The sequence below is a fragment of the Podarcis raffonei genome, chromosome 3 (genome assembly GCF_027172205.1).
Source record: "Podarcis raffonei isolate rPodRaf1 chromosome 3, rPodRaf1.pri, whole genome shotgun sequence".
Lineage (NCBI taxonomy): Eukaryota > Metazoa > Chordata > Lepidosauria > Squamata > Lacertidae > Podarcis > Podarcis raffonei.
In genome coordinates, this window is record NC_070604.1 from 22,124,422 (window position 1) to 22,196,510 (window position 72,089).

At 44.2% G+C, this 72,089-nt stretch overlaps 2 long non-coding RNA genes across 2 annotated transcripts; one reads left to right on the plus strand and one right to left on the minus strand.

The window, feature by feature from the left end:
* The first annotated feature begins 39,482 nt into the window (after positions 1-39,482).
* Positions 39,483-60,329, plus strand: LOC128410077 (uncharacterized). Its single transcript, XR_008329379.1, has 3 exons — positions 39,483-39,564; positions 59,006-59,124; positions 60,117-60,329. It is a non-coding gene; the product is annotated as an uncharacterized LOC128410077 (long non-coding RNA).
* Positions 47,310-49,506, minus strand: LOC128410078 (uncharacterized). The gene is made up of 2 exons (XR_008329380.1): positions 48,047-49,506; positions 47,310-47,466 (listed from the first exon to the last, which is right to left on the minus strand). It is a non-coding gene; the product is annotated as an uncharacterized LOC128410078 (long non-coding RNA).
* Positions 60,330-72,089: the final 11,760 nt, after the last annotated feature.

Here is a 72,089-nt window from a genome sequence, read left to right on the forward strand (position 1 = left end):
TCTTTCAGGAGGGGGGAAAAAGGACTATGGCAGCATATAATGGAGGAAGTGGGAAATCTAATTACCGTATTTTTCGCACTATAGGACGCACCTTTCCCCCTCCAAAAATGAAGGGGAAGTGTGTGTGCGTCCTATGGTGCGAATGCAGGCTTTCGCTGAAGCCTGGAGAGCGAGAGGGGTCGGTGTGCACCGACCCCTCTCGCTCTCCAGGCTTCAGGAGAGCCCCACCGCCAGCCCCACAAGCTCGGGGGACAGCGGGAGAGGCGCAGCGTGCCCTTCCCGCTGTCCCCCGATTTGGCTAGAAGGCTGGCGGGGGGGAGAAGCCTGCTCCTCCCCGTCGCCAGCCCCGCAAACTCGGGAGATAGCGGGAGAGGCGCAGCGCGCCCTTCCCACTGTCCCCTGACTTGGCTAGAAGGCTGGCGGGGGGGAGAAGCCTGCTCCTCCCCGTCGCCAGCCCCGCAAACTCGGGAGACAGCGGGAGAGGCACAGCGCGCCCTTCCCGCTGTCCCCCGACTTGGCTAGAAGGCTGGCGGGGGGGAGAAGCCTGCTCCTCCCCGTCGCCAGCCCCGCAAACTCGGGAGACAGCGGGAGAGGCGCAGCGCGCCCTTCCCGCTGTCCCCCGACTTGGCTAGAAGGCTGGCGACGGGGAGAAGCCGGCTCCTCCCCGTCGCCAGCCCCGCAAACTCAGGAGACAGCGGGAGAGGCGCAACGCACCATCCCGCTGTCCCCCGACTTGGCTAGAAGGCTGACGGGGGGGAGAAGCCTTCTCCTCCCCGTCGCCAGCCCCGCAAACTCGGGGGACAGCGGGAGAGGCGCAGCGCGCCATCCCGCTGTCTCCCGACATGGTTTGGAGGCTGGCGGAGGGCTTCCTCCTCCCCCAGCCCCGCAAGCTCCCAGAGCGATGCCAAAGCTGCGCGCAGCTTCGGCATGGCTCTGGGTCCCGTTCTGGGGGAGGGGGAAGCTCGGGCTTCCCCCGCCACAGCCCCGCGCCTGGTGGGGGGGGATAATTTTTTTCCCCTTTATTTCCCCCCCCAAATCTAGGTGTGTCCTATGGACCGGTGCGTCCTATAGTGCGAAAAATACGGTACATCAATACATTTTTTTTTAAAAAATACACACCAAAAGAATGAGAACAAGATTAATCTGCAATATAAAAAAAATAATTAATGTCTAATTATTTATAGCATTTTTGTCCTACTCTTCAGCAAAAATATAAATAAAAAGGCCTCCTGGAGCAGGTTACAAAGATCTGTAGCAAGACATCCCCTTTGCTTAGTTTTAGGAATATGCAATGACATACCCTCCAACCTTTCTCCGATGAAAACAGGGACATCCTAAAGAAAAGCGGGACATTCTGGGACTTCCCACTAAAGCACAGCCTGGTAGAAATAAACTGAGCTATGGAATATTAATCACCCTCTGAAGAATGTAGTTTCCTGGAAGAATATCTCTTTCTTCTCTTATGAGCAGTGACTTTTTGAGGCCAAGCATTGTAAGCAGTATATTCAGTTTTTGAATACCGCTTACTTGAGGCATGCTGGCGGCTCCATCCTTACAAGGAAACATCAGATAAGACACGTTCTGCATAAAGTTTTAAAAAGCTGTAGATGAGCTGACTTAATGAAACAAATGCTTTGATGATTTAATGACTCAAAAACCTCCTTCGTTTGAGGTTTTTAAGCAGGGGTGGGATGGCCACCAGTCAAGGATGTTTTAGTTAAGATTCCTGTATGCAGGGGGTTGGACTAGATGACCCCCGGGGTTTTCTTCCAACTCTGCAAATCTATGATTGTATGAAAGCATCAAAAGAAAGAGGGAGGCTTTCCCCCAACAAACTCAGCGGGGGGAGCGGGGATTCAAAGAGTTTCTTCACGGCTGCGAGTTAACTCATCATGACTTCCTTGCAACCCCTGATGAAGGCCTTTGGCAAAGACAGCATCCTGGTGTCACTAGCAGAAATGTGCTTCAGGCTCTGGTCAAGAGATTCAATAAGCCATTTAGCAAGAACTCTTTCCAGCATTTTGCAGGAGCAAATCCGGTTTTGCTAAAAGAGAGCTGTAGCTCTTTATATTTCTGTGATACAGGCGTATTCTCATAAACATGTTTTTCACAAATGTGCTTCAGAATGTTTGCTGTAGATGCCCAGGCACCACAATATTGATAAGCTGGGATGTGTGCAGAGGAGGGAAGCCAAGATGACCAAGGGTCTGGAAACCAAGTGTGGCGTTTGCCCTCCTAGGTGTGTGACATCATACTGGGTCATAAGGAAAGGGTTAACTAAGTGTAAAATGATTAACCAATAGGAACCCAAGGGGAGTAGTTAGAGTTAGGGTGGTTGAGAAGTCAGTCTGGAGTTAGAGAAGAGACAGAGAGGATAAGTCTGTGGGTTGGGCTAGTCTGATGTGAGAGAGGGAGAGAATCTGTTAAGAGGAGTCAGTCAAAGAGTTGAGATAATCAGTCAGAAGGTATTAGGAAGGTATAGGCCGGTAAAGAAACTAAAGTTAAGAAACTGACAGGAATATTATCTGAGAAACCATAAACTTGTTAATGCTTATAAAATAAACTTGTTTATTTGGTTCAGTTTTAACAACTGTCTGGACTCAGTGTTTTACCCGAGAGTAACGGGTTGATGGCAGCGGAGAAGCGAGCACAGTGGTGGCACAGGGATCAATAGACTGTTAAATGTCCAGGGACCCTGTGTGATCGCCACACCAAGCCTTATGAGGAATGGTTGAGGGAACTGGCTATGTTTAGCCTGATAAAGAGAAGAGTGGGAGGAGATATGATAGCCATCTTCAAATATCTCAAGGGCTGTCACATGGAGGATGGAGCAAGGTTATTTTCTCCTGCTCCAGAGAGTAGGACCCATACCAATGGCCTCAAGTTACAAGAAAGGAAATTCCGATTAAACATCAGAAAGCACTTTCTGACAGTAAGAACTGTTTGACAGTGGAACAGTCTCCCTCAGGAGATTGTGGACTCTCCTTCCTTGGAGGTTTTTAAGCAGAAGTTGGATGGTCATCTATCATGTATGATCTAGTTGAGGTTCCTGCCCTGCAGCAGATTGGACGAGATAATCTTCCCATGCTGCAATGCTGTCACTCTGTGATTCTATGTAAAATACTTTATGCTAATAATAATAATAATAATAATAATAATAATAATAATAATAATAATAAATTATTTATACCCCACCCTCCCTGGCCAAGACCAGGCTCAGGCAGCTAACACTGAATAGAAATACAGTAAAAACATTTAAAAAACCAAAACCAAACAAACAATTGATTAAAATATGTTAGAATGCAGCTTAAAATGCAGCCTCGTTTTAGTGGTAGCCCATAGATCAAAGTCATAAGGGGAGAAAACGGCAAATATTCACTGGGGCCAACTATCCATGCTGGGCCAGCAAAAAGAGCCAAGGAAAATTTTATATACAAAATCCCATATAAGAGGATGCAATGTGTGAAGTGACCATAAAACAGTCCTGTTAGTTCATCAGATGAGGCAAACCCTATGCTAGGATGAGCACTGTCTTCTGCTTGGAAGTGCAAAGGCCTGTCTGATCCAAGTCGAGTTTAAAAATAAAGAACCATCAGAAGGGAGATCAAGAGTCTTGAAGTTGCCTGCCAACAGTTAGCTGCACCTCAATAACAGACCAAACAGGCACAATCCGCTCTTCTCTGGACAAATACACTGTCTTTCTGTTTAAAGTATAGCAGTTATTTCTAGATTTGAATCAACGCATATAAATCAGTGCATGCAAATCTTATGCCAATATGCCCTCTCTTTTTGGATGGTGCACAAATCGTAACCTTACAATTGAGGCAGTTATGTTAGAGATATGGACAATCCAGTCTCCAGCAAGACACACACACAAGATCTAGCCAAAAAAGACTCAAATTTGTGTGAATTGCAAATAGAGGAATCAGCAATCATCCACCAAGACTCCTGGGAGAGAATTTTCTTGGCCATCTAATGCAAAAGTCTCCTGCCACCTCAAACGTCTTTAATTGTTTCAAACACTGAGGCCCAGAGGGAAGTGAACAGATTGAGAAAGTGACCTATAAATAGTTTAAAATGATGACTGGGTTATCGCAAGACCAAAGCACAACTGCTTATTTAATTTCTGGAGCCAAGGTGATGACATGTAAAATATAAGCAAGAAATATAAATTAGCCCAAGGCTATAATTTTAATGAAACCAGTGCTCTTTTGCTGACATTTCCAAAACCCACATGCACATTACAATTGGGGAAAGGATGAAAATTTTGCCCCTGAAGTGCTAGGCTGTATTTTTTACATAAGATAGCTATCTGCTGTGACTATCAAATAGTCCAATTCCTGATGCATGAAACAAACACAGTCATGTGACATAGGTTGGCACTAAAGTAAGTATACCAGTGATCTTGCCAAGTTCTATGATTCTACTATCAGTTAAATCTGTAGTGTCAGTGCCTTCACTTAAATTTCAGATTATTCATTTCAGATTATTCAGTGCATGTGTTGTTTCAGCCCTTTTTCCAATAGTGATTGATTCTTTGTGATAAAATAAAAATGTACAAAATACGCCACAAGTTAAAATAAGATGCATGTGAATTGATAATCACGACTCCTCTTATTCATCTTGACTCACCAAAAGTCTAGAAATGCTGATAATCTCTGCTAGACAGTTCCGTCCCACAACAGTGCAAAGCATTATTTAGGAAGATCATCTATGTCTAATCTACCTGCTTGTGTATGCATAAAATAAAGAACAGCAAGTGGTATAACTTCCCAGGCATTAAAAAAATAATAATCACATATTCTACCAGTGGTTTAGCTTGTACAGACTAGACTCTTCCAGTCAATAGGAGGCATTTTGTATTAAGCAACTCAAAATAATTGGCAGAACATTTCAAAAGAATTACTGTGTGCCTCGGGTCGCGTTGCTGTGGGTTGCTTATTCTTTCTTTCTCAACCCACCTGAAAAGTGCAATCACATTTCAGAAACGTCTTCCTAGATTGCCAGCAGCTGTGGAGACATTAAAATGGTAGCCTTGCTTATGCCTTGAGCAACTGATAAAAAGATATAAACTCACAAAGCCAAGTTCCCTGCTTCAAAATCATAACAAGACGCCTTCTTTGAGATATCTAAGTTTCCTTAGGTGCACCTGCCTGGGACATTGGCAGGTCTGGAAGCCTCCCTTGCACTATATCAAATGCCCATGAGTCATATGTTGTCTTCTGTTGTTTCTGGGAAGCCCTGCCCAAGCCCTGAACCTGGGAGGTGGTGTGGTAGCTCCAGTCTACACACAGAGTTCACCTGTGTTGATGAGAAAGCTTGATGTTCCTATTTGGGGAAGGGCCGTAGCTCAGGGGTGAAGAATCTGCTGTGCCTGCAGATTGTCCCAAATCCAATCTCAAGTATCTCTAGATCATTCTGGGAAAGATCTCTTTCTGAAACCTAACTGCAAGTTAGTGTGGACAATTTAGGGGGGGACTGCAGCAGATTGTTTACCTTTAAACAGAAATACTCTCTCCGTAGATTTGCACGGAAGGAGGGATATTCTGCAACTCCTAGACTGGCTGATGGGGGAAGCAAATGCCCAAAGGGTACCTGTTGAGGGTTGGCATTCTCTTCCCCACAACTGCCTCCTTCAACTTGAATAGAGGGTAAACGAAAATGTCTGAGCACAACAGGGAAGACTTTAAGTCAGTAGTTTTCAACCAGTGTCCCATGGCAACCTGGGGTGTCTTGAAGAAGAAGAGTTTGGATTTGATATCCCGCTTTATCACTACCTGAAGGAGTCTCAAAGTGGTTAACATTCTCCTTTCCCTTCCTCCCCCACAGCAAACACTCTGTGAGGTGAGCGGGGCCGAGAGACTTCAGAGAAGTGTGACTAGCCCAAGGTCACCCAGCAGCTACATGTGGAGGAGCAGAGACGCGAACCCGGTTCACCAGATTACAAGTCTACCGCTCTTAACCACTACACCACACTGGCTCTGAATGATGGTCAGGGATGCCACAGGCAACACTGGTCTCTGCCCCTCTTTCCTTCCCTCCCTCTTCTGATGCCCTCTCGTGTCTCTGGCTCCCAAAGACTTGTACAGCTGTTTGTTGCAGCAGCCCTGGCTACAAGCTCCCCAGGCAAATTGTACGTTTGGGGCTGGTCAGGGGATACTGGTTGCCAGGAGCTGAGGCAGCCTTGGAGTAAGCAAGCAAGTGGGTGAGGGAGCCAGGCCAACTAGTCTACCAGGACGCCCAAGGAGAGGGGAGAGGAGAGGAAGCTGAGAGTGTACTCCACAAGAGAGGGTGTTCAAAAAAGGGTGAGAGACTGTCAGCTCTGCAATCAAGGGGTGACATAACTGGGCTTCTGAGCCCCACAGGGGTGCTGCAGAAAGAATGTAGTTGGTCAAGGGAGCTGTGGACCGAAAAGGGTTGAAAACCTCTACTTTAAATGGTTTTTCAAATGCCCCATTAGCATCCAAAAGTAGTACTGATCGTGTGACCCAGGGAAGGCATTGAATGAGTGGCTGGAGATATCTGTGAAGTGAAAGACTGCAGGCCTGATGTCAGGGACAAAACAATCAAAACAGGGAGAAAGGTTGTTTTCTGCTGCTCCAGAGAAGCGGAAACGGAGCAATGGATCCAAACTGCAGGAAAGAAGATTCCACCTAAACATTAGGAAGAACTTCCTGACAGTAAGAGCTGTTTGACAGTGGAATTTGCTGCCAAGGAGTGTGGTGGAGTCTCCTTCTTTGGAGGTCTTTAAGCAGAGGCTTGACAACCATATGTCAGGAGTGCTCTGATGGTGTTTCCTGCTTGGCAGGGGGTTGGACTCGATGGCCCTTGTGGTCTCTTCCAACTCTATGATTCTATGATTCTATGATTCTATGAATCTGGGGCAGGGAAGAAAGCCTCGCCACCCAAGACCAGGAGCCAGTGTGGTGTAGTGGTTAAGAGCAGTAGACTTGTAATCTGGTGAACCGGGTTCGTGTCTCTGTTCCTCCACATGCAGCTGCTGGGTGACCTTGGGCCAGTCTCTCAGCTCCACTCACCTCACATAGTGTTTGTTGTGGGGGAGGAAGGGAAAGGAGAATGTTAGCCGCTTTGAGACTCCTTCGAGTACTGATAAAGCGGGTTATCAAATCCAAAGACCCTACATTGCAAGGGGTTGGGCTGGATGACCCTCAGGGTAAGGTTACCAGACGTCCCCGTTTCCCGGGGACAGTCCCCGGATTTACAAATCAGTCCCCTGACAAAATCCGTTGAAGTTGAAAAGTGTCCCCAGATTCGTTGAAAAAAAATTGGTAACCTTACCTCAGGGTCCCTTCCAAGACTACAACTACCTTATATGAGTCAATGAAACAGGAAGCCCACAGTGCCACCATCGCCAAAGACCCTTGATGGGGTGACCAAAGACCCTTCACCCACCCAGTTTCAAGGCTGCAGACTTTTTTCTTTCCTATGCACGTCAGCGGACACAGGCTCTTATTTCACTTGCAGAGAGGTCAACGGCTGCTACTCTCGAAATAAATGCTATTCATAAGGCATTATTCAAAATCCTCACTATACTGTAACTGGTGAGGTTTTGGATGCCATTTAAAGCGTAATAAAAAGGTAAAGGGACCCCTGACCATTAGGTCCAGTCGTGGCCGACTCTGGGGTTGCGACGCTCATCTCGCTTTATTGGCCGAGGGAGCCGGCGTACAACTCCCGGGTCATGTGGCCAGCATGACTAAGCCGCTTCTGGCGAACCAGAGCAGCGCACGGAAACGCCGTTTACCTTCCCGCCGGAGTGGTACCTATTTATCTACTTGCACTTTGATGTGCTTTCAAACTGCTAGGTTGGCAGGAGCAGGAACCGAGCAACAGGAACTCACCCCATCACGGGGATTCGAACCGCCGACCTTCTGATCAGCAAGTCCTAGGCTCTGTGGTTTAACCCACAGCACCACCCGCGTCCCTTTAAAGCGTAATACGTGTTGGCTATCTCCTGACCTCTGCTCTCTTCTCCCAATATGCTTCAGTTATAACCCTTAGTGTGTTTAGTGTTTTCAGCGTGCTTGCTGATAAGCAGAGTATTTGCGGGGGGTGGGGCAGGCCTTTCCCCTGCCGTTTCAATTAAATAAAAAAGGACTGTAGGACCTTTACTCATTCACTCCCCCCCCCTTTTAATACATTGTGAAGGTCAAAACATTAAAGTGTTGTTCTGTCAGTGGTTTGAAAGTGCTAAGTTTCTCCTTTAAATCCTCATCACTGCCAAAGTTTGATCAAACATTGCTGGAATTAGCATGTTCCTTGCGCTTCTTTTAGAAGTCAAAAACTTGGGGAGATAAAAAGGAAAGCACCCTCATCCATTTTAATGCTGCAATTTAAATAGGTCATTGCTACACCTGAGGCGGCCCGGTGGGTCTCTTGGTGGAGCGAGGAGATTGGTGCACAAAATGTATTGTCACACACACACACACACACACACACACACTATCGGAAGCCAGTCTGTTCTGTCAAGAAAAAAGATTTGATACAGTTTTTGTTTTCCATCCTGCCAGAACCAATCAGGATCATATAGTAGGATTCACACCAATACTGTAATGCTTTCTTGCTGGATTTCTTTCTACTTAGATGACTCTTGGCCATGGGTAGGCAAACTAAGGCCCGGCGCCCGGATCCGGCCCAATCGCCTTCTCAATCTGGCCCTTGGACGGTCTGGGAAACAGCGTGTTTTTACATGAGTAGAATGTGTCCTTTTATTTAACATGCATCTCTGGGTTATTTGCGGGGCAAAGGAATTGGTTCATATATATTTTTCAAAATATAGTCCGGCCCCCCACAAGGTCTGAGGGACAGTGGACCGGCCCCCTGCTGAAAAGGTTTGCTCACCCCTGCTCTATGTCCTCTTCTGATTATCTTCAACTTTCATACAGATTGCTCTCATTCCCTTCATTTTGACTCAGTCCATCAAGTGAATATCCAGGCAAATAATTAGGGGTGTCATAAAAGTGCAGCAAATTCTTAATTATTGTGGTGGTGGTATCACTGCCAGGCAGGTATAGCATTTCCTTCACTGACTTTGGGTACTACACACCTTGACTTGGAACCGCCTACCAGACAAATATGTGTCACGTCCCCCACTGTGTGTATGAGTGTATATAATCTCCCATAAAATGCCCCAAATCTGTCCATTTAACCCTTCCGCCCCATCTGTCCTTTTTTAAAAAAAGACACAATAGTTTGTAATATATAAAACAGAATATATGCCTAGGACCCTCATACCTACGGGACCGCCTCTCCTGGTATGCCCCACAGAGGACCTTACGGTCCACTAATAATAACAATTTGGAGGTCCTGAGCCTCAAGGAGATTAAACTGGCCTCGACCAGGGCCAAGGCCTCTTCGGCCATGGCCCCAGCCTGGTGGAGCACTGTCTCACAAGAGACCAGGGCCCTGTGGAATCTGACATCTTTCCGCAGGGCCTGCAAGACAGAGCTGTTCCACCAGGCCTTTGGTTGGGGTTCAGTCTGACTCCCTCTCCCCTTTCATAAGAACTTGCATGAAAGTGGCCTCCCAATTTTTCTTGCAGGCTCATTTAAGTTCAGCACAAACAGTTGGGCCTGGTGAGCATTTAAGGTCCCCAGCCCTAATCTGCGGGTTGCCATCTGACTGGATTTTATTCTGATCCTGATCTGATTTTAGGATGTATTTTAATTGATTGCCAGATGTTATGTTAATGTGTTATACATTTGATGTTAGCTGCTCTGAGCCTGGTTTTGGCCGGGGAGGGCGGGGTATAAATTATTATTATTATTATTATTATTATTATTATTGTACAAACACACTGGCAGATGCATTGGGCTGTCTCCACTGGTGCATTTGTATAGTGCTGAATTCCTGCTGCCTTTTGCACTGGGGAAAGGACTGCAGAGTGATTTCATTTCACAATAAATGATATAGCCTTATAAGGGTATTATATGGTGGAGAAAGGTTATTCCCTTCTCTCTCTCTCTCTCTCGCTCTCTCTCTCTGCTTAAATGAAGGTCATGTGTGTAGGTTTCCAAACTCCCTTCCCAGACTGGGAACTGGGAACATAGCCTGGCTTAACCACTTTTGTTCCAGACGTATTTTAATCCACACTGTCAGCCTGGAGATAAGTGCCACGTGCTTGTAGGCTGGTCCTGTGCAATGGGGCTGCAGGAAACGGACTGTGAGGTTGCAGTAGTAAGGAGTTCTCATCTAGGCAGAAGGAGGGCTAGCTCCCTCAATAATAGGCAATGCCCCTGAGTAGAAATATTCAACGGTACAAAAGTCCACAGCATCTCCTGTTTGGTTAATGGGTGGCAATCCTCAATGCAAAGTTTCCTAAAAGGAAATGGCAATGTGCCATGCATGCTTATTACACAACTACTTAGTTCAGCTCCCCACAGTTCACTGATAAACAGCGCATCTTGGGTAGTTGCAGGCATTAGTGCCATTTAGGGAGGGCGAAAAAGCATTTACCAGCCTCACACAATGTTTCAAACTACCTGCTTATTCCTGAGGAGTATTTGCATTACTGGCCAACAATGTGAGTCACTATTGTTCTAAACAATTAAATGGATCTATTGTTTTAGACTAGTTAAATAGAACACTGGCTGCCGGGCAGTCATGCTTAAGGTTTTAGTGAAGGTCTATAAATCTCTTAGAAACTCAGGGCAAGAGTACCTGAGAATTGTCTTATTCCTCCCACTCCATATAGGTAAAATGTAAGGTAAAGGACCCCTGGACGGTTAAGTCCAGTCAAAGGTTACTATAGGGTGCGGCGCTCACCTCGCTTTCAGGCCGAGGGAGCCAGCGTTTGTCCACAGACAGCTTTCTGGGTCATGTGGCCAGCATGACTAAGCCACTTCTGGCACAACAGGACACAGTGACAAGTGTCAGGGTGCACGGAAATGCTGTTTACCTTGCTGCCACAGCGGTATCTATTTGTCATATCCCAGTGCAGCAGTCACAACGGTATCTGAGGAAGTGCATCTTGTAGTCGTCATCTTACATGGGGCCCTTGGGGACCCTGGTGAAGCCTTTAATCTAAGAGAATCTCTCTCTCTCTCTCTCTCTCTCTCTCTCTCTCTCACACACACACACACACACACACAAAAACACACACACACACAGAGAGAGGATGACATTCAATGTCTTGCTATGGCAAAGGTTCCATCTGCACAAGCATTGCAGCTTGCCACATGGAACTACCGGTACCTACCATTTCCTCCCCCTGTGTGCTGTTTGTGGGTTCTCTCTTAACTGCTCCACAACAGCCGGTTGTGGGGAGGGGATAAAGCCCCATTGCCCAAGTGGAAGTCCTCGCTCAGGGCTTCTGCTGATGGGTCTCATCCGCTGAACCCCTCCCACAGCCCTAAGCTGAGATTAAGAACATGTGTCTGAAAGTAGATCACGCCATCATGTTTATGAATCCCTTTTGTGCATCAGTTAGATGGAGAGACTACATTTCAGTGGTGCGAGTGGAATTAAAGCAAATGACAGGCTGAGAAAACAAAAGTGCAAGCCAGCGAGAAGCAAGTTATCACTCCCCACAAAGAGAGGGAGGGAGGGAGAGGATTGGGATATAAAGGATCACAGAGGTCCTTTTCTTGCCATGTCCCACCATACTGTGGGATCTCAAAGAGGTTACACTTTTAACTCCAGCTTCTGTAATCCTAAAACAAGCAAGGAAAACAAACGCAAAATAGCCACCATGTTGCAGCAAAATGAAACATGATAGTTGCAGAGTGTTCCAAGGTGAGTGAGGTTATCAAGCCTCAAAACTCCCCCCCCAAAAAAAAACACACAACTCTCAAATAAGATGTCTTGAAGAGGAAGAATTTGGCCGAAAACAACTTGTGTGGCATTGCATCTTGAGTATGAGAGGCTGCAATGACTTTGCTTTTAATTGCTGCACCCAAACTATACAATGACAGATATTTTATTAATAATTGCATTTTATCCACCGGCAGCCTAGACTCAGGTCACGCTTAAAGTACCTTTCTTGACAAGTTAAGCATTGAACCCCTGTTACAACTATGAAACGAAAGGTTTAAAGACATGCTGGGGTAGACTCCTATGGACCGTACCTTTAAAAGAAGAATGCACAAACTGACATGCTGGATTTAGGCTGCAAATTCCTCAGATCAGGGAGGACCTGCCTTTATTTGCTTGGAGTAATCTGCAAACATATAAATATCTAATACTTATAATCCTAATCAGGAGCAGGAGCTCTCTAAACAAATGTCCCTTCGCTTGAATGTGGAGAGTTAAGGCAAAGCTCCATTACTGTAACTGCAAACCTTGAGGTTTGCCGCACAAAACTTTGGCACAGCTTTGGCGAGGATCTAACAAAGAACTCTAATTGAGTTCTAAGCATTAGCAGTCAGCAAGGTGGAGGGGCAGCTGGCACCTGACCATGTTGCTGCTTCTTACTAGGAGGTAAAAAGGGGAGGCGGTGGTGAGGTGTGGTGAAAACGCGCTGGCAGAGCCAACCTGGTGCCCATCCCTCTCCCTAGCAATATGTAGAAAATAATAATGATGATAAGAAGGAGGAGGAGGAGGAGGAGGAGGAGGAGGAGGAGGAGGAGGAGGAGGAGGAGAACTTTGCACCCTACTATTCAGAACCTACTTTTAGGTGTAGATAGGTATTGAAGGTTTAGCTTTTTCAAATGCCGCTTTTATAAATCTAGCATGGGCACACAGTTCCCCTGAAGTCATAATTGGGTTTCCAGGCTTCAAAGCCTAAAGAGGCCCCACACTCCACATATAAAAGTATATAAGTGGTTGCAGCCCCAGGCTGGCGATGTGATAAGCGCCTTATTTATTTCATTCACATGGGAACTCACACCTTGCATCCTCCTGCTACCAAAATTAAAATGAAAGGTGATCCAGGGTAAACAGTGACTAATTAAAGAATCTGACGGGTATTCTGGGATCTCCCACAGTTACAGGTTACACTCCCTCTCCTGCCTGCAAATGGGCATGCGAAGGCAGTGACACAAAATAGATTCTGGCTCTGTGCAATACTATACTTATCCCTTGCTAAGTGTGAAACAGAATTGCAGTTGCCGCAATTGTTCGGCTCAGTGAAGGCAGACAATATGTTAGAAGTAGTTGCGGAGGATCCTTCCCTCAGAGGGATTCTGGCTTCATAACTTGCCATGCAGAAATGGGGACGGCATCACAAAACCAGTGTTTCTGGCACAAAACTAGCATACTCTTTTTGTGTGTAAATTTGGAAGTGATATGATAATGTTGGATTCTGGGAGTTTTCTAGGGCCAGCCACTGTATATTTCTCTTGCACACCCTTGAGTTTGTGGCGCAGGACTCACACAAAACTTTGGCACAGGTTTGGAGGGGTAAAATAAAGTTGGGAGAGTTGGACGGAGGGAGCGGGGAGCTAACCTTGATTTGATGCATCAGTAGATGTTTGTGGGTGGTGGCATAAAATGCAGTGTTTGTGATGCAAAACAACACAATACTTGAAGGGATGACAGATTTGGCTGAACGTAGCCAGTCAGATCGCAGGTGGCTGGCAAGAAGGAGCCATGCATGGAGGGCCCCAATGTTCTGTTGCTTTGGGGAAATTAGTGTTATGTTAAACAATCACACTGTTCGATCTGAGCATGTGTCTGTTTCCCTCCTGCTCAACTGTATACCTGCAAACAAATAGATATTGGAAAATTATTGTTAGCCTGTGAGAGGCTTCACTGAAACCACACACACTGCTGTTTAGGTTGTTTGGGGGATTTCAGATTATGTGCAGTGCACAGTGCTGTATACAATGGCTCAATGTCTTTATGAATTCAAGGAGCTCAGGGTTGTTTTGTTGTTGTTGTTTAGTCGTGTCCGACTCTTCGTGACCCCATGGACCAGAGCACGCCAGGCACTCCTGTCTTCCACTGCCTCCCGCAGTTTGGTCAAACTCATGCTTGTAGCTTCAAGAACACTGTCCAGCCAACTCGTCCTCTGTCGTCTCCTTCTCCTTGTGCCCTCCATCTTTCCCAACATCAGGGTCTTTTCCAGGGAGTCTTCTCTTCTCATGAAGTGGCCAAAGTACTGGCGCCTCAGCTTCAGGATCTGTCCTTCCAGAGCTCAGGGTATTAAGCCCCAAATGCTAAAACTTTGGAATTACCAGTTCTAGGCGTGTAAGAATGCAGGAGCCTGGTGAATCAGGCCAATGTCCCATCTAGTCCAGCATCCTATTTTCCCAACAGTCAACCAGATACCTGTGGAAAGCACACAAGCAGGACCTTCAAACATGGATTTTTGTGCTGTGTGGCACTGGCATTAGTGGAGACAGACTAGGTAGCCAGTTTCTTTCACCCGCGTTGCCAGTTCTGTACAGTGTCTCTAATCACAGAACACACACTGCACGGCCCATATCAAGGGCAATTGCTCACTGCTCTATGGACATCCATTAGTTCTCCAAGGAGCAATGCATCCCATTTTTATAGTTTGGTAATGGTTTTCTGATTCTGTCAGGCACTGTCGTATGCAACTCAGACCAAGAAACTGCAACAAATCACAAGTGGAAACGGTTACAGAAACCTCCGACCTTCCCTTTCTCACTTGATCCATTTGTAACTGCCAGCCTTGACTGAAAATCAATGCCAGGATGTGTCCATAAGGACCAGAGTTGTGGACATCATTGACTTTGGGATAAGACTTTCCTTCAGTCAGGTTGCAAGCAGCCAGTTGTTTAAGTCTATGCATGAAAGCTCACCGGTTCTTAAAACATGAATGGGTTTTTCAAAAGCCTCTGTGTCAACAAAAGAATACGCAGTACAGTGGTACCTCGGGTTACATACGCTTCAGGTTACATACGCTTCAGGTTACAGACTCTGCTAACCCAGAAATAGTACCTCGGGTTAAGAACTTTGCTTCAGGATGAGAACAGAAATCGCGTGGCAGGAGGCCCCATTAGCTAAAGTGGTACCTCAGGTTAAGAACAGTTTCAGGTTAAGAACGAACCTCTGGAACAAATTAAGTTCTTAACCCAAGGTACCGCTGTAGACTGCTTTTACTGCTTCACAGATCTTTTGGTTCCTTCACCCAACTCCTCTCCTCCTTGCTGTTGGAGCAAAAATACACTCCGGCTTACTATAGATGGCAGGAAGACAGATTGGTCAAAGGCGGCAAAGTGCAAGTAGATAAATACCGTATTTTTCACTCTATAGGATGCATCCGAACATAGGACGCACCTTGTTTTAGAGGGGGAGAACAATAAAAAAAATCTCCCCCTCTCTGCGCAGCGCCCTTTCATCGAAGCGGTAGGAGAAATGGAGCCCCTTCCATTTCTCCTCCCGCTTAGCTGAAGGGGCACTGCGCCTTAGCTGAAGGGGCACCTACCCTTCTGCGAAAGGAACCTGAAGCCTCCGGAGCACAGCGGGAGCTCCCGCTGAGCTCCGGAGGCTTCAGGCAGCTATCTTTGAAGCCTGGAGAGCGAGAGGGGTTGGTGCGCACCGACCCCTCTTGCTCTCCAGGCTTCAGCTGAGCTTCCCTCACCGCCAGCCCCGGGGAGCAGCGGGAAGGCTGCACGCAGCCTTCCCACTGCTCCCAGAGCTTGTCGTGGCTGGCTAGGGAAGCCCGGGTTCCCCCCACCCAGCCCCAGGGACCACACATTCACTCCATGAGACGCACAGACATTTCCACTTAGATTTTAAGAGGGAAAAGGTGCGTCTTATGGAACAAAAAATACGGTAGGTACTGCTCCAGCAGGAAGGTAAATGGCATTTCTGTGCGCTGCTCTGGTTCGCCAGAAGCGGCTTAGTCATGCTGGCCACATGACCCGGAAGCTGTATGCCGGCTCCCTCAGCCAATAAAGTGAGATGAGCGCCACAACCCCAGAGTCGCCCACGACTGGATCTAATGGTCAGGGGTCCCTTTACCTTTACCTTTATCACATTGTAAGAGGAAACTAGTGTTTGAGGGGAAAGGCTACTGAGCTCTCCCTGCCCCTGTTTTATATGTAAGGTTCAGGGCTGGGCCAAAGATATTTTGGCACCTGAGGCGAACCACAAAATGGCGCCCCCTTCCCCTCCAGGGAAGAAGTGGGGAGCGAAGAGCGACACCAGGAACAAATGGGGAATAAAGATCTCCACTCTGATCTGCAGCTCCTGAGGATCCTGCTGCCTGAGGCTCATGGGTGCCTTAGTAAGGTTTGTTTTTGCTTTTCTTTTGTTTTCTTTTGCTTTGTTTTCTTTCTTTCTTTTGCTTTTCTTTTGTTTTTGTATGTAGGAGAATTTACCTGCAGTCTGGAGTTGTATTGCCCAGATGCTGGTTTGCCACCTCAGGGGAGGCCTATGTGGCAAAGAGTTCTAGCAAGTTCCAAAATGACAGGCTGCCTCCTTTGCACGCCTTCATAATCTGAAGTAAACTAGCTCCAGGCTGTAATAAAAGACATATTGGGTTTTGGCTTCCCTTTAATTTAACATAATCACAAAGCTACAGTTGACTAATTTCAATTGCTTGACTCAACTGCCGCCCTTTTGCCATACACTTAGGCTTTGCTATTGGAAAAAGAATAACCAGATGCTGTAACTGCTTTATAAGCACACACACAAATGGCAGTCCTAGCAGCTTGTGCTGGCATGACCCAGCAAAGTCGATTCATCTCCGTCAGCACAGGTGTGCTTTGGATCGAGGCAAATATATACTGTGAAAGGCGAAATCAAACAATTAAGCATTGTTCCTACTTGGCAATGGGATAGTGGATGTTTTTATAAGGAATGGAAGGGGACAATGCTTTCCCCCTCCTCTGAAGAGGTTAATTATGGGCCTGGGTACTTCCAACAGGCTCCCCTGTTAAACTATTTAAATTGCTCCATCTGGTAGCTCAAAACTAGTGCTCTTGACACAGAGAAAAACAAGAAAACTGCACCATAGTAGCCAACTAGGAAGGAGAAAGAGGACTCAGCAGCTTAACACAACAGTTAATTGTCATATTCCTCTGATTTGTGAACAACACAATACGATACAATGGTTCAAGGGCATTTCTCCAAGTGGATACAGCACTGCAGCTTAACATCTTCCTGATTTTCAGCCTTCTGAAGGGTAGTCAAGGCTTGGCAGCAAGGACATTTGAATGTGTGTGTGTGACTGTGTGTAGAGGTCATCACAGGAAACAGTGGCTTACCTGACTGAAATCAACACCCCCTGAACTAGGAAAGTGATGTTAACTTACTGGAAACTGGGAAGGGGTTTTGTTGGTGTCACAACTGACTGTGGTTTGGGTTAGCAAACAAAAACAAAAAAAGCCAAATGCTGAAGAAAATATTTTTACATCTATGCAATTCTCTGCACAGCAACCCTTGGAAATAATGTCATTGATTATATCCAATCCGATTTACCTGTTAACCGTCTACTTTTCAACTGTACAGAGATACTCAATTTGGCCAGATGATGGGAGTGCAAATCCAGCTATTTTAAGCATCTCACTTTCAAAGGAATCTTTTTTAAAACTTGTTTGCAGTGTAAAAGCTAATTATGTGAATAACAGAAATTTTGCTGATGGCAATAGCAGGATATATTGATTCACCAAGTGCTAGCAGACAGACTGGAGGTGTCGTACCAGGCTCCTCTAGGGAATTAATCCAATGATTCGTTCAGGAATTTCCAGATGTAATGCTATTTCTGGCTTTCTTCATGCAAGCACCGGGGTGATAGGAAGTGAGGGAGAAACAGCTTGTTATCAGAACCACTTAGCCCTTGCTGCAGCCTGAGTGGGGAGCTGCATTTTGCTGAAGTCCAACAAACAGGGCAATTAATTCAGCAGATATTCCTATGGGGGTGGGCAGGGAACTCTCTCCCTCTTGCTAGAATTCCTCTTTTAAGAGAAGGGCTTTTCTAAATGAGATAAGTGTATCAGTTCAATAGGCTTGTCTTCCTGTTGCGCTGCTGATATCCCTCCAACATAATGGTGCTGCTGGCCTTTTTAAAGCTACATTTTCCCACTTCCCTAGCGGACGAGGTATTCACTTGCAAAGGTCAGCTGGCCTCAAATTAAGCAGCATGTACTCTTCATTGTCACTGAGTCATTGCCTTACTGATGTAAGGATTTTTTTTTAAAGGATAGCGGGTTAAGGGGCACAAGATGAACTTTTTTCCCCTAGTAGAGGAGTATGCTAACAATTTGTCAGAAGGTTTCCCGGCTGCTTTGAAGGCTCAGCGTTTCTTTCTGCTAAACGTCGCTGCCGGTTTTGGCATGGAAAAGAGCTCCTGGCTTCTCAGGATAATTTTTTGGGAGGAAAGAAGCATTTCAGCAGAGGGAGCTTCTCCTATCACCACAACTCCACACCTCCCGTGAAGGTGTTACAAAATTCAGGGGCGTCTCCAAGAGAAGGAAAGAAATTGGCAGGTTAATATACTGCCTAAGGCTGTGATCCTAAACTCGCTTACCTAGGAACAAGTCCCTTTGAACCCGAAGGGACTCAGGCTTATGTCTGAATGGACTCATGCAGAAGAATATAAGAGCATACAGCTAGTAGAATCATGGAGTTGGAAGGGACCTTGAAAGCCATCTAGTCCAACCCCCTGCAATGCTATCTCATACAGGAATCGAACCCGCAACCTTGACATTATCAGCACCACACTCAAACCAACTGAGCTATCCAGGCTGAGTAGAGTTGTAGCTGAATCTTTCAAGTGGGAAACCCTTTCTCTGACTTCAGTCAGCCACCGATTTAAAAGCAGAGGAAACAGAAAGAGAATTTTTTTCCCTTTCCCTTTCTCTCTTGTGATTCTAGAACCCAGGGACAGACATCCAAGGAAGCTGAACGTTCGAAGATTCAGGTCAGGTGAAAGAAAGGACTCCCTTCACGCAGCATGTAGTTAAACTACGCAACTTGCTCTGACAATAGGTAGTCATGGCCGCCAACTCCGATGGAATTAAAAGAAGGTTAGAGACAAATTCATAGAGGAAGAGCGGCTACTAGCCATGATGGCTATTGTTCCACTTCCACCGTTGCAAGGTTTCCCAAACTTGGGTCTCCGGCTGTTTTTGGCCCTTCATCCCTGACACTGGTCCTGCAGGCTAGGGATGCTAGTAGTCCAACAACATCTGGAGACCCATGTTTGGGAAACCCTGCACTGTTGGATACAGTATGTCTCTAAATACCAGTTGCTAGGGCTCACCAGTTGGGAGAGGGCTGTTGCAACCATGTCCTGCCTGTTTGCTTCTTGTGGACATCTGATTGGCCACTGGGAGAACAGAATACTGGATTTGATGGGCCTTTCATCTGATGCAGCAATGGGATTCTTACGCTTTTAGCTCATCACCTCAAGATCTGAATCACTAGCAAAAGAGGGGAGAGGACAGATCCCCTATTATTGGCCTAAACCAGTTTTTCCTAAACTTTGGGTCTCCAGCTGTTTCAGGTCTACAACTCCCACCATCCCTAGCTAGGAAGACCAGTGGTGAGGGGGGATGGGAACTGGAGACCCAGCTGGAGACCCAAGTTTGGGAAACACTGGTCTAAACAAACCACTCACTCTGCCTCACATATTCTCTCATTCCCTTTATTCCGCATTGCTTCTCTTTCTTGCCATTGAAACTTTAACCTGCCTTGACTCCCTAAGACTTGTGTTTTCATTCCTTTCTCCTCCTGCCCTGTTTTGCAGCGGCTCTCTGGGCACACATGTTATAACACTTTCCAGCTGCAGCTGTCATCACAGTTCAATGGACTTATTATGAGGCTTTAATTCACTGTAGCTAAACTGACTTCCTTGTGAGTCATTGCATTGCCTCGGGAGCTCCTTTTGTTTAAGTGCCTGGTAAATACAGAAAATGGAAGGGTGGTTGGTGCAAAGATCACTCCATCTAAGGATGCTGGGCTGGTAACCTGATATCTAAGGCATGTCTCCAGCAGCAGCATATGTGGAGCTGGGGTGGATCTGGCTGCCTGACTCTGGGGTCACTGCCGCATCTTCAACAGGCTGAAGCAGGGCAGTAGCAAGGTTTGAGCTGCATGGTACGTTTCCGAGCACAATTCAAAGTGTTAGTGCTGACCTTTAAAGCCCTAAACGGCCTCAGCCCAGTATACCTGAAGGAGCATCTCCACCTCCATCATTCTGCCCAGACACTGAGGTCCAGCGCCGAGGGCCTTCTGGCAGTTCCCTCACTGTGAGAAGCAAGGCTACAGGGAACCAGGCAGAGGGCCTTCTCGGTAGTGGCACCCGCCCTGTGGAACACCCTCCCATCAGATGTCAAGGAAATAAACAACTACAGTGGTGCCTCGCAAGACGAAAAGAATCCGTTCTGCGAGTCTCTTCGTCTAGCGGTTTTTTCGTCTTGCGAAGCAAGCCCATTGACGGATTAGCGGATTAGCACTATTAGCGCTATTAGCGGCTTTTAGCGGCTTTTAGCGGCTTTTAGCAGCTTATCGGATAAGCGGATAAGCGGCTTAGCGGCTTAGAAAAAGGGGAGGAAAAGGGGGGGGGAACCCGCAGGAACTCGCAAGACATTTTCGTCTTGCGAAGCAAGCCCATAGGAAATTCATTTTGCGAAGCACCTCCAAAACGGAAAACTCTTTCGTCTAGCGAGTTTTCCGTCTTGCGAGGCATTCGTCTTGCGGGGCACCACTGTACCTGTCATTTAGAAGACATTGGGAGGCAGCCCTGTTCAGGGAAGTTTTTAATGTGTGACATTTTAATGTATTTTTAATCTTTGTTGGAATCTGCCCAGAGTGGCTGGGGAGACCCAGCCAGATGGGCGGGGTACAAATAATAAATTATTATAAATTATTATTATTGTTATGGTTGCACCAATGAGGTTGCCATCACTAGAGTGCTGATACAGCAACTACAAAGCCCCAACTTTGCACGAAGCCCATCCTTGTTCATATGAGTAAATAGCGTTTCCATACAATCTGGTTTCCGTCACGGTGTTCCGTTGTGCCAGAAGCAGTTTAGTCATGCTGGCCACATGCTGGCCCACATGACCCAAATGCCGGCTCCCTCGGCCTAAAAGTGAGATGAGCACCACAGCCCCATAGTGGCCTTTGACTGGTCTTAACCGCCCAGGGTTCTTTTACCCTTTACCATATGAGCAGCAGTAAAGCTGGTGTCAGGAGGGTGGCCCCCACTACACGGGTTAAACATACACCAAGGTACAACTCAGGGCTTTTTTCAACTGGAACTCACAGGAACTCAGTTCCAGCACCTCTCCGGTGGGTGCCATTGCCATTATAAGTGAACAAGGCACCTCTTTCTCTAGAAAAATTAGCACTGGTGCAACTTGACCTCTGGTTTATTTCATAAGGACAGAGGAGCACAAGAATGACTTTGTTGGATCAAACCAATGAGTAATCTAATATTTTTGTCAGCACTTTACCATCAATTTTGACCAGAGATGACCACAGAGTAGGATGTTTTACCACATTAGCATGGAGCGGGGGCTCAAAGACATCTTCCAGCCTGATCTGAGAGGGAGCAAAGAATATTCCCCCTGTGTTGTACCTCAGACTAGGAAGGGAGAGGGTTGCTACCTCCTTCATTTGAGGATCAAGCAATGGATACCTCCTCCTCAGCCTGCAGTTTGGCTGGTCTCAGACATGCAACTGGAGGGCTACCACATCCAAGAGAATATGCATGACACACCATTTTGCCATTTTGGGAGCAATGCAGACTTGCATTGGAGAGACCTATGTTCAAATACCAACTCAGACGGAGTTTGGTATGGCCAGGCATGATCCTAACAGATAAACCTATATTATACTGGCTGGCTGCCCATGTGCTTTCAGGCCCTTTTTGAAATTTAAAGCCATTCATAGCCTGAGCCCCCCCCCCATATCCCTGAGACCACCTTGCATAGGTGCCAACTCCCTGGGGCCCTGGGTGCCCAAGCACCCACAAAATTCCCCATGAAGGGGCCGGGCACCCACAAATTTTGGTGCCAGGGCCATGCACACTGCATGACACCCACGGGCCAGGGCACCCATGGTGTGATAACACTCCTGCCACCTTGTCTTATTCAAGCAGCAACACCATTTATGGCAGTCCATTAGTTCCTGCTTGGTGTTGCATGTATCCCATTTTACAGGGGGCGGTCCTCTGTTTGAAGCCTGTCCAGTCCATGTTCAGTTTAAGACCACTGCAAGAAGGGGCAGTGGAGCTTTGGCATTGCCCAGCACCAGTTAGTGCCTCCATCGCAGGCTGAGCAGGTCACGTGACGACCGTCTTCCTCACTGCAGTGAGATGTACCACATTTCTATTTGAACTATGGTCATAATTTCTAACTTTGCTTCTATAGTTATAAATTAGCACATGCAGATTTTGTGCAATTCTGCATCCTCTTTGTGGTGAGGCGTTTCCTCTTTTTCCCTTGTCCAATTTTCTGCAAACATGGACATTTTTCTACAGTGAAGAATCTTCCCAGTTTGCTTCCCCTTTACGGACGGACTTCTAATCCACCATTAGAGTGCAAGATGCTCATTTGTTCATTTGTGAGTCCCTGGCACAGAGTGGGTGTCCTAAACTTAAAATACAAGATCAGAATCTGGAATCTTAGAGCTTTAGTGAAATTGATTTGTGCGCTCAGTTCTAAAGATCCCTGATCGTATCTGAGCACCGACAAATACCTTATTGTCTCATTTCTTGCTCTTTCTGCCTTGATCAAGAACAAAAGTCCTAGATATCTCCTGCAGTAGTTTCACGGGATTTAGAGCTCTGATGCACCCCAGTAGTTCCAGTGATATCTAGGGGTGTTGATGATGCTTTTCCTGAAACCGCATGCAGCATTAGAGCTAAGGCATTTCATAATATCAGGAAAGGGTTTCAGATAGTTTCCCAGAAAACAGCACTTGGATTTTCTAAAATAAGCAGCACTTGAATTTCTTAAAAGCTGCCTTTGAATAGGAGGAGGCACGATTTAGCTGCTAGAACGTAGGCAGAGATGTCTTACAGAGATGAATACTGCTCCAGGCTTTATTTTGACTGAGTTGATGTTTAATTAAATATCTCCTTTCAGCACTGGAAGCAAGGTAAGTGATTCTTCCACAAGGATGTCTGAGCAAATGAATTTCAAGTGCGCAATAAGGGTCAGAAATAGAAGCAAACTTGATGGTATGGTTTCTGGGTTTTGAAGGAAGCTTTTAATTTAATTTAATTTTTAAAAAAGGAACACCAGGAATGGATGAATTAGCGATTACATATTTTAAAAGCAATCTTGGCAACATTACTGAAGCAATACCAAAATGGAGTTTCAAACATATCAGTTAAGAAATTAAGGGCTAGGCTAATGTTTACTGTCACCGCCCATCAGTCTGGCCTTGTGGTTCAGAGTTGCGTAAGCAGAAACAGAACTCCCATGGATGGTGTTGAATGGAGCTGTTCTTGAAGATTTTTATTTTTATTTTTTTATGTCAACTAATGAGAGGAAGATCTAATGGGTATGAGGAGGCAGGGGATAAACATGACTCTTCTAATAGCTTCTGGTTTGTTTCTGGAGCTTTTTACCTGGATTGTTGGGACATGAAGATTCCAGATAAGGTTTGCCACTGTATGAATCCCCACACTTGTTAATGTCAACAGTGTGACAATTCTTATCTGAGTCCCATCTACAAAAAGAAGCTAGATTAGCTGTAAGGAAGTGGCTGCATCTTTTCTTCTGTGGTTGTAAAAATGTACAAGGAGTGGCCAAGAGACTGATACTGATGTATTGGAAGAATAGAGATACAATTCCCCTTAATCAAATGACAACATTGGCAACATATGAATGGACAGCTTATAGACACAGAATTTCTTTGGATAAATACAAATATATTTGGAATGAGTTTACACAGAATATATTAGGTTATTGACAGTTACCTGTTTATTAGGATAAAAATAATATACACATCTGTATATTAATGTATGGTAATGTAACAGTATATATTTTTTTCATTCCCTCTCTTTCTTTCTTTCTTTCTTTCTTTCTTCCATTCTTTCTTTTTTCCCTTCACTCTATCTTTTTATAAATGAAATTCTTCTAATATTTTAAAGGGGGGAATATGTACAAGGAGTTCTCTGATGTGCCAGTGCCAATCTCTTACAGTGCCTGGGGTGTGAGAAGAGAGCAAAACCAGCTGTTTTAAAACTGAAGGCCAAACTAGGTAAGACACCATTCACATGATTAGCAGTTGCGTAAATGGCTTTTTTTTTTTTAAAGTGAGCTGCGAGCACAAAGGGGACTGATCTTGATCAGGGTAGTGCAGTGCAATTTCAGTTCCTGCAGCACTCCTGACCCAAACTGGGCAACTCACTACTATTTGCAGTGGAAGTAATGATCCCATTCAATGCCAGCGAAGGCTCCCCACCCAAAGTCAACATTATGTTTGCTGACTGGGAACAGTTGTGGACCACCGGGATTAAATTTACGGCATGTAATGCCTTAAGAGAGAATATTATGAAAATGATATATAGGTGGTACATGACCCCAGTCAAGCTTGCAAAAATCTATCATTTGCCCGATAACAAATGTTGGAAATGTAAGGAAAATGAAGGTACATTCTTTCACCTTTGGTGGACGTGCCCTAGGATTAAGGCTTTCTGGAAAATGATATATAATGAATTGAAAAAGGTATTTAAATATACCTTCTTGAAGAAACCAGAGGCCTTTCTCTTGGGCATGGCCGGCCAAGTGGTGCCAAAGAAGGACAGAACTTTTTTTATGTATGCTACAACAGCAGCAAGAATACTCATCGCAAAGTATTGGAAGACGCAAGATCTACCCACTCTGGAAGAATGGCAGATGAAACTGATTGACTGTATGGGATTGGCAGAAATGACGAGCAGAAACCGTGACCAGGGAGAAGAGTCGGCAGAAGAAGACTGGAAAAAAATTAAGGACTATTTATAGAAATATTGTAAAATTAAGGAATGTTGAATGATGTTGGATTGAAATTGAGTGGTTTCTAGCTGTAATGATATAAAGGAACATGGATGAAAAAAAGGGTTTGGATAGAAAATAAGGTGATATTATAAGCTGTAATGCTTTAAGTTAAGGATTTGCTGAACAAATAATTTGAAAGGGAATACAAGAAGGCGAGGTATGAGGAGGTCAGAGAAATACGTTACTGAAAAGATTGTATTATGAACTATATGTCTTTTTTAATTTTTTTGTTTGCTTTTGTTTGTATAAAAAATTGAAAATCTTAATAAATATCTTAAAAAAAAAAAGTCAACACTATCCACCATATTCCCTGCTGCTCCTGCTATTGGGTATCCAATAAGTGATGAATGCCTCGAGAGCAGGCAAAGCAAGAAGGAAAACGAGGGAGTAGAGAGATAGCCCTGTGAGGTAAAGGAAAATGAGTCTTTTTCAAAGTTAAAGGAAGGATTTGCATAAGAATACTGAGGTTGGTAAAGGAACTGTACTGAAGATTTACTCTCAGTTATCAATAGCTGTCATAACATGAAAAGGATGCATTACAGACATCCAAGTGTCCCTCAAAGTTTCCAGGGACACTCCCAGATTTACACAAGCCATCCCGGTTTCTGATTTGATCCCAGAATGTCTTGCTTTTCCTTAGGATGTCCCTATTTTCATCAAAGAAATGTTGGAGGGTATGGAGTGATGCGACCCTTGAGCCAAGGAGATAAGTAACTATACAACCTTTAGAAGACATGCGAAGGCAGCCCTTTTGGGGGAAGTTTTTAAATGTTTAATGTTTCCTTATGTTTTCATATCTGTTGGAAGCTGCCCAGAGTGGCTGGGGCAAAGCAGTCAAATGAGGGGGGTATAAATAATAAAATTATTATTATTATTATTATTATTATTATTATTATTAAACAGAAGGTGCCTATTTTCATCAGAGAAATGTTGGAGGGCGTGTGCATAGTGTGCAATTCAGTATGAGCCAGTATAGTTAGCATGTTGGACTAGGACCTCATAGGCCTGGGTTCAAATCCCTACTCAGCCATGAAGCTCATGGGATAACCTTGAGCCACGAACAAATAACCTTAGCAAATGGTAGGGACATCGATCGCAAAAGTTCTACTGACAGCCCGAGTTGCTGTACCTTCTTGTTAAACTGTTGTAGCCCTGGGGAAAGAAAGGGGTCTAACAAAACTTCACTGAGGAGAGGATCTTTATCTGATGTAAGGCAGATGTTTAACCAGCATAGAAGAATTCTCGCCCAGGCGACAGTTTCTACCTTGTGTTGACCTCCCTGTAGACACAAGGCTGCATAGGGTACACAGCGTGAAATGAACAAATAGTCTCTTGGGGGTGGGGGGTTGTGTTGTAAGGATAAAGGGGGGGTGAACCACCTCAAGCTCTTTGGAGAAAAAGTGGGAAATAAATGTAATAGCAAGCCAGAGTGCAATATTGTCTTCGAAACAGAACTGCTGGGCTGTTGCTTTGGCTGCTCCCTGCACACACTCTTGCTTGCTAAAAATGACTCCAATACTCCTCTGGCAGGGAAAAGTTAACTATCCCCCCTTCTTTCAGATTCCAGCGTCTTGAAAGATGATCTGACAGTTCCTCTGGGCTCACAATGTGGCTGCGGAATATGCATCGAGATTGTTTTACATAGCATTTGTATCTGCCATCAGTTGTCACCCCTCTCTGGATGATTCACAACTCAGAAATAAGTTGAGACAAATGTGTGTGTGTTGTTGTTTTTTTAAAAAAACCCTAGATGCCCATGCCTTTTTCATTGCTCCACTTTAGAGAGCTTTGTATTTGTCACAGGTAACTGGATCATTAATATATAGCGATAAATCAGAGCCAGAGTGGTGTAATTGGAGATAGATAGATGATAGATGATAGATAGATGATAGATAGATAGACAGATAGATGATAGATAGATAGATAGATAGATAGATGACAGATATAGATAGATAGATAGATAGATAGATAGATAGATAGATAGACAGATGATAGATAGATGATAGATAGATATAGATAGATGATAGATAGATAGATAGATAGATAGATGATAGATAGATAGATAGATATAGATATAGATAGATGATAGATAGATAGATAGATAGATGATAGATGATAGATGATAGATGATAGATAGATAGATAGATAGATAGATAGATAGATGATAGATAGATAGATAGATAGATAGATAGATAGATGATAGATAGATAGACAGATAGATGATAGATAGATAGATAGATAGATAGATAGATAGATAGATAGATAGATATAGACAGACAGATAGATGACAGATAGATAGATTATAGATGATAGATAGATAGATAGATAGATGATAGATGATAGATGATAGATGATAGATGATAGATAGATGATAGATAGATAGATAGATAGACAGATAGATGATAGATAGATAGATAGATAGACAGATAGATGATAGAAGATAGATAGATAGATAGATAGATAGATAGACAGATAGATGATAGATAGATAGATAGATAGATAGATAGATAGATAGATGATAGATAGATAGATAGATGATAGATAGATAGATAGATAGATAGATAGATAGATAGATGATAGATAGATAGACAGATGATAGATTAGATAGATAGATGATTGATAGATATATATAATCTGTTTCCGCAGAAGCAGACAAACATACTCAGACGCAGTCACATACAATCGCTGATTCTCTTCCTTCCTTCCGTATCTCCCTCTCTCTCTTCCTCTCTTTTTCACTGTTTTATTTGGATATTTTGCATTGTTCAATTTGATGTTTTAAGATAGGTTACAGAAGAACCGCCTAGAGATTTCTTTAAAAAATAAATATAAAAATGATTCAAATTAAAAAATAAAATAAAATAATAATGTAAAGTGGCATGCAAGCCTTATCTAGATTCCATTGGAAAGCTAAAAAGCCCAAAGTTTAAAAATCCCAGAGATAACAATCAAATTTTTCATTAAAGCTGGGCTACCTTCTTTTGTTTGGTCAGCTGTGTTCAGCAGCACTTGGTGGTGGGCAGGCAGAAATTGCTATAAGAGTGTAGATCTGGGCTGAACATTAGGAGACCCTTCCTGATAGTAAAGGTAAAGGTAAAGGTAAAGAACCTCTGGACGGTTAAGTCCAGTCAAAGGCGACGATGGGGTTGCGGTGTTCAACTCACTTTCAGACCGAGGGAGCCAGTGTTTGTCCGCAGACAGCTTTCTGGATCATGTGGCCAGCATGACTAAACCACTTCTGGTGCAACGGGAACACGAAAATGCCGTTTACCTTCCCACTGCAGCGGTACCTATTTATCTACTTGCACTGGTGTGCTTTCAAACTGCTAGGTTGGCAGGAGCTGGGACTGAGCAACAGGAGCTCACCCTGTCATGGGGATTTGAACCGCCGACCTTCTGATCGGCAAGCCTAAGAGACTCAGTGATTTAGACCACAGTGCCACCACATAGTAGCGGCAGTTCAGTAATAGAACCCATGTACCTTGATTTGTGGTACATCGGTTAGGGATTCTCTAGTTCTGAGTTGCCTGCATAGAGCCAGGAGTCGGACTAACAAGACCCCTTCCAGCTCTGTGATTTGGGAGGAAGGATGTAAACTGAAACCTTCTGCCCCACTAATTTTACTTTAAGTATCAGCTGCAAGGGTCAGTTTCCTTGTTTACATCAAGCGAAACCAAACCAAAGGCTTTTTCTGCTCTGCTTTATATTCTCCCATCAAGGGCTCTACATTATTTAAGCATTTCGTGAGCAGCCTTTAGCTAAGACTTGGATTCGTTGAAAGCACTTCATTAGCTGAGCAACACTCCTCACTGTGAGCTACCAAAGCAGGAAGAAAATTACTTTAGTAAATATCAAAGGGTTTGGCATTAATCCATCCATTCTAGAAGGTGCAAGTGTTTTGTTTTGTTTTTTGTTTCTGATTTGAAAACAATTATTTGCAGCATTTGCTGCATTTGCTGCAAAGCAATTTATTGTTGCAAATCAGAAGGCTATCTTAGGAGATGGCAGTCTCAGTCTTAACATGCAAGGAGTACCGTATTTTTCACTCTATAACACGCACCCGACCATAACACGCACATAGTTTTTAGAGGAGGAAAACAAGAAAAAAAATATTCTAAATGAAACAGTGGATGTATGATTTTTGTGGTTCATGCTGTGGCCACAGACATGTGATCTGACGGTGAGTTTGGGGTAGCCCAATGCAAAAATCCTGAGGATCCATGTGGATCCGTGCTTTGTAACCACGTTTTAAGTGGGGAGGGAAGGAAAAGCACTCAAGGGACAAGGAACACACGTGGGGTGGGTGGAGAAGGATGCTGTTAATAATGCAGAAGAGGGGTATAAGAGGAGAAGGCTCTTATAAGAGGAGTGGGGAGGAGAGAGGGGCAGAGAGCCGGCTTGCGAAAAACTTTGCTGTTATTTAGCGAGTGGGGAGGAGAGAGGGACAGAGAGCCTGCTTGCGTTAAAGGAGCCAACTGGACAGGAGCCGCTTACACTCGTGTAAGCGGCTCCTCTCCTCTCCTGCTTTTCTCCTCTAAAGCAAGCAGGCTCTCTGTCCCTCTCTCCTCTCCACTCAGTGGCTCTTCTCCCGCTTTGCTGTTTCAAAGCGAGCCACGGAGGAGGGAAGGAAGGGGAACTATGGATCCTCTGCTCACGACTGCAGCAGATCCCCCCGCCATCCGTAGGCATTTGCTCCATAACATGCACAGACATTTCCCCTTACTTTCTAGGAGGAAAAAAGTGAGTGTTATGGTGCAAAAAATACGGTATATATTTTCTGGTTCCTACCTCTGTTCAGCAAATGTTGCACCAGAGAAATATAGTAGATGTTGGTAGCAGCAGATATAGATGTTTACCACACATGATGGAAAGGAGATTAGGACAAGGAGATAATTCCTGCTTTCATCAATAGCAATTTAACTCAAATGCATAGCTATGTAGAGGATAGACCCATGGTTAGCCTTAGCAGTGGTAGTCCAGAATGAAACCTTGCTGAGGCCATAGACTGAAGCCTATGAGGAAAATGTCATACCTCTCAACATTTTGGGAGGGCAATTCAGGGCACCACCCCCTGCACCGTCCCACTGACCTAGGGTCGGATTTAGATTTGATGGGGCCCTAAGCTACTGAAGGTAATGGGGCCCTTTATATGTCCTTTGTCGTTTGTCTTTTATATGTCCAGCTGTCCTTTGTCAACAACAAATTTTGCTGTTTTTTGTGTTGAATATATGCTGTATGGTAATGTATGGACCTAATAGGTATCTAAAGCCATTTGCACATAACAAAATATGTATTTTATCAAAGTAATTGTTGAACTGAAATACAATTAAGAAGAAGTATATTAACAGTAAAATACAATTAAGAAGAAGTATATTAATAGTGAAATAATTATTAAGCTCTAACTTAAAATGATTTTTTATGCATAACAAACTTAATAATGCAAACACATTGGCATTTGGCAATAACAAAAGTTCCTTTAGAAACACAATTTACAAAGACTCATAATGAGCAAACCAGTGATATTTTAGGGAGCAGGCTAGCAGCTGGGGCCCATTACTTACATCATAGGAGCCTACACAACACAAAACACTGTTACTGTATGTAGGTTTTATTTTATTTTTTATCTTATATTTTGGAAATGTACATCCAGTTTTTTCCCCCTTTCAACTTTTTTGGGGCCCCCAAGAGAGTGGGGCCCTTAGCTATAGCTTGTTAGCTTATACGTAAATCCAGCACTGCACTAACCCCTGCCACTCGCCTGTCCACTCTCCCCTCCCTTTGTCCACTATCATCCTCCTCCGCAGCCTTGGAGGAGTGTCAGGAGTTGCCATGGGGACCAGCGTGGCCTAGCGGAAGGCTGCACAGCCTCCTCTTCCTCCTCCGGTGTCACATACATTCATATTTCCAGAAGCCAGCTTTCTCAGTTTTCCAGTTTAAGGGGGCTGTCAATGGATTATTATTTTTCTGGAATGAACTAACACAGAATGCTAAGTGTGCTCTTTATGCCATTAGTTTTCTGGAAGTGGATCTTATGTGACATGAAAGCTCAAATATAATGTGGAAATTAACAGTTAGGGAAACGAAACAAACTGCTCTGGAAAATTGAGGTAGTAAAGTGATGAAGTTTGGGCTGGCATAAAGGTAAGGTAAAGGTGACCCCTGACCATTAGGTCCAGTCGTGACCGACTCTGGGGTTGCGATGCTCATCTTGCTTTATTGGCCGAGGGAGCCAGCGTACAGCTTCCGGGTCATGTGGCCAGCATGACTAAGCCACTTCTGGCGAACCAGAGCAGCGCACGGAAACGCCGTTTACCTTCTCGCCGGAGGGAAGGTATTTATCTACTTGCACTTTGACGTGCTTTCGAACTGCTAGGTTGGCAGGATTGGGCTGGCATACTTGCATACAATTCTTTCCCGCCATTTTCACAGGGAAAGAAAAGTGCAGATGTACGGAAAGGGTGACGGAGTAGCAATGTTGTCCCATGACATTCATATTTGTGTCACACCAGACCCACTGGAGTGAATGGAATTGAGCATGGCATGCCACTATATTAGTCAAAAAACCACAGTTCCCAAATGCATCAGGTACTGTAGTGTGAAAGGAACACTGGAGACTGAGGCAGAAGTGCTAGCATTATAATCAGGAAAACTTAACAAAGTATTCCCCACAAAATATTCCGACTGCACCCCTAGTCAATAAAGTGAGACATACTTCTAAGTAAACCATGCATAGGATCAGTGCTTGTGAATATAGTGAGACTAACTTCTTCGCAAGACATTTTCAATTTTGTTCAGGACTAATAAAAGTGTTTCCAGACTAGAAACGTTTGTGGGCTTATTTACAAGGCCAATATACATACGTGGGGGCAAACTTGATGAAGGGAATCTCTGAAAATGGGGCAGGGGGAAGAAACCGCCTCTCCCTTTCATTATAATGCACACACTGTAGCTCATAACATTGTGTATAATAAACACTGAAGTTAAATTGAGCATTCTTTTTCTTTTTTTTTAGTAAACTGATATCTCGGATAGCAATGTTTATGTGCCAGTGATGTCATTCACTGAAATAGCTTGCCTTTCTAATGAAGAGCAATATTTTGAATGAATGCATTATTCATACAATGGCTCTATAGTTTTCATCATTTTTCTACTATAGTTACCATCTTCCAATGTGTCACTTTATTCTTCACCTTGACAAATGGTAATAAATGAAGAAAAATGGTTTCCATGGTCTAAAATGGTGTTTGCATAATATATGGGAGATATTTCTCAGCCTCTAACAGTTCTGTCACTAATTAAATGGTGTCTGCATTACATTTTTGGAAGTATGCTTGTAGTATAAATGTTCCTGTTGGAGAACATCTATTGTTATTGTGCATGCCACAACAGGAGATCCTTTGGAAAACCCACTACCCAAATTCACATTCTGCTTACTCAACATGCCCTTCTGTTCTTCATGCTTTTCAAATTTTACTTTTTTAAAAATTTGTATCCACAGAAGTATTTATACATGTGCTTTGTTTGGCACATGATCACTGGGCTTTATGGTCACAACACAACACAAAATTAGGTCTGCATATCACATTGAAATCCATGGATTTACAGAATGTCTAAGTCTGTGGCAAATGCTGACACTTTGATTTTTTGGCAAATGCTTAGTTACTTTCATACATTGATTCATGTGATAAACAGTTCAGCCACAGTGGTTTAGGCACAGGTAACCATGAGGGTAGATCACTGCAATGCACTCTATGTGGGACTGCCCTTAAGGCTGATCTGGAAGCTGTAGCAGGTCCTGAATCTAGCAGCTAAGCTGCTAACCAGTGTTGGTGTACCGCACTGGGCTTCGTGACCCACTTGGGAAAACGCCAGGCAGCTGCGTTCTTTCCCCTCAAGTGTCCCTCGGGATCATCCACCACTTCTCCGTCCCAATGCGCTTCTGCAACACATATCCAAAGATGATTGTTGTTGTTGTTTAGTCGTTTAGTCATGTCCGACTCTTTGTGACCCCATGGACCAGAGCACGCCAGATATGTGCACACAATACTGTAGCAGAGTCCAAGCAGAAACTAGGCATAGAGGTGTGGAATCTAAGCTAATTTATTATGTAGAAGAAGAAGAAGAAGAGTTTGGATTTGATATCCCGCCTTTCACTCCCCTTCAGGAGTCTCAAAGCGGCTAACAATCTCCTTTCCCTTCCTCCCCCACAACAAACACTCTGTGAGGTAAGTGGGGCTGAGAGACTTCAAAGAAGTGTGACTGGCCCGAGGTCACCCAGCAGCTGCATGTGGAGGAGCGGAGACACGAACCCGGTTCCCCAGATTAGGTGACTACCGCTCTTAACCACTACACCACACTGGCTCTCATGTACAAGATCAAGTGTTACAGAACAAAGGAATCATGGCTCCTGTCTCCTTCTTCTCTGAGAGAGAGAACAGAAAAAAAGCAAAAGTACAACATAACGGAACCGTGTAACTGAACTTCCATTCTCACGACTCCAATAGTATGGAATGTCAACACAGACATGTGATGAAAGCAATCACACATCAGCAGTGGAGAGAATGAAATCCCAACAACCAGAGTGGCCTACTGCCAGCATAGAATGCCTTCCCTGAAAGAACTACACTGGCTTCCATTGCAGAGGGTGGAACTCTTCTGACTCTATGATTCTATGTCAGCATCATGCAGGGCCTTTTGTTGCCCCACCCAGCCAATGACACGAAGAGTGGGGACGCAATGGCACACATTGTTCCTCTATTATATTTTTTTTTGGGGGGGACAGTTTATCTTTCTCTGTGTTTGTTCTCTATAAGTTCAGACACCTCTCCAGATAGCATTGCCAAACTTCGGCATGGTTTAAGACCGTGCTGTTAGATTGATGTCATGAAGTCTTCCTCTCTTTCTTGTTGTTGAAACAGCAACCACAAAATTCAGTATACAGAGGTACCTTGATTCGTTCTGGAGGTCTGTTCTTAACCTGAAACTGTTCTTAACCTCAGGTACCACTTTAGCTAATGGGGCCTCCCGCCGCCACTGCACGATTTCTGTTCTCATTCTGAAGCAAAGTTCTTAACCCAAGGTACTATTTCTGGGTTAGCAGAGTCTGCAGCCTGAAGTGTCTGTAACCTGAAGCGTCTGTAACCTGAGGTACCACTGTATGCATTTCATTTTTTTAAAAATGGCATATGTTATACAACATTCCTTCATGTAATAACAGCACTCTTGATTTCCCAAGTCCTCTCCTCTGGGATCACTGTTTTCAGATTATCTCGCAAGTTCGCCAAGTTCTTCAGCTGCTCATAATCTGTTCTGGTCCTGCTGCTAACATTGGCAGCATAACCATTAAGCACAGTCGGACCTAAAAGCTCACAATATGGTATGTAATGTAACATTATTTAATTTCACCAGCTGCTGTGACAAGAAGGCTGCTCTTCCGATCGCTATCTTTTATCACATTTTTTTAAAAAATCCCTATGCTGCCCAATAATCATATTCTGCAAGTGTTATATCACAGAATCGTAGGGTCATCTAGTCCAACCCGCTGCAATGCAAAAATCTCAGCTAAATCTCAGCCTATGTCTTAGGTCTGAGGCTATGCAAACCCATGTTGCTTGTTTGAATTCGTGGTTGCATTCAGTGCCACATGCTATCCTTTACAGGTTGTTTTCTAGGCAACTTTTGGCAACCAAGAACCTTCCAGTTTGGGACTACAATTCCCATCATCCCCAGTCAGCATGATAGCTGTGCACAGAGGCCAGTGCAGTCCAACTTCATTGCATCAATCCATGAATGACTTAACTCCACTCTGTGAACAGGCAGACTCTTTTTTTAGAAATGTTGAGTTTGCCTGTTGCTCTTCATCATGCTTGCTTGTGGATAAAAGCCACCACACATGTTTATCTGTATGACTCTTTTACTCCAGATTTTAACACAGCTCTTCATAGTGTCTTTAGCATATTTATAACCACACCATTTCCCAAAGTGGGCTGGACAACCTGACAATGCATTAAAATGGGCATTCCTCAAACAAATAACTATTTTGTCTGTCATATAGATGTCATTGATTCTACCACACTCTGTTGTGACATGAGGCACACAAACAAACCAAAAATCTCTGTGGGTTTTACCTGTCTCTCCATTTACATACTTAGCACTGGACCTCTGAGAGCCAGAAAGCAATCCTGGATCAGTCAAGGCTATGACAAACTGAACATTTTTCCAAAGCCTATGCCGCTTGTTCCTAACTTATCCGGTGCATGCCGAAAACTCCCATTATCACTGCAAAGAGTAATAACTTCGGCCGAATAAATTTTATCTGATTTCAATCAGTAGGTGGAGATGCAAGGAGATGCTTCATTAAGAAGTAATGTGCAGAAGAGGGACGCGGGTGGCGCTGTGGGTTAAACCACAGAGCCTAGGACTTGCCGATCAGAAGGTCGGCGGTTCGAATCCCCGTGATGGGGTGAGCTCCCGTTGCTCAGTCCCTGCTCCTGCCAACCTAGCAGTTTGAAAGCACATCAAAGTGCAAGTAGATAAATAGGTACCACTCCAGCAGGAAGGTAAACAGTGTTTCCATGCGCTGCTCTGGTTCGCCAGAAGCGGCTTAGTCATGCTGGCCACATGACCCAGAAGCTGTATGCAGGCTCCCTCGGCCAGTAAAGCAAGATGAGCGCCGCAACCCCAGAGTCGGTCACGACTGGACCTAATGGTCAGGGGTCCCTTTACCCTTTACCTTTAATGTGCAGAAACAACTGACTCCAACATGAACAATAAAAGAGTTGCCATTAATCATAGGTACCTACAGTATATTTTATTTTATTTATTGAATTTATATACCACCCTATACCCAGAGGTCTCAGGGTGGTTCACATAAATGATCACAATATATAAAATCAAAATAAGAACAATAACCCAATAACACACACACACACACTTCTCCAGTCGTATATTTCCAGAACAAAAGAGCAGGATCCTATGGTGTTCCTATTATATGGAATAATAGGAGAAGGGGCAAGTAAAAGTAATTGCCGAATACCGTTCTGGAGTAATCGCCTATATATGCCATGTATACTTACATAGGCGCCAACTCTGTGGGGCCCTGGCACCCCCACATTTCCTGAAAGTTGGTACCTCCCGCCCTTGGGCAGCCTGCACCCAGTTACACAGGAAGGTCTACTCTACAAAAGTGTAGGGAAGCAGGAAGAAGAATTCCTCCCTGCTGTAACAGTCATATCCACACTCGAGCAGCTTTCCTGAACTTTCATTCAATTCATCACTTACTGCTCAGGTTCTTGTCTCAGTCCACCTGCAGCAATATTCACCTACAGCAGGCTTTCCCAGACTTGGGTCTTCAACTGTTTTTGGACTACAACCCCCATCATCATTAGCTATCAGGAGCAGTGGTCAGGGATAATGGGAATTGTGGTTCGAAAACAGCTGGAGACCCAAGTTTGGGAAACGCTGATCTAGAGCAACAACCAGTGGCTCTTGTAGGAATGTCCATACATGCCTGCATCTTCCAGCCAGGTCCAGATGAACATTGCAATTCAGACGACCACCTAGATGCACAAACAGAAGTCTGCTTCCAGAGCGCCATCTATTTTGTCAGATTTCCACTGTGGCTAATCATTTTGTATATGCCTGGTTTTACGTGCTGAGGGAAATCTTCCTTTTTCCAGTAAACACGCCAACAGTGTATGGCATCTATGGAAAGGGCAAAAGTGAGCCCAACTTGCCAGAAGTTAAGCAACAGGTTTTCCCCGAAATGCTTCTTTTCATTTTGAAGGGCAGCTTCGCTCACAAAACAAGTGGCTTAGCAGCTTTTTGAAGCCTGTTTTATTCTAGGATTTAGATATCTTTGACCACATGGTTGCACTGTAGTCCTAGATTGCCTCCTGGAATTGGAAGCCTTGGAGCAGAGATGGGAAGCTGTGCTATGATATGCTAATTTCAATGCCTACTACAGACACATTCTCATTGTCAAGAATTCCCTGCAGATAAGAGCAAATGAGATACCAGGGGAATTGTGCTTGCCATATTCTTCTGGTCTTGAAATAATGCTGTTTTGCAAATGTCCAAGGCATTTCACTTCATAATGTGAGAGCATAAAAAGCGAGATATGCAATGACTTCTACTTGGTTGGAATGAGAGATTAGCCTGAAATCAAAACTGTCTGTGCTGATATATTCTGGTTAGATGTAATTACCTCATGTGCTGTAGGGAGATTAGAAAAATTCCTGTAGAGTGAAGGCAGGAACGGGGGGTGGGGGGAGCTGCTTAGGGAGCTCAAATCCAGGGCCATGTTTTAGAATAAATACAGGCTTAATAGTTTGTTAAAGAGCACATTTTTTACAATGCGCTTTTTAAAAGTTCCACCTTTAACCAGATGATTTTCTTGCCTTTTCTTTCTTTTCTTCTGCAGAAAACATTGGCTTCCTGAATTACAAACATATATTATATGCACTGGATTTGAGCTTTATTTGAAGAAGAAATGTTTTATGCCTCCCACTCACCCCCCAGACACCTGCACTTCTCATTAGCTTAGTCTTCTTCATTTTGTATCTCGGCTTCCACTAAATTGGCTCTGACAATCTGGTGGTTTTGAAAACCAAGCGGAGCAAGCAGGGGGGACTAGTCTGAAAGTGAGAGATAATTTCTGAGGTTATGAGGAAGCTCCATGCTTGGGGAATTTAGCATTGCTGAAGCATTGATCTTCCATAATCAGCTGGAAGTGCAATTATCATTGTGGTTAAATGCACAACAATATTGCAGGCTTTCCCTCTTAATGTCCTGAAATGCATGCATGGGCAGCCAGTGGGCCACGGGCAACCCTTGATCACTCTCATTGAGGTCCACCATGTGCCAGGCAGCCCAGCCCACCTCTTCTCTGCTGCCCTGAGAAGAGATTGCTGGAGAGTGGTGGCTTTAACCTGTCCCACCCAGCAATTCTAATGCAGCAAAGATTGCACTGCTAATGGCACAGAGACAGCAATCCTTTGTACACTGTGATCGCAGTGGGAGCCCAGTTAACTCCTCCAGCACTTCTGATCGCTGTCCCTGCACTGCTATTGGCTGTGTGAGGATAGGAAATGTGGTTGCACTGGGAGGAAGAAGGTAAACACATACGTGTGTGTGTGTGTGTGTGTGTGTGTGTGTGTGTGTGTATCTGAGAGAGATGGAAGAATGTCGTGTGTATATTCAAGAGAGACGGAGGGCAAGAGTGGAGAAGGTTGTGTGTGTAAGAGAGTGGTTGTGAGGCATGGCCAACCCAATACATATAGTGTCCTGGGCAAAGGACGAGATGGTGTTCCTCATTCTATATACAGAAGTAGACTGAACAGTCTGTTGACAATGGCAGACTTTGGGCACTCAAATCTCAGTGGTGCCCTGTGCAATGCCAAAATTTGGTGCCCCTTTGCCTCTCACACTCCATTCTACAGTATTGTTGTGACGCCCCCTGAAGTGCAGGGTTCAGTGTGACCAAAACCAGTTCCGCTACCCTAAAACCGCCTCTGCTGTCGATTATTCCCTTCAGCAGTGGCAACAGGGTAGTACCGTCCAGTGAACCTAAGGGCTGCCTAGTTTAGGGGGGCTGACATCGCACATGTGATGCCACGCGTGTGACATTACGATGTGGCGAAGAGCTGGGGGTGGAGCCAAACACGGCAACTGTGCAACTCAGTGACTGGCAGGAGGCTGCTTCAACTCTCCTTCCTCTCCAGGACTGGAGGAGAAGAAGAAGGAGGAGGAACCGGCCACTGGAAGCTCTGCACTTTTGGGACATTGGGGGTGGCCCCTACCCCAAAAACATAGGGCCCCCCAAAAAGGCTTGTCCCCTAGTAGCAGTGCCTTATCTGAGGAATGCCATTACTGGACAGGGATATATGGGACAAGATGGCCTCTTGGCTATCCCTGGTCCAAGTCCACAGGCAGCTGATATCTTTGTCAGTGAGATATGCCCTGAAGGCCTGGCACATGTACCAGGTATTCCTTGACCTCCCATGATCTTTTGGTCCACCCCATCTCACAGGGCGAGGCTAGAATGTGGGTGCATCCCCTGTGTGCTGCCTCACAAAGAGCAGTTAAGTGAGTTTTCGGCTTGAGATCTGAAGCGGGGAACCTTTCCACACAAACAGGAAAGTTGCTCCGAACTTCCTGCCTGAGGGAAGGGCACAGAGGTGAGGAATCTGTGGCCCTCTGTATGCTGTTGAAACCCCAGCCAGCTCAGCATGGATTATGGGAGCTGTGATCTAGGAACTTCTAGAGGGCCTCAGGCTTGCTGCTCCTGGTTTAACATGGTTTAACATGCTGAGGTAAACCATATGCACACTGTGTGGATGATTTTTGGACAACTTTGTGTAGAGGTCCCATATTTACTGCCCTTTCATTGTGATTAAAAAGCAAAGTCCCTATGGCAGTGTTGTTCTGTGGAGTTACTGGCTGACATGAAACAGACCAGCAGAGTGCAGTAGCAGCCTTTCTAGGAGCCGGTGCTTAAATCTCCTAACATGGCATTCTTCCTCCTACTTAGATGTGTGATCCATATCTCCATGGAGAGGAAACCAGTCACTTTCTAAGTTTAGACTTTCCCCCTGCTTAGTATTCCCTGCATGCCCTGCAGTGAAGGCATAGAGAATTGCAAAACTTGCAGATGCTCCTCTCAGAGGTCTAATGAGACTGGCCTCATGAACTGAAGGTAAGTTCCATTGTTCGGGGAACTTTAGGGAAAGAACCCTAAATTTGGTGATTACACTTAATGCATTGAAGACTCATGTCTTGAAGCATCTGAGGAGGATGAGGGTCAGGGTCAACAAATGATGCGGTTGGGGGCCAAGTAGAGTCCCAAGGGCCAAATATTTGGCACCAGAGACAGAGGTTCTCCATGCACCCACCCACCCAATAGCCTTACAGTGCAGTCCTAAGCATGTCTACTCAGAAGTGTCCCATTGTGTTCAGTACGTATAGGATTGCCATCTTATATATCATTCATTTATTATAGGGTCATTGAAGAGGAGAGCATATGCAAACTTCCCTTTCTCTACCAAGAAACTGCAGCCTACTTCGAATGCAGAGTTGCACTTTCCCAATAGATTTGATCCTCTTCTCACACTCCCTCACACCTGCAATTTCTTTTCAAAATAAAGATCCATATAGATACAAGTTCAGGTTTTTGTTGATGCAGTTGTAGCTTCCTTACTGAAAAAATAGATGTCGTTTAAATAACAATTCCCCACAGATACAGGTTCCTTCCAGTCATCTGGGCACTAATTCCAATTTTTATCATGTTGCTGGGCAAAAATCCTGATCTTATAAGGGCAAGTTGGGCAGAAACAGGTTTGACTTTCTCTGTGCAAATCCCTGCTTTGGACCTGCACCTGAAAAATGCAAGGTCCAAGTGGGCAATTGCTACTCTCTTCACAAAATCCTATTTAAGTTAACTCAGAAGTAGTTCAGATTTGCATATACATAGGAGTGCAGCCTACAGTGCTTTCTCTTTTCTCTTCAGAGGGAATTCGAATCCATGCATTTCCTAAACACACACCAAATGGAGCAGACTGGGAGAGAGGTTAGGTGATGTTCCCATGTAACACAATCCGGAACTCATGGCAGTGAATGAACATCTCTGTATTAGGGCCATTTATTTTTATTAACAGCAGCAACAACATACCCTTTAAACATCTTTTCATTCAGACTATTCAAAGCATTTAGATTAGTAATTCGGTTCTTTCCTATGCATGACCGAAACTCATTTTTCTCCAAAATTAGGCAATCATAGCGAACACAAAGTGCAGATGATGTAAATTAATATTTGTACAGTATCAGATCATCTGGCATTAAATCAATCCAAAGCTATAAAGGTCAGGTGCTTGTTGAACACTATAGCTGGATTTCTCGCTCACAATTAAAACAGTAAAGCAAAGCTTTGAATCATATTAGATTGATATTTAGTTTAACTCAGTACCAAAGGCCTTAGCCAACAGCCAGGGTCTCAGCAAAGATCCCTCTAACACCCATCTATACCCATTCTAATTAGAGATTAATGTTTGGTGTCTTCTAGATGCAAAGTGTATAATTAATAAATGATAATAATAATTATTATATATTATTTATATCCTGCCCATCTGAATGGGTTTCCCCAGCCATTCTGGACAGCTCCCAACAGAATATTAAAAACACAAAACATTAAAAACTTCCCTAAACATGGCTTCCTTTAGATGTCTTCTAAAAATCAGGTAGTTGTTTATTTCCTTGAAATCTGGTGGGAGGGCATTCCACAGGGCAGACGCCGCTACCAAGAAGGCCCTCTGCACTGGACCTCACCTCCTGGCTGAATGATGGGGGTGGAGACACTCCTTCAGGTATACTGGGCTGAGGCCATTTAGGGCTTTAAAGTTCTGCACCAACACTTTGAATTGTGCTTGGAAACGTACTGAGAGCCAATGTAGGTCTTTCAGGACCAGTGCTATATGGTCTCAGCAGCCACTCCCAGTCACCAGTCTAGCTGCCGCATTCTGGATTAGTTGCAGTTTCCGGGCCACCTTCAAAGGTAGCCCCACATATACTATATGAAAGCCAGCACAAACCATTCTATAACCAATGTGGTCTCCAAATCATTGGCGCCGCTGCATGCATCTCTTCACTTTCTCTCATATATCTGAATGGTTGTCATTATTACCTCCAGGGAAAAATATCTCTGTACTTGGAGACACTTGTGCAGCAATGCAAAAGCTGCCCTGCAAATGGAACGACCCTCCGCTGTCTGGGTGAGATGTGTAATGCACCTCTGTACACAAAGCACATAAAGATGCACTAGGATGCCCCCCCCACACACACACACCTTGAAATTCCCAGTGTCTATTTGCAACATGCAAACAGTTCCTCCATAAGCAACTTCCCTCCCCACATCAGGGACTTGAGTTGGTATTAGCTGAAAGAGAGCATTCCATTTCAGCATTAATTGGCTGGCTTGCTTGCTTGTTGACATTTATGGCACTCCATATGGCTCCAAGGGATCCCTTAGGGTGGCCAACAACATGCCATAGAGCAATAATAAAACCCATTAAAAAGTAATAACATTAATCAAGGGAAGCAAGGCAGGGGGAGGTGAACACGGCAATGCTAAAAACCAATAACAAAGCCCATGAAATAACCAAACCGAATTTGTATATTCTTGATACAGTAAGAAAAACTAAGGATGCCCCAGAGGAGGGTGGAATAAAATGATGTTTACCAGTTTTCTTTAAAAGGGGGACAGAAGGGGGCCCATCAAACATCCTTGGGAGGAGAGATCCATAAGAAGGGTGGCGCCATGCAAATGGACAGCCTAGTATCAGACAATGTCAGAAATCAGAGCAAGTCTCTAATGGCCGTATTGCAAGGATGGGGAACCTGTGGCTCTTCATGTGTTGGTTAGGGATGATGGGATTTGCAGTCCGGTAACATCTGGAAGGTCACGGCTTCTGCTCCTCTGTTGGGAGGAGGAATACCACACCTCTGTGGAAGGCCACAAAAAGTAACACTCTCACATTTTAGAGCTGGCAGTGTTTGCCGACTCCTGACGCAGCTCTGTCATAGCCATGTTTTCCAAAGGACTCACAGTTTGACCTCTCTGAGAGGCCCTCCTTGTACATTGTCTAAGGAAGGACATTCAGAACAGAATCAGGAACAGAATCAATAAGAGGGAATTTTCAAACCATCTTTCCAACCTACATAATTTTGGGAAAGAACACAGTCTAGTGAAATTTCAGCTCCATTTATAGTGCCAAGTTCTTTCGGGTGGGGTTTGAAAACAACAGGGAGTTGTGAAGTTTTAATTTAAGGCCAAATACAGATTGTAGCATACAGAGAATAAATCAAAAACCAAGGACACCTTTCCCCTCTCTCTGATAAAAAAATACAACCTTTGATCTGAGTGGAAGACAAAGAGATGTATGAAACTGTAAACAAAGATCTATTCCAATCCTAGACTTAGCAACACTTCAAATAAGAAAAGCATCTAACTATACGCTTTTTTGTACCTTTGACACCTTGTTTTCTGGGCTTTTGTCACCCAGGAAAAACAGTGTCTCCATTTATTCTCTCTCTCCAAGAAGAGAATAAACCATTTTTGTCATTTAAGTACAAAGGCAAGTTGCTCGGTGAAACCACGATGTAGTATGGAAATCAATGTGACACACTCACTATTTTTCTAGAACCAAACATATTCCCTTCCTCTTGAAGTAAACTAGAATGAGGTAGGTAGCCGTGTTGGTCTGACGCAGTAGAAATGTGTGTGTGTGTGTGTGTGTAATGTCCAGAAGCACTTTAGAGACCAACTAAGTTTGTTCTTGGTATGAGCTTTCGTGTGCATGCACACTTCTTCAGATACCTCTGAAGATACCTCATTCTAAACTAGAATGATTAATAAAACAAATATACAGCCAGGCTTTCTCGAAATGTTCACCTGTCTGATCCAATTAGGAGGGGGGAAAGTCGATTTAATCTGTGGTGTTAAGCAGTTACCATGTGTACTCAAATCTCCAAAATGCCAGGAAATTGAGGCATTTAAGGGTCTCGCGGCTGCGTGGGGATTTTAATCCCAATCTCCTCATACCCAATTCTGACCACTGTGCCATACTGAACCTCTTCCTACGTACCACGGTTCCCTATTGGCTACAGCTAATGCCAGTTAAAACTTGGGTGGTGCATTAAGAGCTCCCCTCCCTGCCTTAGTTAGGTACATTAATGGATGCCATCCCTCTTTGAACAAGCCCCACTTCTGTGTTCAGTCTCCTGTGCCTGACTGGCCAAGGCTCCTACTTTGAAGGAGGAGCCTGTTGTTAAACATACAGGATCACTTTCACATGGCTGCCAAACACAGGGCTGCCGAGGTATATAGTGTTACGATATGAGAGCAACGCAGCTGCAAACTGGTAGCTTGTTTACATCACATGATGTGACTAGCTGTGGGAAAGAATCTTCCCGGAAGTTCACAGGCTTCAAAAGTCTTTGTGCAGTGTGTAATATGAGACCTTCCTGTTGCGTATGTGAAGGAAGTCTTTGTCTCTTGCTTGCTGAACACTGAACTGTTCGGACATGTTTTCTGTAGTGCTGCAAAGTCAGAAATAAACAAGATGTAAAGGACTTTCTGACTATCTCTTTTCTCTTGCCGGTATGCAAGGAGGGAGGGGGTGTGCATTTTCCACACTGGGAAATGTCGCCTATCGAGATCTACCCTGGACTTGCGGGGATTGCAGCCAGGGAGGTCACCGGTAAACAAGCCCGGGAGCCTGGGAGAGTTGCCAACCTCTCCCTAGGAGGCTTATTTTCCAACATATAGCCCTGTGGTACATTGGTGCTGGGGGTGCCAGCATAGTTTGTAAAAGCAATCCTGCATCTCCCTCCCATAACTGCTGAATGGAGAGGGTATCTGGAGGCTATCAGTGGCTGCTAACCCTGATGGCTATGTCTTACTTCCACTGGCAGAGGTAATATGCTTTTGAACGCCAGTTGCTGAAAACCACAGGAAGGAGAGAGTGCTGTTGAGCTCTGGTCCTGCATCGGTGCTTCTCAGAGACATCCGGCTGGCCACTGTGCGAACAGGATAATGGCCCCCTGTCTTGATACTGTGGGGCTCTTTTTATAGCTTTTGGGGGGGGAGGAAATGGATTCTAGGCCAAATTTAATTTGAAGCAAAGCCTCGATTCTGTTCTCTTACATAAAGGTAAAGGGACCTCTGACCGTTAGGTCCAGATACGGATGACTCTGGGGTTGCGGCGCTCATCTCTCTTTACTGGCTGAGGGAGCTGGCATACAGCTTCCGGGTCATGTGGCCAGCATGACTAAGCCACTTCTGGAGAACCAGAGCAGCCCACGGAAACGCTGTTTACCTTCCCGCCAGAGCAGTACCTATTTATCTACTTGTACTTTGACGTGCTTTTGAACTGCTAGGTTGGCAGGAGCAGGAACCAAGCAATGGGAGCTCACCCCGTCACGGGGATTCAAACCACCAACCTTCTGATCGGCAAGTTGTAGGCTCTGTGGTTTAACCCACAGTGCCACCCACGTCCCTGTCCTCTTACATGAGGTGCATCTATTTTAGGAGTAGATCTCATGCTGAAAGAATGGTCACCCTCACAAGAAAGAGAGAGGATTAAAGAAGGCGCAGGTTTGCTTAAAATCGGCACATGCTGTGCCAAAATCCCAATGGAGCAGAAAAGATCATTTATGTATGTGACCACAGCTGCGTGGATGTCATTGGCCCAGAGATGGAAAGAAGATGAAGTCCCAACCAGAGAAGAATGGCAGATTAAGTTGATGGATTACGCCAAAATGGCAAAAATGACCAGAAGAATCAGAAATCAGGGAGACCAAAATCTCCAGTGTGGTGTAGTGGTTAAGAGCGGTAGTCTCGTAATCTGGGGAACCGGGTTCGCGTCTCCGCTCCTCCACCTGCAGCTGCTGGGTGACCTTGGGCCAGTCACACTTCTTTGAAGTCTCTCAGCCTCACTCACCTCACAGAGTGTTTGTTGTGGGGGAGGAAGGGAAAGGAGATTGTTAGCCGCTTTGAGACTCCTGAAGGGGAGTGAAAGGCGGGATATCAAATCCAAACTCTTCTTCTTCAAACTCTTAATAAGAAATGGGGGAAATTTATAATTGATCTTAAAAATCATTGCAAATAGTTAAAACTGTTAGTAGGATTGGAATAACACTTTCAGTTTAATGGTGAATTTTGGATATAATTGAGTTGTAAAAGATTTGGATTATTATAAAAGATGCAGGAGGAAATGACTAAGGGTAGGACCCACAAAGGGGAGGAGGGAAGTCCAGGAGATTTTTTGGCGTCTTGTTTTTATGATGTATATTGGATATGTGATTGTAAAACTTTAATTTGAAAAACCAAATAAATAAATTTATTTTAAAAAATTAAAAATAAAATCTGCCCATGCTGATTTATATGTGTGTGAGCAAATAAAAAAATAATTTCTATAATTTTAAATAGAAACACAGTGTGTCTCTCGCTATGACCCAGAGACCTGGATGCCCTCTCTGTTTGTTTCCCAGGTGTGCACAGTGTAGTGCAAGGTCTCTGCTTTCTCTCCATGTGGCTCTTTATCTTTAAGCCTCAGTGCCTCAGCTGGGCAGCCTTTCAAATACCAGGCTCTTGGAACTTTGCTGCACATTTTAAACAAGAGAGCTTATTGCCTGCTGAATTGTGCTTTTAAAGGTTGCTTCTGATCTGTGGATAACTTGAATTAAAGTCTTGTGATCCTGGTCTTGTGCTTTGTGGCTACTGCTGTTAGCTGCTCTGGGTTCCAGCATGTAGAAGGATGGAATTTAAGAACAAGAAACAAAGAAAGGACAGCTGCAAATAGAGGACTTCCCCATGTAAAATCAAATGCACAGCCACCCTTGGAGGAAAGGAACACTCCCAACCATTTGGGCAATGTTGTGCAAATGCTTTTCCTCCATTTGTTGGCGCTGTCCCAGCTTCATCGCCGCTCTTAAATGGAAAAGGAGGTGTGTCAATGCCAACAAAAGACCAGGGCACTTTACAAAGGCCCTTCTCTGATGTTAAGACTGTCACTAGTTCTCAGGAGGGACTCAGACACACACCAGAACTTTTGGTTTGTACGGTTGAAGTGGGTTAAAACACACTGGCTGCATTCACTTGACAGTTTATTCCATTTTCATGAGGTTACCTCTTACATTATATTTGATTCGCTTCTGGAACAATAGTGGAATATAGCACAAGTTCAGCTCTCATTCAGTGGCATACCAGGGGTTGCCAGCACCCAGGTCTGCATGGAGGGGTTGGGAGGCAGAGAAAAGGATGGAGTACACATGCACAGTCAACTGCATAATGGTGTCCACATCACCCAGAAGATTGCAGCTGCAGAGATAAGAAAGGAAGAGTCGTTCCATTGTCTGGAGAGGTCGCTTCCTGGTTCGCATGGAGAATCGATTTTTAATGGAGCCCAGTGACGGAAGGGCACAGCTGTATTGAGGCAGCACTGGGTGTTGAAATTTTGCACCCCCTACCAATTTTCCGTCTGGGGCAACTGCTCCTGTTCCCTCCCATGCTACACCCCTGGTCTCATTTTCATATTATTTGCAAAGATAAATAGGTACCGCTCCGGCAGGAAGGTAAACGATGTTTCTGTGTGCTGCTCTGGTTCACCAGAAGCGGCTTAGTCATGCTGGCCACATGACCCGGAAGCTGTACGCCGGCTCCCTCGGCCAATAAAGCGAGATGAGCGCCACAACCCCAGAGTCGGCCACGACTGAACCTAATGGTCAGGAGTCCCTTTACCTTTACCTTTAACCACCCACCCTGCCCTGGAAGCAAAAAACATGAAAATGAGCACACAGCTTGCACTATATTCCACTATAGTTCCATAAGTGTCTTTTAAGCTGTGCAAAAGCTCAAATATAATGCAGAACAGTTAGGACTTGGCTACATTAGCAAAGAAAATGTGTTTTATATGTGTTATAACACTGCGGCAACAGATGGCGCTGTGGAGTCCTGTCTTTTGCCAACATGATTTCCCATAATGAAGTTTACAGTGTGTGTTCCTGAAACACTTTTTACGTGTCTAGATCCAGCCTTAGAGGAAAGCTGTGAAAAGAGAATAAACTGCCTTGTGAACGTAGTCTCAGTTGTCCTAACATAGCACATCTGCTTTAAGAACAAAAACAAAATGGACTTTGTGTGGTTAAGAAACTGACAGAGAAAAGCACCCAAAAGCATGGGATGGAGAAATGATTCATGGGAAGACGTTTAAACACCCCACTAGCAAATCTGGATGAGTGCTCATTGCCTTATAACTGCCAGCAAACAAATCAGAACGAAAGCTCACTAAAGACTGGGCAACTAGCATTTAAGCTTTGCACAAGTAACTCAGGATGAGTGCTAACTAAACATGTTGTCATGTGGAGAAGCCTTAACACATATGGTTGTGCATCATGACCAGGTTATGTGAGAATGCAGGATCTCACCCAGTGGCGAAGCTGCATGCTCCACTACCAGGGATGGAGAGCAGGCGGGGGTGTGGCTGGTGCCCCCCGTGGGCGTGGTGCACATTCCGGGGGGCGTGGTGTGCATCCCGTGGCGTGGTGCATGTTCTGGGGCCGTGGCGCGCTGCCTGTGGGGGTATGGCGCCTGGCGTGCGTGGGGTGTGCAGGGCATGTCCTCCTACCTGAATAGTGGTGCCGGAGGCGGTCCACTCCCTCCGCACACCCGTTCCTCTCCCAGTGATCTCACCCCATGCGGAAAAATTTGTTAGATCTGTTCATGCATAACTGTCTCTGGATCAAGGTAATGGCCGAGCAGTATACATATCATAAATCATTTCGCTTTGTTATTTTTAGAGTGTTCAGAAACTGATAAATGTTAATAAATGGATGAGTTTGACTAACACTTGATGAACACGTAAGGCTCTTATATTTTATTTTTCTTTAGAGGAACTGTGCATCACAATTTTCACTTTGGGAGATTTTCTTCTTCCTCCGTTACTTCTGAAAGATAATAAGATTTTATCAACTTTTTTAAAACCATGAAAAAACAGTTTCAAAACTCACCTAGTCAAACTGGTTTTCAGTGAAGCCATTTATCATCTTAGCACTCAGTAAATTGGACTGGATCTCTTAGCAGAAGTTGAGCTTTCATCACATTGGAAAAGGGGAAGAAGGCAACCCCCGAGTGTTCCAGAAGATCAAAGCCTACATCCTTTGCTTCTGCTATCCAGCCTACAGCCATTTAATGCTATGATCATATCAGTTCCTGAGTTTCACTAACTTCAGATACCTGCTTCATTTTGACTGCTGACCACAGGATATCATACAGACGAGAGTGATGGAGCAGAATTCAACATACCTGGTAATAACCGTACATCCGAGGACAGTTCCCCCCCCAAAGTCTATCAGTAGTAATGCAATGCATCTCTCATAGTGTGCAGGTGACCTGGGTGCTGGATTGGGTCCGCTGTGGTCCCTCTGCTACAAGGCCCCTCCTCTCCCATCTTCGTGTTCATTGTTTTCATTAGTTCCATGATAAAAGCAAATTCCTAGTACAGTGGTACCTCGGGTTACATACGCTTCAGGTTACATATGCTTCAGGTTACAGACTCCGCTAAGCCAGAAATAGTGCTTCAGGTTAAGAACTTTGCTTCAGGATGAGAACAGAAATCGTGCTCCGGCGGTGCGGCAGCAGCAGGAGGCCCCATTAGCTAAAGTGGTGCTTCAGGTTAAGAACAGTTTCAGGTTAAGTATGGACCTCTGGAACGAATTAAGTACTTAACCTGAGGTACCACTGTATTTGTCCTGTTCCATTTCTCAGCTACAAACAGCTAAGGGCAGCCTCCCAGTATGTGTTTAATAGTGGCTTGTTATGAAAAATGAGAGGATCAATGAAACCAGCATCCCATCTCAATGGGAGAACTGGCACTCGCAAAGGGAAGCCGAGAGGCCCCTGGAAATTCCAGAGACCTCAAGAAATAAGAATTAGAAAATGGAACAATCAATATATGTTCATTTCAAAACACACTGCTTTAAAATTAAGAAAGCAAGAGTAGCTTCCTAGACTTCAAATGAGAAAGTGAAATCCACCTAAAAACCATCAAAAGCCATTCCTGCAGGTGTTTTATATCTGTTTATGAAGAGATAGGTGATAGATAGATGATAGATAGATAGATATAAATAAATAGATAGATAGATGATAGATGATAGATAGATAGATGATAGATAGATAGATAGATAGATAGATAGATAGATAGATGGACAGATAGATATGGTAGATAGAAGCTTGCTGGGGACATCTAAAGCAAATGCCAAACCATTATTTTCTGTCTGGTAACAAAGGGATAACCCGTTTTTTATTCCGCTCACACAGAAAGGGAACTCTTGTGACACATTCTCTTAATGAAGAGCTCTGTTACTGCAATGATCCTTAGATCTCTACCGAACGTCTTTGCCATCTCAAGATATTCCACAAATGAGAGAACTTGGAAAGCTAGTCAATAGCAGCAAAGCTTGCAGCCCTTATCAGCACTGTGGTTAATGAATTGGCATTTGTACTGTAGCCCAGCCATTATGCTTATCTTGAGGGTGAAATTTGATATAGGACGTAGAAATACCGTTTCTGTCCACCCTGAGCACAGCTGAAAAAATGAACGTGACCAAAACTTTTATTTTATGAAGGTTATATGGAAAGGAACTTCGAGTACCAAAACACAAAGCAAAAATCATTCTAGTGCTTGAGAACCACTTCACATATGCCTAGAGATGTAAAAATTCCGGAAATTTTGAAGCCATGAGGGGGGACCCCATTTTTCCGGCTTTTTTCCAGGCCTTCCCATCTCTCATCCAGCCATTGAAGCAGTCCTCCATAGCTTCCAACAATTCTCCCTTGAAAATAGGGACATCCTATTCTATTATTATTATTATTATTATTATTATTATTATTATTATTACCCTGCCCATCTGTCTGGGTTGCCCCAGCCACTCTGGGCAGCTTTCAACAAAGATAAAAACATAACAAAATATTAAACATTAAAAACCTTCCCTATACCGGGCTACCTTCAGATGTCTTCTAAAGTTTGTATACTACTCTCTTTGGCTCAGGGGTTGTATAACTTCATACCCTCCAACATTTCTCCGATGAAAATAGGGCTGTTCTAAGAAAAGCAGGATATTCTGGGATCAAATCAGAAACTGGGACAGCTTCTGTAAATCCGGGACTGTCCCTGGAAAATAGGGACACTTGGAGGGTCTGGTCTTCTATGTACCACTAATCAACTTCATCTACTAAATAGGTAACAGGAGCAATCGAAACCTCCTAAACCAGGCTGGGTGGGTGTGTTGCATTAAGCAGAACCTTCCCTCCACCCAGCTCTCCCATGGCTAAGCTGGCATATGCATGTTGAGGGATCTCCACAGCAGCCAGTGGAAGACTCTGAAATGGGGCATTCTGAGGGCAGGGATTGGCTGAGCTAGCCTGGAATCTATCGGATTCCACAGCACTTTCACTACTGTCATGTTATGGCATGGGGCTTGATCTGGGCCCAATTGCTGCACCAGCTCCAGGCGGCTGGATGTGGCAGGGCTGTACATGTGGCAGTGGGCACTGTTAGAATTCCTGCTCCGTGATTGCAGTCATGGGATTTTTGTCTATCACATGACAGTGTATGTTTTCACTCCACAAAGTGTGGGAAGTGACGGAGACAGGATGTTTGTGTTACTGTGTTCTGTGAAGTGGCACTATTGTCCTTTCTCTTTGCTGTCTGATGCTAGAGAGAAAGGGAGCCATGTTACAGTGCTCCGTGTGTTTATATGTAAATAAAGTAGATTAGCCAAAATGCTGAGTTGTTGAGGTCTGTCACACAAGCTGCGAAGACTCTGCAGATCCCTAAGTGTGCCGATGTCTGTTGGCATCAGTCGCTGTGATGTTCGGGCAGAAGAAAGGTTTTGAAGCTCCCGAACGATCGACCAGGAGGGAGGGAACATGTCAATTGGGCATGTGTCTCTACCAGGGTCCTATTTGAGTGTAGGACGAGCTCCTAACAGGCACATCACTTTGTGCAGCCCCACTGGCAGGGAAAGAGGGCTTGGGTTACAGTCCTGCTCTGCACATAAACAAGTGCCACAGCTTGATATATTCTGACCTTCAACATCATGTGCTCAAGAACTTCAAGGTGAAGATTGCTTATTCCCAGGACATCATCTGAAGGCGCATGATGTGTCAACCTTGCTGTGATCAAGGAGGTCTGGGTCTCTTCAGTGCCTGGGTGGAAGGCTGCCTGCCGACCACCTTGAGTTCCCTCACAGAAGATACGCTGGCTACAAATGCAATAATTTAATATTGCCAGAATGGTTTTCAAAATCTTCATGGCTATAACAAAGAAGGGTCACTCTGCCTTTCATTACACTGGGTATCGTTATGGCTGTGCAACAGCTTTTCCCAACGGCATCCTAAATAAAAACGCAACGTATCCCAGAAAAAGTCTGGAATAGGAAAAGAGCAAAGAACAAAGTTGAACTTTGCCCTCCACCGCCTGACTTAATTAAGCAACTGCAGTAGCTGTGCACACAAACAAAAATCAGCAGCTTTTTCCCATTTCCCCTTAGCCTTCCAAGCGAATTTGGCATGGATTTTGCGGGTGGCAGAGGCAAGTTTATCAGAAGGCATAAGGGAATTGTTTCTATTTTCTCCTGGCGCTTTTCTCTCTTTTTTTGCATATGTTTTGAAAAGTGACTGGTGAATCGATCAAAAAGCACCCAAAGGGAATAGGAACGGTTTCATTTTGGCAGTAATTAACTGATTATCATTTTAGGGCCCGATTCCCTCTGACAGCTGAGTCTTGCAGGGCATTCTCCAGTGGTTTAGGAGAAGTAACGGATGATATAACCAGTCTTGAACTTAATGCAAGAAAAAGTGATTTTCTTATATTGTAATGGCAGATGGCAGAAATCACAGAAAGGTAGATGGGAGAGGATCCAGAAACAATCAGGTCACAAGCAATCTAACCCTTGCAGCACATATTCTAAAGTTGGCAGCCACTATTTGGCTGCCTAATGCGGCAATTGCTCCTTGTGGAGGTTGTAGCATGGAAAGTGCCACCCACCTGCAGGATCTTCTGGCAGTAGGCATGGAGACTCATTGTGACATGGTTAATTGGTCTGACTCTACACTTAATGGCTCCACACTCTTCATAGTTTTGATGGTTCTACACTTCTTCTGTTGCCCTCTTTTTTTTATATCCAAATCATTTTGGGACTATTGGCCGGAGTATCTGCAATGCCCAGCCAGACACCACCCACCCATGCTGATCTTTGGATCCACTTGGACAGGACAGAGTAAAAGAGGGCTTCCTATTTCAGCTATGTCTTGCTTGAACAACAAGGTCTTCCTTTACTGAATAGCCCAGGGGTGGGGAAGTGGATCTGACCACTTGCCAGTCCATTACTTGATTTCACCATCAGGTGGAGTGCTGGCAATCAGCTGGTGAGTGGGACTTCAAAGCACAGCACAAGGTTCTTTGCAGAGTGCTTTGAAGTCCTGCTAGTCAGCTGATCGTCGGCGCTTCGGAAGTCCATCGGTTCTGAAACACCACCAATCAACTGATGTAAGGGGCTTCAGAAGCACTGCATGTAAAGTGCTGACAACCAGACAACCAACAGTGCTTCAGAAGCCTCTTTTTGGCCCAGCCCAGCCACCGTTGTACTTTTTTTACATGTCATATACAGCATTCCGGCATGATTTGGCCAAAATTGCCTGATGGTCCAAATTAGGCCCATGGACTGGAGGTAATCTTCACCCCTGATGTAGCCTTTGTTCTTTGGTCCTGATTTCCAGCTTGCTTCATGATCCTTGTTAAGTTGTGGGTGAACATATCAGACAACACAGCGATTCTTCAAACAGCTCTTGTTTATTCACAGGCCAGAACAGAACTGAACTGAAGGGTTCAGCCAGCCTGCTTATATAGAGCTCCACTAGAGCGTAACAGTAACAATTTTCTGTAATTATCCAATCACTGAACGTCACTTTCGATCCCTTATTTGCCAATGTGGACCTGAACTATCTACAGTATCCCCCTGCTGGCCCAGGGTGAGAACTTCAGTACATAACAATCCTGCCTTACAGTTTGCTCCTTCTGTCCTGGTTTTTAAGTCATAAAATCTGGTTTTTTCCTCAATTCATCCTCCTGTGCCTTGTCCTTTGGTTTTGATTTACTCTAGCTTTGTTGCCCAGCATTTGGTTCTGGTCTCTAAGGACATCTCAAACTTTTGCCCACATCCCAGCCTTGGCGATCAGTTATCCTAACCAGTACAGCACACAGGCCCAATCCAAACCCATAATCCAAGTGGTAATTTTCAAGCATTGCTTCTATCCGCATGCATTTCTATAGGTAATGTCAGAGTTAATTAAGCCACATCCAACCTCCTACCACCCCTCCTGTCAGCCTTTACAATGCTCATTAATCATGAAGCTCAGATAACTAGGCTCTCTTCTATGGCGTGGTGCCCCTGGGAATGTGATGCTGAACTACTGCTCTGACCTTGGCTTGAAAGCTGTTTGGGGCAAGAGCCAAGGTGGAAGGAAGCTAACAGAGCAATGTGTTACTTTGGGCAGGAGTCAGCATTAAAGAACACCATGACTGTGTTGCTCAGTTACCTTTACATGTCATGTCTCTCCCATCTAAGTAGACAGTATTGTGCCTTAAGCAGGTTGGAGCAAATTTATTCTGAGAACTCAAATTCACACACCAGAAAATCTATGAATTTCACTGGGGAACCTTTCTCTGTCCAAAGTCCGCATACGTTTGCAGGCAACCCTTCTTGGCATGATGGTATATAATTTTTTGATGGAATCTAGTAACAGCAGTCACAAAATTAAAAGACGCCTGCTTCTTGGGAGAAGGGCAATGACAGGCCTAGACAGCATCTTGAGAAGTAGAGACATCACCTTGCCAACAAAAGTTCGTATAGTTAAAGCTATGGTTTTCCCAGTAGTGATGTATGGAAGTGAGAGCTGGACCATAAAGAAGGCTGATCGCCAAAGAACTGATGCTTTTGAATTATGGTGCTGGAGGAGACTCTTGAGAGTCCCATGGACTGCAAGAAGATCAAACCTCTCCATTCTGAAGGAAATCAGCCCTGAGTGCTCACTGGAAGGACAGATTGTGAAGCTGAGGCTCCAGTACTTTGGCCACCTCATGAGAAGAGAAGACTCCCTGGAGAAGACCCTGATGTTGGGAAAGATGGAGGGCACAAGGAGAAGGGGGCGACAGAGGACGAGATGGTTGGATAGTGTTTTCGAGGTTACCAGCATGAGTTTGACCAAACTGCGGGAGGCAGTGGAGGACAGAGGTGCCTGGCGTTCTCTGGTCCATGGGGTCACGAAGAGTCGGACACGACTAAACGACTAAACAACAACAACAAAAGTAACAATGAAAAACAAGCAATATATATTTACTTATATCCAAACCAAAAGAATACAAACACGATGTATACTGACAAAATATCAACCATCTAAACCTGATATAGCGCACACAAGTTGTTGTTGTTGATGATGATGATTTTATATTCTACCTTTTTCTCTGACATGACACAAGCCGGCTTACAGATTAAAAACAAGAATCATTAAAAACATAGAAAAAAGCATCATTAAAAAAATAATTAAACATCAATAGAATTAGAACTATATACACATATAAAATCTGTTTAAAACACACAAATAATTACAATACCAGCAAATACAAAACGAAAACAAAAAAACAATAAAATGGTGGCTCCCCTTTACTTTTCATATTTGTTTGTTTGTTTGTTAATTAAATTTGTACACTGCTCTATACCCATAGATCTCAGGGTGATTCACAACATAACAACACAATAAATAAGAAAAAAGAAAATACATAAGAAAAACAAAAACAACCGCAACATTCCCTGCTTCCGCAAGACATTTTAAAAGGGCATCGGGTGTCAATCAGCCAAAGACCATACCAGTCAGATCAGAGCTATAATTAGGAAACACTGGCATTTAGTGTAGAACCATGCCTAGCATTGGTGGGTGGAGAATTGAGAGGTAATTTTCTAAATAATAATAATAATAATACAGTTATACCTCGGGTTACAGACGCTTCAGGTTGTGTTTTGTTGGGTTACCTACCTGCCGAAACCCGGAAGTACCGGAACGGGTTACTTACACTTTGCACATGCACAGAAGCACTGAATTGCAACCCGTGCATGTGCAGACACGCCGCTGCAGATTGCGAACGCTGTGGGTTGCAACCTGCATCCCGCACAGATTATGTTCGCAACCCGAGCGTCCACTGTAATAATAATAATATGTATACCCTTCCCATCTGGCTGGGTATAATAGGAATTGCAATGTTGGTGGTGATTGTTGATCTGAAGGAGAATTTGTCTAGACTGGCTTTTCAGTCAATGGTCTAAAATGTGTTCAAAGAGCACAAAGCGCTGATCTCCGAACCACAATGGAGCGACATGGCTTACATCGACTATAAGGCAGTGGCTTTTCATGCTTGCCGTTTGAAATAAAGAAAACTTTTGATGATACAAGTTATGGCTTGATCAATATTAGCACTCTCAACTGATGGTAATTGCACTCTGATTGATATTAGAATTACTAACCAAAAGGCTTCAGATAGATTAAAATTAATCAGGACATGTATTCTTTTTCTTCACAAGGGGGGGGGGAGGAACGAGGCCTGGGAAACCCTTGCAGTGGATGAAATATGAATGCACAGGATATATTTTCTGTCTAAAGCTGTGTGGTCAGAAGATGGCAATTATCGAGATATGTGCAGAGCAAAGTAACAGTCAGTGAATCATAAGGACATTTCCCACAACTGAATTATATCCTGCTCCAGGACACAGCGAAGTATTGGAGACAAAGCTGAACAAACTATCTTTTTATATAATAATAGATTGGATCATAAAATCCGAAGAGTGTCAGTATCTTTAAACGCCCTGTGGCCTTTTCTCCAAACTTCGGAGCAGTATCTCGGAATCAGTAATGGAAGTTGTGCTGAACAACCGAGGAGAGGGAGGGAGGGGGATTCGTATCGCTGCACTTTAGGCACCCTCCTGAACGGAACCAGTGGCGGATGGTTCACTGACCCACCAACCTCAGCCTCCCCTCAGCTAGTGCCCTACTTGCCAGCCTTCTTACATATAGTAACTCAGAGGGGTGAAGGGTGCAGGAAGTGCCTGCCATTGGTTCTGTCATTACCTACTGTTGATCTCACTGAATTCTGCCCTACCAATCCCAATGCACACCCTCCAAGTTGCTGGAAAAACACCCGGGAAGGCCACCACCTTCCCCCCAAGACACAGGGGCATCTTTCCGGTGGCCACCCTCTGGCTGTAAATCTTCCTCAGTCCAGAGAGACCGGTGATAAGAGATCCCTCCCTCCTGAGAGGAGCACGCTCATCTCCTCGCATCTCATAGCAGAAGAAGAGTTAATCAGTATCTCTAAAACTACTTTTAAAAGGTAAAGGGACCCCTGACAATTCGGTCCAGTTGTGGTCGACTCTGGGGTTGTGGCGCTCATCTCGCTTTATTGGCCGAGGGAGCCGGCGTACAGCTTCCGGGTCATGTGGCCAGCATGACTAAGCCGCTTCTGGTGAACCAGATCAGTGCACAGAAACACCGTTTACCTTCCCGCCGGAGCGGTACCTATATATCTACTTGCACTTTGACGTGCTTTCGAACTGCTAGGTTGGCAGGAGCAGGGACCAAGCAACGGAAGCTCACCCCGTCACGGGGATTTGAACTTCTGATCGGCAAGTCCCAGGCTCTGTGGTTTAACCCACAGTGCCACCTGCATCCCTTTATTAACAGTCTTTATATACTTATATATATATATATATACTTTATTAACAGTCTATATACAAAGAATACACCAGCATGACTGCTCTCTCAGCATCAGTACAGAACAGCCTAACACACAGAAGTGAAACTGAAGTCACCAGCAATACTCCAACAGTCCTGAGACTTCCTGTCTCATGCTCTCAGGCACTCACATGATATAAACAACATAGTGCTATTTGCTGAGCAAGCTTGGGTGGATAAAAATCCTAACACGTGTCCCTATTTTCCTGGGGAAATCCTGTCCTGGTTTCTGATTTGATTCCAGAATGTCCCACTTATCCTTAGGAAGTCTCTTAGGAAGAGAAATGTTGGAGGGTATGGTGTTATGCAACCCCAAGCCAAGGAGATAAGTAACTATACAACTTTCAGAAGACAGGCAGTCCTACAAAATGAAGTTTTTAAAAAAAATAAAATAAAAAATGTTTTATTATGTTTTTATATAAGTTGGAAGCCGCCCAGATGGAATATAAATAATAAAATTATTATTATTATTATTATTATTGAATAGGATGTCCCCATTTCCATCGGAGAAATGTTGGAGGGTATGCCAATGGGCACCAGCCACCACTGAACAGAACTATCTATGACAACTGGGCCAGCTGGGAAATACTTCATCTACATTAAATTAGTTTTCCTAGAAAGTGAGACCACCGGAAGAGCTGTCTCGGATCAGACAAAGGGTCCCACGTCCAACATTCTGTTTCCCACGGTATCTGACCACATGCCTCTTGGAAGCCCAAAAGCAAGGCATGGAGGCAATAATCCTCTCCTATTATTTTTCTCCAGCAACTGGAGGCCTGCAAATGGCTATCATGACTAATGGTCACTCATTGACTTTTTCTCTATGGGTCACCTCAAGAGAAGGAAGAGGTGCCACCATGACCCGCCAGGGACTTCTCTTCCTTTTCTTTCTCCATGGAGTTGGTAAGTGGAGCAAACAGGGAGGCACTCCCTATTATTATAGAACACAGTACGCAATAGCAGAATGTTAAATATATTCTATTCCTCTGGTAAATGCTCTCAGCTGCTTGTGATTCTGAAAGTTTCCCCACACTAAAATGAATCAGCAAGCTTCCCAATTTGAAGGTAAAGCGAGCACTGAAAGAGGCAAACGCAGAATCGCAAAGAATATTTAAAGGCCTTTCCTAGGGTTTCAGCACAACTCAATATCGTCCCCTATCAAATTGTGTTAATTAATGACATTAACTCAACTGAGATTTATTACTCCCCAACCAAGAGATGTATAATTAATACTCCTTGCCTATATATAGCTCTTTGTCACTACATTTAGGAATAGAAGCCTCATTTATTCTAAGGTTATAATGAAAAAAATTGACTCGTGCAATTTTAATTGCTGTAATATTTTTCCCGATTTTTGCAGAGCTTCTTGGAATTTGTTGGAGCCACTAGCTCCTCAGAAACCTTTCTACAACGTTCATTTAGCTCCTGTCATTTCTTACACTAAATACAGCGGGGGCTTGATGGCTTATTTGATACCTGCATCAATCTTAATTTATTTCCATAATTTCCTCTGACAAATCTGTTGATGCCATTGACATCCTCTGCGGCAATCATTCTCACAGACTCAAGGTTATTTTGACATTTCCCATGCCCATAACTCACACATCTAGGACGTAGCCCAATTCTGCTGTCTTTTACCCTTCATCATGTTCAATACCTGTCCTTTACTTGCCAGCCTGTAGGCTGATAGTCTTCATTATATCCTGCTTTGACTAATGTAGCATATTGCTTTCTCCCTTTGCAGGCCTGTGTACCGTGCCACTCCACATCAAATATATTGCAGCCAAAGCATTCATCTTCCTGGTTCAATCCATTTGTCATTTTGCCCTGTCCTTTACATCTACGAAAGCCTGCATTTACCAGGTGACAATAGTTAAGATTCATGGAATCATACAATTGGAAAGATCATAAGCCCCAAAAGGGATGCATGCATACATTATTTATTTTTAGAATATTTACCCCACTTTTTGACTTTAAAATAAGGTGGCCATACGACCAACTTTAGGGACACGGGTGTAAACCACTGTGTAAACCACTGTGGTGTAAACCACTGAGCCTAGGGCTTGCCGATCAGAAGGTCGGTGGTTCAAATCCCCGTGACGGGGTGAGCTCCCGTTGTTCGGTCCCTGCTCCTGCCAACCTAGCAGTTCAAAAGCACGTCAAAATGCAAGTAAATAAATAGGTACCGCTCTGGCGGGAAGGTAAACGGTGTTTCCGTGCACTGCTCTGATTCGCCAGAAGCAGCTTAGTCATGCTGGCCACATGACCCGGAAGCTGTACGCGGACAAACACCGGCTCCTTCGGCCTATAGAGCGAGATGAGCGCCGCAACCCCAGAGTCTTCTGCAACTGAACCCAACGGTCAGGGCTACCTTTACCTTTACTATGACCAAGTTTATGGAGGAGACCCCTCTGTTTGAAGGTCTGTCCCATCCAAGTCTACCTAAAGATAAGGGAGACAGCAAGAGGGGCCTTAAAGTTGCCCATGAATGGTGAACAACGCCTAGATTGCAGACTGAGCAGGCATACAGGTCATCATTGTCTTCCCCAGTATGGTGATATGTATTGTATTTCTATTTGAATTGAGTATACACTTAATTCAAATAGAAATACAATACATATCATAGAGTTGGAAGGGACCTTGAGGATCACCTATGTCCAACCCCCCGTAATGCAGGGATATGCAGCTGTCCCATATGGGGATCAAACCTGCAACATTTGTGTTATAAGCACCATGTTCTAACCAACTGAGTGTCACCCTTCCTGAATTTGCATCTATACATACAAATTAGTGTGTGCACATTTTATGGAAATCTGTGTCCTTTCTGGGTGTGTGAAGCATATCCTCTTTTTCAGTATTATATACATGTCCACACTACCTCCAAGGCCCTACAGGTGGCTGATAAAAGTCACATCCAACTCGGATCTGCACTGCTTTCTTCAACCACCAACAAAGAGCCATTGGCCGTAGACAGACCAGTGGAAGATTCCTTGATGTGTTGCCTGATCTTCTGATGCCAATTGAAGGGGGCGTCCGAGGAAGCCAGGTGTAAAGGCTGCCAATGATGACCATTCAGAATGGCAGATGGTCCTAGCCAGGCTAGCGGATGAGGCATTGCTGTCTTGCCTTTCTCTCTGGTCCTGAATATGTAGGAAACCAAAAGGACTATTTCCAACAGGAGACTTTGCAGTTGACTGGGGTGACCTAAAAAAGAAAGAAAGAAAAAGGCAGCAATTGAAATGTACTTTGTGAAATGAACGTTACCAGAAGACATGTTCCCAATCATTTTTTGCCAGCATTTCTAATTAAAAATAGTGAGTCATGTTTGATGTAAATGTGCTCCTTCGAATGTAATTTTACTGACATTGGATATGATGAAAAGGAAAAGAAGCCCATTAAATGAAAAGCTAAAGCTATTATTCTCCTGCCTGCTGTCTAAATCCCAAATGAATTACCGTATCTCAAGGAGTCATGAAACATGGAAAACACAAGTCTGCAACGCTGCTGGTTTGCAGTGACTCTCATGCTTTGGGCCTCTGTAGCTAAGAAAACTGGGATGGGAATTATTGAACAATAAAGTCATCATTTAAGAACTTTGCCTCCAGTGACCGGTACTCATATTTGCATGATCAGAAAGCGCTGATGGCTATTTCATCCAGCGAAGCTCTCAAAAGACACAAGCTGTTATCTTGAAATGAACATTTTCAATGTCCCTCGCTGTTGAACTTACAAGATAGCTCTGGGAAAGGTGCCACAACATGATTTTAAATTATCCCTTCCTAAACTTGCCTTGAACACCCTGAGTTTCAGTCAAAATCCAGTCCTGAGCAATCTTTTGTTTAATTCAGTAGGCAGAGTCCCAAGACTATGCTGTGGAGAACCAAGCTTGAAATCTGGGTTTACAAAATACTCCTCTATTGGCCAGCCATTAGACCCACCTTGACTCTGCAATTAGGAATACATATTCATGTTTCCTGATGTAATGGGGTTTTTCAAAAGCTCTGAGAAGCCTGGAAGCTTGAGGCTCATTTGATCCTCCTCTTCTCAGTTGGCATACACCACCATTGCCTATTTCAGACTTAAAAGTGGGGTTGCCTTGGACTATGCATCACAAGCATCACTATGGTCACATCTGCTCAATCTGCCAGAGCCTGTCTTCACATGCAGGGGAAGTCCCTAACTCACCGATGGTTTGAGACCCATCAGCTACCCTCACCTGGTTTAATCAACCCATCAAAGCCATTCCCAAGGTGTGGCTGCTGTCATATGCTGGCAGCTTCTAGAAGTCACAGGTGAGAGCTGAGTGCAAGGTGGGGACCAAAGGCAGATAAACTACCCCAGAAGGAACACTGCATTTTCCCCACCCAGTGGTGTAGCATGGGTTGCCAGTGCCCAGGGCTGCATGGAGGGGAGGTGGAAAGGAGGGAAATGGACGATGTAAGCATGCACATTCAACTCCTAACGGTGTCCATGTCATTCAGGAGATCAGAGCCACAGAGATATGAAAAGAAGAGTTGTTCTGTTCTCTGGAGAGGTCACTTCCTGGTTCGTATGGAGAAGTCACTTTCAACAGAGCCCAACAACAGAAGCACCCAACTTTATTGAGGCAGCACCAGGTGCTGAAATTTTGTGCCCCCTAACAATTTTGCACCCAGGGCAACCGTCCCTGTGCCCCCATGCTACACCATTGCCCCCACCAGAGGCACTACCCACCGACTTCCATAAAATAAACAAGGAAGCAGACAAACCAATCCAGTCCTCTAACACCTCATACACTATATAATACGCCATATACCATACAAGAGCAATAAAATGTTACATGTAACAAGCCAAGATGCAGAAGCAGAGCAATCTGAAGCACTGCAAGGGAACATGACTAGGGCCCTAGGCATCATGACTCAAGTCCAATCTTCACATTTACTTCACAACATAACCTTGTCACATTTTCCTATCTTTTGCAGGGTAATGGCAGGGGGAAAGAGGTGAAATTCAACCAGCATTTACCACATCAGGGGAAAGACTTGAGAATTGCCAGAGCCCTTGATATGCAGGTTTCACTTCCAGCATGAACTCACTTGAGTAGCTTTAGGGAAGCTTCCAGTCAGCTCCTCATTTGCAATATGGGTGTAATAATAGTGATGCCAGTCTCAGGGTTACTGAGATAATGCACGCACCATGTTCAGAGCACTCAAAAAGCGCTAAGTGTTATTATTCTAGGGTAAGTGCCAGCTATCCCTACATGGGGGGACATTCATAAGTAAATATTTCCCACATTAAACTGAAGAGGCGTAATCATCTCTTTCCTACTGTAAACCTGCTAGAAGTAAACATAGAACTCAGGCCCTAATCACGCCTGTGTTATTATTATAGAGCTGAGAAGCCGCAAATGGAGCCAAAGCACATTTTATTTATTTATTTTGGTCTCTTTACTGCAAAAGCAGGCCAAGGCTGCCATACCCTATAGGCAGAACCCCCAAGTCTTGCTTATTTGCTTTCATTACATAATTGTTTTTCATAATTCATACAGAAATGAAACATTCTCATATTACACATTCATTTCATAGATGTCTCTCTTTCCAAAACTACACACAAAGCTCACCGCATAAGGGACTAGGGTCTGCTTTTCCAAAAATCAGCTGCCGCTGGCAGAAGGGGAAGCTCTACGATTTGGGTTCCTCTCCAGTCTCAAGTTCAGTTTTCCATGTTTCCACATTAGTTTGTATTATTTATTTATTTATATTTACAAAGTCCATATGAAAATCCACCATATTAGTGCAAATTTCTCCTACTATTTTTTGCAAAGCAGTTTTCCATAATGTGGCACATTTTTGTGCATTGCTTTTATTAATGTGTGCATTTTATGTATTTTCCTCTAAAGATGTACTTCCGCACATATTACTGACCTGGAAAATTACATTTTGAAATTTAGAGAACAACAAATTTCTAAAGACAGCTGTGTTTCGGTTCTCATATTGCTTCAATTTCAGTAAATCTACCTTCAGATGTGAGATGAATTGCATTTCTGCCCCAACTACTTATTTACTTATTTATAGCTGCTTATTTCCAGTGTCAACGAAGGAATACATTTTAAGAGAAATCACTCTTTATCTCTACATTCTCAATTTCAGTGTTGGCCTTCTCCTTCTGGTTTCTAACGACAGAGTACTCTGGAAATGGTTTGATCTGCTGGCATCAAACACTTCATATCAAGTATTATTAACTGACATTTGGAACAGGAAATTCCCCTCCAAAGCTGTCACTGATTCATTCAGTTTCTATTTTTACTAGACAAGGTCTATAATTTCATGTCATTGAAGAACACAGCCTGCCTATCGGTGTCTAGTCACCAAACCTGATAAAATGTCATGCTTCTGTTTAGCCTACCATGCAACACTTGATGAGTCATCCACCTTTTCATGCATTTTCTTAGGCTGATCCTCTCTATTCAAAGTCCTGCTGGTACGTTGCTGTTGTAATGAGAAAGGAGTGGATAATACCAAACACCCAAGAAACAGTCCACTCTTGATAAAGTGCATCAAAAAGCAGGAAACCCTAGACAAACTGGGAAGCAATGGGGTACTTTCTCCTACAAGCAGATAGGATAACAAAAGATTAAACTTCTCCATGTTATACTCCCTGATGAATAACCCGAGTGGTCCAAAATTCGTTGGATATCAAACTTGTCCCCTACCCTTTGCTTCCAGCTTCCCCTACCCCATTTTTGATAAAGCGTCACATCCTCCAGATACATGAACAGCAAATTGTGCATGGACACTGGGCCTTCTCACCCATGAGGCAAGGTGAGACAACCGCTTCAGGTAGCAAAATTGACAGGGAAGTGGATCCTGGTGTATATCTTTATTCCCTCTTTGTTCCTGGTGCTGATCTTCACTCCCCCCCCCCTTCTTCCCTGGAAGGGAAGAGGATGCCATTTTGTGGTTTGCCTCAAGTGCCAAAATGCATTGGGCCAGCCTTGTGCACACAGGCACACTCACACAGACACACAGTTGAGGTGTGTGATGCCCAAGGCCAGCCATGTTGCTATCAGAGGCAGAAACTGTAGGAGAGAGGAGTTTGGAAAATAGATTCCTACTCTCTCATAGCAGAGTAAAGCACACTACCAATTGCTCCAAGCACATTAAAAGTTTGTTAGATTTACATCTGCTATCACCCACCTTTAAACAAATGTTCCCCACCAAAATACTTAGGCTAGAATAAATCACAGACACTTAGCTTTGCAAACAAATGGTTTTATACTCACAGAATTTCCAGAAGTTACAGCAAATAGGTCTCCATCCACTGGTACCAAAACAAAAATTTAAAAGGTTCCAAACAACTTAAAAAGAAAAGTACTTGTTTCTGTACCTACGTATAATCTTTGGGTTAGCAAAGATGAAGGCTTTGAAATTTCCCTTTTGGAGAAATCCAGTTCACTTGCAGCATTTGCTGAGTTGGGAGCCAAACCACATGGCTCTTTCTTTAATTGTTCCAGGAAGTATGAAGAAATGGGGAGAGGAGAACATAGGCTGCTGAGAGCCTACAAAGCCACACCCACTTGCAACCTGAGCTCGGTGCTCAGGTAAACTCTTTCATGCACTCAAGTGAAAGTCAGTAACTGTATATTGCAACAGAAAATCCTACAAACACCCCTCCCTATCCCCACCAGTAAAAATACAAGGATAATACATTAAAATATTAGCCATTTGCAACCCTTTAATGACACCCAAATTCAGCCACCAGACTCTGCCTAATGGTAGAACCGGCCCTGCAGCATCCAGGTGGAGAGAGCTGTGAAAACAGGACCTTTCAAAGCCTCCAAAATCAATTTAATACAACCTTGAGCCTGAATTAGCATGGCCTTCATACCAAGCACCACCTAAGAGCTGTTAATTGGCAACACTTGGTGCTTGCATTGCAGAGAGATGGCATTTTCCGAGCGTTCGGTCTGCAATATTCTCTCACTTGGGGCAATGTGATGATTTGCCCAGCTAGTCGTGTTACTGCAGTGCTGATTGTTCATTCTGTGCTTGTTCAAATGAAGGAGAACAGCAAGTCTAGCTCCTCTCCCACCCCTGCATGTGCCAATATTCATTCCACTGCTCAGCACTTCAAAGGTATGGGGAGCCTGAACCTATTTGCATTTGGCTAATTCCAGGATCCATTGTATTCTCAGGGCTGTTCAGGTAGTCAGTAATGCTGTGTTCCTCATTTTTAGGAATGAAATACTTCTCTGAATTTATACCTTTCATTGTGTGTGCCTGGTACGGGATTTACCTGCAGGGGTCAATTCAGCAACAGCTGGCAAATGTCTCTGGAGCACTCGCAGTGCCACACTATACGCATCTGATTCGGCGTGTAGTCGACAAATCTTACCTTTGCTGACTTCAGAACAGCAGGGTTGTTGGCAGGTGAGAGCAGTAACGAAAATAAGACCTGTCTCAATTTACCTGTGATGGACTTGATTCTTGAGCTTTAAAGGAATCACAAGCATCACAACCATATGTCCCCCAAACCCACATTAAAATGTTGTTTCCCCTTCATGGAATATTAACTTTGCCATGGATTGCTTGCACCGCTGAAGTTAAAGCTGATTGAGGGGTCTATTAGGATTAGAGAAAGCACAGTTCTGTGTAAGGAAGCCTCACAGAACACAACAGTATTTACTTCTGAGAAAAGGCATACAGGATTGCACTTGCAACCTAATCATTCAGCACAGAGGTTACTCAAATTTTTAATATTACCCAACAAATAGAGAATATGCATGGATCATGAAAAATCTGGAACCACAGGAAGCCCCTTGGCTCCATCACTGCTTGTTTTCCATAGTCAGTGAAGACTTGGATATTCTAACGAGCTTTCACAATGTATGTTCTGAATATCTTTTCTGAAATTGGTTCTGTGTTGTAGCATGCTGTTTTATCCTTGATATTTTTATGCCGTGGATTTTGGAGTACTGTGCCTGTCTATATTTTGGTGAGATTGCACAACTTAGCAAATAAGCCTGCAAAACACACTCGCTTGCCCCCCTCCCCCCCAAAAAAGTAGAATACTGGAGGCTGACCTTTGTTACCTCCAGATGACCTGTCTATTGAGCTTTCATCCCAATTTGCTTGCACAAAGTTTTCACTGAAGTTAAATGATGCTCATTCTTTACTGATCTGTTTGCTTTGATCTGTTTGCAGGGAGGCAAACATGCATCTTTATTTATCTTTATTGTTTAGGGAAGCTTTTAATGTTTAATAAAAGGTAAAGGTACCCCTGCCCGTACGGGCCAGTCTTGACAGACTCTAGGGTTGTGCGCCCATCTCACTCAAGAGGCCGGGGGCCAGCGCTGACCGGAGACACTTCCGGGTCACGTGGCCAGCGTGACATCGCTGCTCTGGCGAGCCAGAGCCGCACACGGAAACGCCGTTTACCTTCCCGCTGGTAAGCGGTCCCTATTTATCTACTTGCACCCGGGAGTGCTTTCGAGCTGCTAGGTTGGCAGGCGCTGGGACTGAACAACGGGAGCGCACCCTGCTGCGAGGATTCGAACCGCCGACCTTTCGATCAGCAAGCCCTAGGGGCTGAGGCTTTTACCAACAGCGCCACCCGCGTCCCTTAATGTTTAATAGACTATTGCATTTTAATATTTTGTTGGAAGCCGCCCAGAGTGGCTGGGGAAACCCAGCCACATGGGCAGGGTATAAATAATAAATTGTTGTTGTTGTTAAGAGGTGCCATACACCTTCCTGTCAATTGTTTATCCCACATTTTTAGTCCCTTCCCTCATCACTTTCCTAACTGTGATCCACTTCAGCTGCACTAACCAACTGAAATGAACCAACTGCACTAACCAACCAGCCTGCAATCATATCCCTCCCGCATAATATCAACAGTCTTGAGGTAACCAGAAAAGGAACTGAAAACTCAAGTCCTCCTCCAGTAGCAGCAGCAGCAACCTGCTTACTGCCCTTCTGTGCTTGGCCTGGAAGAAGAGGCTTCCTTCTGCTAGCTGTTCCCTTGGTTTTTATACTGGCTGCTGAGGAGGGATGGAGTGCCCACTTGCCCTCTTACCAGCAGGTAATTTCCCATTTTCTGTGCCTACCAGGTGAGTACTTATTTGCAAGGTGGAGAATAGGGATGGGGAAGAAAGTTGATTCAGTTTGCATTTAAAGGTGGGCATAATTAACTCATGCTTTCTGAAACGATATGCAAACAAAGACATAGACATCCTTTGAAATCCACACTTCTCTTAATTTTGCAGTGCAGGTCTGCACCCCCAATCTACATGTTGCAACCCCAACATGAAGGCTTCTTGAAACGGATTCCACACAGCAGCTGCTCCAGGAGCAGCTGCAAGCTTTGCCACATTGCTGCTTGCACCATGTGGGTTTTTTCCATTCCATCTCCAGACATGCCACCTAGTCTTTCTGATTCCATGAAATTGTGCCTGTAATAAAAAAGATGACATGACAGTGTGCCATTAGGAGCGTTTGAAGCGGATTGTGATTACAGCGTATCTGAAGTGCCCTGGATAATTTACAATATTATAGGTGTATTAAACCAAAAATACAGGGTATCTTCCGTGAGGTGTATGAAAACTCCAATTTGTATTAAGCATTTGATGGCATCTCGGGCCGAAACACCTGGTGTATGGTGCTTCAGAGACAATGTAATCACAGGCGAGATGCCACATCTCAATGGGTCTTTATTTTGTCTCATCACAGCAATCTCAGCTCTGTTTCTCCATCCCATTCAGCATCAAGCTATCATAATAAATGTCTCTTGGACTCGACAGAACCTTTTCATCTTGCAAGAGGCGAGTCAAATTGTTTCTGTGAGCCGTCTGCCATCTTCTAGTGAAAACCAATGTGTGAGCTATTTAACAGCAAACAACCACCATACATCAGTCCTCCTACCACACACCAGCAGAGGAGCAAGGATTCAAAATGGGTGACTGCCCCAGGCCAGTCGATGTCTCCAACTGAATGGTGGCCCAAGCTTTTCTTGGTATAAGGAATCTATGCCCAGAAAATACTGAGGAGAGAATATGTGAGGACAATCTAGTAAACCAGCTTGAATTTATGCACAGCACTAGGACACCCTTCCAAAGCAGCCTTGTGCAGTTAGGGATGGGGGAGAAACTGACCTGATTTGCACTTCTTGAAGCAATATGTGAACCAAAACACAATGGTTCTTTGAAAATCTCGCTCCTCTGAATTTTCCAGTGCTGTTCTTCAACCAGTATGTTTCCGAGCACAATTCCAAGTGTTGGCGCTGACCTTTAAAGCCCTAAACGGCCTTGGTCCTGTATACCTGAAGGAGTGTCTCCACCCCCATTGTTCAGCCCAAACACTGAGGTCCAGCTCTGAGGGCCTTCTGGTGGTTCCCTCGCTGCGAGAAGGGAGGTTACAGGGAACCAGGCAGAGGGCCTTCTCGGTAGTGGTGCCTGCCCAGTGGAAAGCCCTCCCTTCAGATGTGAAGGAAATAAACAACTATTTTACTTTTAAAAGACAACTGAAGGCAGCCCAGTTTAGGGAAGTTTTTAATGTCTGATGCTGTATTGTTTTTAATATTCAGTTGGAAGCTGCCCAGAGCGGCTGGGGAAACCCAGCCAGATAGGCGGGGTATAAATAATAAATTATTAGTATTAGTATTATTAGTATTGTTGTTGTTGTTGTTGTTATTCAGTCAGCCACTGTGTGCAAAAATGCATGTGTTAGGGCAAAGCATGCATAAAAACTACAGAAAAACTAGGTGCATTGTACTGGAAGAAATTGCTTTCAAAAATGTGCATATTAATCAAAACTGCATGCAGAATGTGTATATTAGGAGGAATTCACACTCAAATCCTAATTTCCACAAGAATTTTTTTTAAGCACAAATTGCTATGGAAATGTGGCAAACTGAATTTATTTTTGGAAAACTGAGAAACTGAAAGAAACCTACATTGACTAATCAACGTCCTATGCGCAGCTAGGACAGAAAGTTCATCACTCCACTGAAATGTACAGAGCAGCCACCTCTGGCTGTCCCATCTCTGAAATGGCTTAATTTTAAATAGCTCTTTTTTCTGTACTCGGCCCCTTGACTGCTCACTCAAGTTCTAATGCTGAGATGGCACCAAGATCAATCATATTCTCAGAGAAGATACACACACACAGTCAATTATGCTACAGATTGCTGTGCTCACATAGTATGCGATGCAGCTAATTTTTCTCATTATTATTCTCCTCACCCACACCCAATAGAAGCCCTGAGCTACTTAAGGGGCAAAGCACTGTGTACTGTTAGAATGCCAGCATCACACAGTGTTATAACTTTCCCATACATTATCACATGCCGTGAAATGCCCCAGCAAATGTCTTGCTATTTTTCTGCAGAATCTTTCTATAAAGTCTCCATCTTTTCTCATTGCAAACCTCCTGTATCCCAATATTATCATGCATCATATCCCTGTTACTTTTAACACTTTTCATAATCTCACGGTCACCCTCTCACCATTGCGACATAGCCTTATGCTCCTCCATCCTCTGGTCTTTCCTGCAATGGACTGAGGGACACATTGACATTTGCTTCAGGCAACTACCCTCCTCCCAGCATTAGCTTAAACAAATTCTGGCCTCTTTTTACAAAGGTCACCACCCGATCAGTTTTATTTTGGCAGCCTCAGGAGGGAGTGTTATCTCCTGGATGTCTAAAAGAAAAAGAAAAGCCCCAAAGACTGGGCTCACTGCTAGTCAATGGACAATTTACAATCAGCGGTGAAATGAACCGATTTACACAAATAAGCATTGGCTCATCTTTTCTTCCTTTTGGAAAAGATGACAAGTCTACACTTTAGGCTCCATTGGCTCTCTTATAGGCTTATAACAGTTTGTGCTTGCTTGCTAACAGATGTTCTGGGGCTGAAAATCTCTCTTAGTGGCTGTGTTTGAGAAATCCAATGGCAAGAGCACTACAAACATATTTGAGGGCATCCCCTCCTCCCCATATCTAACTTGCTGTCTACAGTGTTACCTCGGGTTAAGTACTTAATTTGTTCCGGAGGTCCGTACTTAACCTGAAACTGTTCTTAACCTGAAGCACCACTTTAGCTAATGGGGCCTCCTGCTGCTGCCGCGCCGCCAGAGCATGATTTCTGTTCTCATCCTGAAGCAAAGTTCTTAACCTGAAGCACTATTTTTGGGTTAGCAGAGTCTGTAACCTGAAGCGTATGTAACCTGAAGCATATGTAACCCGAGGTATCACTGTATTATCTATCTATCCCAAAGTTAGCCTCTTTGCATTCTGTATCCAGTAGACTGCAGCCACAACTTTCATTTTTCTGCAGAAACTGCCAAGTAGCACACCTGTTCTCAAAAGACTGATACAGTCACTGTCAATTAATTAACTAATCATGGAATGCATAGGATGTTGCTATTTGCAAACCGTCCGCCTATATCATCCTGCCTAACGGTATGGAGAATTTACAAACATGACGTGCCGTTATGTGGATACATGTATCCTCTTGAATGCACGATGACTTTTCTCTGAGCAGACATACAGTATACTACTAGATTGTGCTGTGAGCTGTTGAAATTATGTTTGCCAATTTTACCAAAGGGGGATATATTGTGCCCAACAATTTGCAAAACTCGTTAAAATCCGAGTTGGCATTTTTGTTCACATCAACTGCATTTATAATGCGATCTAAGCAGTTCCGTCTTCGAGCAAACATGTTTTTACATATGTTATGGCTACAAGTTTGCATCAGTTCAAGCCTGAAATGCAAGTTACATCCCAGCCAGAAATTCTCTTCCTTGTTTTTGCAACACCCTGGCCGCAGTCCAAGATAACCCCAGGCATGCACACTTAGGTTCACCCCAATCAATGTCTGGGATTGCAGCTCTTTCTAGTACACATTTTTTGTTGCAATCCAGAGCTGCCCATTATAGATAATGAATATCCAAAGAAACTCTTCAGATCTGCTATGGCATCTCCCAAACTAGAAAGATATGTGGTATGAACTAAACTGCATGCTTAAAATTAATTTTTAAAATAGCAGCTGATGTAATCTCCAGGCATATTAAAATATTTAGCACAATAAGCCATCTTTTTTTATGCCCCCAGTGCTTTCTGCTAGTACAAGATACACAAAACAACCAGCGTTAATCAGAGGTCACACCTGCTCCACATCACGAGAACACGCACCAAAAAATCTGGTCTGACAGATGTGACTTGGAATCTTTGACCATTAAAAAAAAAATTCCTCTTTACTTTTCTCCTCTTTCAGAGGCTGAGCTGCTTTCTTATCTCCCCTTATCAACGCATCAAAAGTTAGGAGGCCTGCCTGTCCCTTTCCCACCTGCAGTGGCAGCTGGCAACATATTGACTTGGTAGGGCTGCAATTTCTAGCCTTCCTGTTTTCCTTGCAAATAGGACTTGTACAGCACTTACTTAGGAAACATGTGCAGGGTGCCTTTGTCTCCTCTCTTTAAAAAAAAACATCAATCATTTTCTGCACATCCGTGGACAGGAAAAGAGCTTCCATGTAGGATGGCCCAAGTATGATTTTGGACAAGATTGACGCCATACCTCTTATTAAAGCCATACCACATGATGTAAGTATTCCTGCAAATAAAGGACAATCCTCTTTAAGGTAGGACACATGGTTTCTTTATACCGGTTCAGTTTCAGCAATGACATTCCAATAATGTTCTATGTCTTTATCAAAGATTTGGTGCAGGCTTTGATGCAGGTTTCGTTGGACTCCCCATCGTTATTCCTGCATTGCAGGGGTTTTGATTAGATGGCCCTTGGGGTCTCTTTCCATTTCTACAGTTCTATGATTCTATGATTGTACA